Raw genomic sequence first — 62,819 nt, 5'->3', positions numbered from 1 at the left:
CCAGAGCAATCAGACAACAAAAGGAGGTCAAGGGGATACAGATCGGAAAAGAAGAAGTCAAAATATCACTATTTGCAGATGATATGATAGTATATTTAAGTGATCCCAAAAGTTCCACCAGAGAACTACTAAAGCTGATAGACAACTTCAGCAAAGTGGCTGGGTATAAAATTAACTCAAATAAATCAGTTGCCTTCCACTATACAAAAGAGAAACAAGCCGAGAAAGAAATTAGGGAAACGACACCCTTCATAATAGACCCAAATAATATAAAGTACCTCGGTGTGACTTTAACAAAGCAAGTAAAAGATCTGTACAATAAGAACTTCAAGACACTGAAGAAAGAAATTGAAGAAGACCTCAGAAAATGGAAAGATCTCCCATGCTCATGGATTGGCAGGATTAATATAGTAAAAATGGCCATTTTACCAAAAGCAATCTACAGATTCAATGCAATCCCCATCAAAATACCAATCCAATTCTTCAAAGAGTTAGACAGAACAATTTGCAAATTCATCTGGAATAACAAAAAACCCAGGATAGCTAAAGCTATCCTCAACAATAAAAGGACTTCAGGGGGAATCACTATCCCTGAACTCAAGCAGTATTACAGAGCAATAGTGATAAAAACTGCATGGTATTGGTACAGAGACAGACAGATAGACCAATGGAATAGAATTGAAGACCCAGAAATGAACCCACACACCTATGGTCACTTGATTTTTGACAAAGGAGCCAAAACCATCCAATGGAAAAAAGATAGCATTTTCAGCAAATGGTGCTGGTTCAACTGGAGGTCAACATGTAGAAGAAAGAAGATCGATCCATGCTTATCACCCTGTACAAAGCTTAAGTCCAAGTGGATCAAGGACCTCCACATCAAACCAGACACACTCAAACTAATAGAAGAAAAACTAGGGAAGCATCTGGAACACATGGGCACTGGAAAAAAATTTCCTGAACAAAACACCAATGGCTTACGCTCTAAGATCAAGAATCGACAAATGGGATCTCTTAAAACTGCAAAGCTTCTGTAAGGCAAAGGACACTGTGGTTAGGACAAAATGGCAACCAACAGATTGGGAAAAGATCTTTACCAATCCTACAACAGATAGAGGCCTTATATCCAAAATATACAAAGAACTCAAGAAGTTAGACCGCAGGGAAACAAATAACCCTATTAAAAAACGGGGTTCAGAGCTAAACAAAGAATTCACAGCTGAGGAATGCCAAATGGCTGAGAAACAACTAAAGAAATGTTCAACATCTTTAGTCATAAGGGAAATGCAAATCAAAACAACCCTGAGATTTCACCTCACACCAGTGAGAATGGCTATGATCAAAAACTCAGGGGACAACAGATGCTGGCGAGGATGTGGAGAAAGAGGAACACTCCTCCATTGTTGGTGGGATTGCAAACTGGTACAACCATTCTGGAAATCAGTCTGGAGGTTCCTCAGAAAATTGGACATTGAACTGCCTGAGGACCCAGCTATACCTCTCTTGGGCATATACCCAAAAGGTGCCCCAACATATAAAAAAGACACGTGCTCCACTATGTTCATTGCAGCCTTATTTATAATAGCCAGAAAATGGAAAGAACCCAGATGCCCTTCAACAGAGGAATGGATACAGAAAATGTGGTACATCTACACAATGGAATATTACTCAGCTATCAAAAACAACGACTTTATGAAATTCGTAGGCAAATGGTTGGAACTGGAAAATATCATCCTGAGTGAGCTAACCCAATCACAGAAAGACATACATGGTATGCACTCATTGATAAGTGGCTATTAGCCCAAATGCTTGAATTACCCTAGATACCTAGAACAAATGAAACTCAAGACGGATGATCAAAATGTGAATGCTTCACTCCTTCTTTAAAAGGGGAACAAGAATACCCTTGGCAGGGAAGAGAGAGGCAAAGATTAAAACAGAGAATGAAGTAACACCCATTCAGAGCCTGCCCCACATGTGGCCCATACATATACAGCCACCCAATTAGACATAATGGATGAAGCAAAGAAGTGCAGACTGACAGGAGCCGGATGTAGATGGCTCCTGAGAGACACAGCCACAATACAGCAAATACAGAGGCAAATGCCAGCAGCAAACCACTGAACTGAGAATAGGACCCCCGTTGAAGGAATCAGAGAAAGAACTGGAAGATCTTGAAGGGGCTCGAGACCCCATATGTACAACAATGCTAAGCAACCAGAGCTTCCAGGGACTAAGCCACTACCTAAAGACTATACATGGACTGACCCTGGACTCTGACCTCATAGGTAGCAATGAATATCCTAGTAAGAGCACCAGTGAAAGGAGAAGCCCTGGGTCCTGCTAAGACTGAACCCCCAGTGAACTAGACTGGTGGGGGGAGGGTGGCAATGGGGGGAGGGTTGGGAGGGAAACACCCATAAAGAAGGGGAGGGGGGAGGGGGATGTTTGCTCGGATACCGGGAAAGGGAATAACACTCGAAATGTATATAAGAAATACTCAAGTTAATTAAAAAAAAAAACATAAAAGAAGCATACGGAACTCCAAATATATTGGACCAGAAAAGAAATTCCTCCCATCACATAAATGTCAAAACACAAAATACACAAAACAAAGAAAGAATAGTAAAATCAGTAAGGAAAAAAGAACAAGTAACATATAAAGGCAGACGTATCAGAATCACACCAGACTTCTCGCCAGAAACTATGAAGGCCAGAAGATCCTGGACTGATGTCATACAGACCCTAAGAGAACACAAATGCCAGCCCAGGTTACTGTATCCTGCAAAACTCTCAATTAACATTGATGGAGAAACCAAGATATTCCATGACAAAACCAAATTTACACAATATATTTCTACAAATCCAGCACTACAAAGGATAATAAAAGATAAAGCCCAACATAAGGAGGCAAGCTATACCCTAGAAGAAGCAAGAAACTAATCGTCTTGGCAACAAAACAAAGAGAATGAAAGCACACAAACATAACCTCACATCCAAATATGAATATAACGGGAAGCAATAATCACTATTCCTTAATATCTCTCAATATCAATGGCCTCAACTCCCCAATAAAAAGACATAGATTAACAAACTGGATACGCAACGAGGACCCTGCATTCTGCTGCCTACAGGAAACACACCTCAGAGACAAAGACAGACACTACCTCAGAGTGAAAGGCTGGAAAACAACTTTCCAAGCAAATGGTCAGAAGAAGCAAGCTGGAGTAGCCATTCTAATATCAAATAAAATCAATTTCCAACTAAAAGTCATCAAAAAAGATAAGGAAGGACACTTCATATTCATCAAAGGGAAAATCAACCAAGATGAACTCTCAATCCTAAATATCTATGCTCCAAATACAAGGGCACCTACATTCATAAAAGAAACCTTACTAAAGCTCAAAACACACATTGCACCTCACACAATAATAGTGGGAGATTTCAACACCCCACTCTCATCAATGGACAGATCATGGAAACAGAAATTAAACAGTGATGTCGACAGACTAAGAGAAGTCCTGAGCCAAATGGACTTAACGGATGTTTATAGAACATTCTATCCTAAAGCAAAAGGATATACCTTCTTCTCAGCTCCTCATGGTACTTTCTCCAAAATTGACCATATAATTGGTCAAAAAACGGGCCTCAACAGGTACAGAAAGATAGAAATAATCCCATGCGTGCTATCGGACCACCACGGCCTAAAACTGGTCTTCAATAACAATAAGGGAAGAATGCCCACATATACGTGGAAATTGAACAATGCTCTACTCAATGATAACCTGGTCAAGGAAGAAATAAAGAAAGAAATTAAAAACTTTTTAGAATTTAATGAAAATGAAGATACAACATACTCAAACTTATGGGACACAATGAAAGCTGTGCTAAGAGGAAAACTCATAGCGCTGAGTGCCTGCAGAAAGAAACAGGAAAGAGCATATGTCAGCAGCTTGACAGCACACCTAAAAGCTCTAGAACAAAAAGAAGCAATTACACCCAGGAAGAGTAGAAGGCAGGAAATAATCAAACTCAGAGCTGAAATCAACCAAGTAGAAACAAAAAGGACCATAGAAAGAATCAACAGAACCAAAAGTTGGTTCTTTGAGAAAATCAACAAGATAGATAAACCCTTAGCCAGACTAACGAGAGGACACAGAGAGTGTGTCCAAATTAACAAAATCAGAAATGAAAAGGGAGACATAACTACAGATTCGGAGGAAATTCAAAAAATCATCAGATCTTACTATAAAAACCTATATTCAACAAAATTTGAAAATCTTCAGGAAATGGACAATTTCCTAGACAGATACCAGGTATCGAGGTTAAATCAGGAACAGATAAGCCAGTTAAACAACCCCATAACTCCTAAGGAAATAGAAGCAGTCATTAAAGGTCTCCCAACCAAAAAGAGCCCAGGTCCAGACGGGTTTAGTGCAGAATTCTATCAAACCTTCATAGAAGACCTCATACCAATATCATCCAAACTATTCCACAAAATTGAAACAGATGGAGCCCTACCAAATTCCTTCTACGAAGCCACAATTACTCTTATACCTAAACCACACAAAGACACAACAAAGAAAGAGAACTTCAGACCAATTTCCCTTATGAATATCGACGCAAAAATACTCAATAAAATTCTGGCAAACCGAATTCAAGAGCACATCAAAACAATCATCCACCATGATCAAGTAGGCTTCATCCCAGGCATGCAGGGATGGTTTAATATACGGAAAACCATCAACGTGATCCATCATATAAACAAACTGAAAGAACAGAACCACATGATCATTTCATTAGATGCTGAGAAAGCATTTGACAAAATTCAACACCCCTTCATGATAAAAGTCCTGGAAAGAATAGGAATTCAAGGCCCATACCTAAACATAGTAAAAGCCATATACAGCAAACCAGTTGCTAACATTAAACTAAATGGAGAGAAACTTGAAGCAATCCCACTAAAATCAGGTACTAGACAAGGCTGCCCACTCTCTCCCTACTTATTCAATATAGTTCTTGAAGTTATAGCCAGAGCAATCAGACAACAAAAGGAGGTCAAGGGGATACAGATCGGAAAAGAAGAAGTCAAAATATCACTATTTGCAGATGATATGATAGTATATTTAAGTGATCCCAAAAGTTCCACCAGAGAACTACTAAAGCTGATAGACAACTTCAGCAAAGTGGCTGGGTATAAAATTAACTCAAATAAATCAGTTGCCTTCCACTATACAAAAGAGAAACAAGCCGAGAAAGAAATTAGGGAAACGACACCCTTCATAATAGACCCAAATAATATAAAGTACCTCGGTGTGACTTTAACAAAGCAAGTAAAAGATCTGTACAATAAGAACTTCAAGACACTGAAGAAAGAAATTGAAGAAGACCTCAGAAAATGGAAAGATCTCCCATGCTCATGGATTGGCAGGATTAATATAGTAAAAATGGCCATTTTACCAAAAGCAATCTACAGATTCAATGCAATCCCCATCAAAATACCAATCCAATTCTTCAAAGAGTTAGACAGAACAATTTGCAAATTCATCTGGAATAACAAAAAACCCAGGATAGCTAAAGCTATCCTCAACAATAAAAGGACTTCAGGGGGAATCACTATCCCTGAACTCAAGCAGTATTACAGAGCAATAGTGATAAAAACTGCATGGTATTGGTACAGAGACAGACAGATAGACCAATGGAATAGAATTGAAGACCCAGAAATGAACCCACACACCTATGGTCACTTGATTTTTGACAAAGGAGCCAAAACCATCCAATGGAAAAAAGATAGCATTTTCAGCAAATGGTGCTGGTTCAACTGGAGGGCAACATGTAGAAGAATGCAGATCGATCCATGCTTATCACCCTGTACAAAGCTTAAGTCCAAGTGGATCAACGACCTCCACATCAAACCAGACACACTCAAACTAATAGAAGAAAAACTAGGGAAGCATCTGGAACACTTGGGCACTGGAAAAAAATTCCTGAACAAAACACCAATGGCTTATGCTCTAAGATCAAGAATCGACAAATGGGATCTCATAAAACTGCAAAGCTTCTGTAAGGCAAAGGACACTGTGGTTAGGACAAAACGGCAACCAACAGATTGGGAAAAGATCTTTACCAATCCTACAACAGATAGAGGCCTTATATCCAAAATATACAAAGAACTCAAGAAGTTAGACCACAGGGAAACAAATAACCCTATTAAAAAATGGGGTTCAGAGCTAAACAAAGAATTCACAGCTGAGGAATGCCGAATGGCTGAGAAACACCTAAAGAAATGTTCAACATCTTTAGTCATAAGGGAAATGCAAATCAAAACAAGCCTGAGATTTCACCTCACACCAGTGCGATTGGCTAAGATCAAAAACTCAGGTGACAGCAGATGCTGGCGAGGATGTGGAGAAAGAGGAACACTCCTCCATTGTTGGTGGGATTGCAGACTGGTAAAACCATTCTGGAAATCAGTCTGGAGGTTCCTCAGAAAATTGGACATTGAACTGCCTGAGGATCCAGCTATACCTCTCTTGGGCATATACCCAAAAGATGCCTCAACATATAAAAGAGACACATGCTCCACTATGTTCATCGCAGCCTTATTTATAATAGCCAGAAAATGGAAAGAACCCAGATGCCCTTCAACAGAGGAATGGATACAGAAAATGTGGTACATCTACACAATGGAATATTACTCAGCTATCAAAAACAATGAGTTTATGAAATTCGTAGGCAAATGGTTGGAACTGGAAAATATCATCCTGAGTGAGCTAACCCAATCACAGAAAGACATACATGGTATGCACTCATTGATAAGTGGCTATTAGCCCAAATGCTTGAATTACCCTAGATCCCTAGAACAAACGAAACTCAAGACGGATGATCAAAATGTGAATGCTTCACTCCTTCTTTAAATGAGGAAAAAGAATACCCTTGGCAGGGAATAGTGAGGCAAAGTTTAGAACAGAGGCAGAAGGAACACCCATTCAGAGCCTGCCCCACATGTGACCCATACATATACAGCCACCCAATTAGACAAGATGGATGAAGCAAAGAAGTGCAGGCAGACAGGAACCAGATGTAGATCTCTCCTGAGAGACACAGCCAGAATACAGCAAATACAGAGGCGAATGCCAGCAGCAAACCACTGAACTGAGAATAGGTCCCCTGTTGAAGGAATCAGAGAAAGAACTGGAAGAGCTTGAAGGGGCTCGAGACCCCAAAAGTACAACAATGCCAAGCAACCAGAGCTTCCAGGGACTAAGCCACTACCTAAAGACTATACATGGACTGACCCTGGACTCTGACCCCATAGGTAGCAATGAATATCCTAGTAAGAGCACCAGTGGAAGGGGAAGCCCTGGGTCCTGCTAAGACTGAACCCCCAGTGAACTAGTCTATGGGGGGAGGGCAGCAATGGGGGGAGGGTTGGGAGGGGAACACCCATAAGGAAGGGGAGGGGGGAGGGGGATGTTTGCCCGGAAACCGGGAAAGGGAATAACATTCGAAATGTATATAAGAAATACTCAAGTTAATAAAAAAAAAAAAAAAAGAAAAGAAAAAAAAAAAAAAGACACGTCCTCCACTATGGTCATCGCAGCCTTATTTATAATAGCCAGAAGCTGGAAAGAACCCAGATGCCCTTCAACAGAGGAATGGATACAGAAAATGTGGTACATCTACACAATGGAATATTACTCAGCTATCAAAAATAACGGCTTTATGAAATTCATAGGCAAATGGTTGGAACTGGAAAATATCATCCTGAGAGAGCTAACCCAATCACAGAAAGACATACATGGTATGCACTCACTGATAAGTGGCTTTTAGCCCAAATGCTTGAATTACCCTAAATGCCTAGAACAAATGAAACTCAAGACGGATGATCAAAATGTGAATGCTTCACTCCTTCTCTAAAAGGGGAACAAGAATACCCTTGGCAGGGAAGAGAGAGGCAAAGATTAAAACAGAGACTGAAGGAACACCCATTCAGAGCCTGCCCCACATGTGGCCCATACATATACAGCCACCCAATTAGACAAGATGGATGAAGCAAAGAAGTGCAGACTGACAGGAGCCGGATGTAGATGGCTCCTGAGAGACACAGCCACAATACAGCAAATACAGAGGCAAATGCCAGCAGCAAACCACTGAACTGAGAATAGGACCCCCGTTGAAGGAATCAGAGAAAGAACTGGAAGAGCTTGAAGGGGCTCGTGACCCCATATGTACAACAATGCCAAGCAACCAGAGCTTCCAGGGACTAAGCCACTACCTAAAGACTATACATGGACTGACCCTGGACTCTGACCTCATAGGTAGCAATGAATATCCTAGTAAGAGCACCAGTGGAAGGGGAAGCCCTGGGTCCTGCTAAGACTGAACCCCCAGTGAACTAGGCTGGTGGGGGGAGGGCGGCAATGGGGGGAGGGTTGGGTGGGGAACACCCATAAGGAAGGGAAAGGGGGAGGGGGATGTTTGCCCGGAAACCAAAGAATTATTATTAAGTATTAAATAAATTTTAAAAAAAAAAAGAATAAGAAGCCGTCTTGAGTGTCATGCTAAGTACCAATGGATTTGTGTTACTTTTAAACTTGACAATGATAGTCAATCTAATTGGAAAAAGTTTCAAAGACACCTACAGGGTATTTGACATTCTAATACCTCTCTGGATGTTTTAACATTGCATATCAAGATTATAAATTTAAAGAATGCTGCCCGGCTGAGCTTTGCTGCTGATATTGCTGGTAAAATTAATCATGGCCTGAAGTCAGTATTTCCATCTTGGTCTAGCTTCAAGAATGTCTGGTATAGCTTAATCATGCTAGCCCTTTTTGTCCTTGGAATACTTTTATTCCTGCCATTGCGATAAAGCTTGCCTTTAACAACAGCAATATGTTGGCAGCCAAAAGACATGACTTGAAACTAAAAATGGACCTCCATATAGACTTATTAATTTAACAGGGTGGTAAACCAAGGATGGGTAAGAATCATCTGCTCAGAGCCTTACCACCCTAAGACAGAAATGCATTGCTTTTGATAATGCATATTCCATGACAGGTAAGGAAAGCATTCTTGTCTGAATGACCTAAGAGAGGCTCAGTCTTGTTTATTAAATAAATAGGGGGAAGATGTAGAGAGCCTTTTGGGGACACTCACTTCACTTCTAGACACTTGGTAGTAATCTGACATTATCAGGACAAAGGAAATAAGCCCAGGGCAGATATCTGGCTTGGGGCTTAGGCTCAGGAAATAGGCCCTGATTAAGAACATTTATATTTGAGTTAATGCAAAGCTCAGAGCAGGCTCAGCAGAAACAAGTGTGGCAGTCCTTTTGTCTTGGTCATCCTGATTAGCCCCCCAGAAAGATGTTTTGTTTACAGGATTTTGTTTATCACCTTGCTTGTTCCTTGACTGTGAACTGATCTTATCATTCTGCATGTAATTAAAGTGATATAAAAGCAAACTGAGAAAAATAAAGCTGCATCAGCCTCAGAACTGGCTGGAGTCATGTTAAATGTTGTCTAATTGTCCTTTTGTTTTGTTTTGTTTTGTTTTGTTTTGTTTTGTTTTGTTTTGTTTTGTTTTTAATCCTCACTCCTGCCCTAGATAACCTGTTGACTGACTGAGCTGGCTTGGTCAATCCTTAGTCGTCAGGGAATTGCAAATCAAAACAACCCTGAGATTCCACCTCACACCAGTCAGAATGGCTAAGATCAAAAACTCAGTTGTCAAAAAATGCTGGTAAGAATGTGGAGAAAGAGGAACACTCCTCCATTCTTGGTGGAATTGCAAGCTGCTACAACCACTCTAGAAATTAGTGTGTCAGTTCCTGAGAATATGGGACATAGTATTACCTGAGGACCCAATTATACCACTTTTGGGTATACACCCAAAAGATGTTCCAATATATAACAAGGACACAGGCTCCACTATGTTCATAGCAGCCTTATTATGTCATAATAGCCAGAAGCTGGAAAGAACCCAGATGTCCTTCAACAGAAGAATAAATACAGAAAATGTGGTACACTTACACAATGGAGTTCTACTCAGCTAATAAAAACAATGACTACATGAAATTCTTAGGCAAATGGATGGAACTAAAAAATATTATCCTGAGTGAGCTAACCCAGTCACAAAAGAACACAAATGGTATGCACTCACTGATAAGTGGATATTAGTCCAAAAGTTTGGAATACCTCAGAAAAAATTCATAGATCATATGAAGCCCTAGAAGAAAGAAGATCAAAATGTGGATGCTTCATTCTTTCTTAGAAGGGAGAATGAAAGACTCATGAGAGGATATACAGGGACAAAGAGTGGAGCAGGGACTGAAGAAAAGATCATCCAGAGACGGCCCCACCTGGGAATCCATCCCATAAGCTGCCACCAAACCCAGACACTATTGCTGATGCCAAGAAGTACTTGCTGACAGGAGCCAGATATGGGTGTCTCCTGAGAGGCTCTGCCAGAGCCCTACTGATACAGATGAGGATGGTTGTAGCTAACCATTGGACTGAACAAAGGGATCCCAAAGGAAGACTTAGAGAAAAGACTGAAGAATCTGAAGGGGTTTGCAACACCATAGGAAGAACAACAATATCAACCAACCAGACCCCACCAGAGCTCCCGTGAACTTAACCACCAACCAATGAGTAAACATGGAGAGACCCATGACTCCAGCCACATATGTGGCAGAGGATGGCATTGTCCAGCATCAATGGGAGGAAAAGCCATAGGTCCTGTGAAGGCTTGTTTCCCCAGTGTAGAGTAATACCAGGGCATTGAGGCTGGAGTGGGTAGGTGGGAATGGGAACATCCTTAGAGAAACAGGGGGATGGTGGAAGGACTATGGGAGAGGGGGGAAAGGGTATAACATTTAAAATGTAAATACATAAAATATCCAAGAAAAATAAAATTATTTTTAGAAAAAGAAAGAAAAAAATCTATGACTCATGGAGACCCCCGAAAGCAAAACTAGAATTGATAATCCCCAGTTTACAAAGAATGTTCTCTACTATAGTGACTTGGCCAGGCATGGTCTTCTTCGGGACCTTTTCCATTTCATCTACCACAACATCATCTGGTATACATATTTGTATCATCATAAATGGCTTTCCCATGAGTAGTTTCTTGGGTCACATTAGTTGCTTAATTCACTAAGGCTTTCATGCCTTGGGACTGAATCTCTAGTTTTGGATTAAATCATATTGCCTGTGGCTGGAGAACCTTTAAAAAACATTTTTTATCCATAATATTTGTTATAACAAATTCAGGCCCTCAGATTCCAAGACTGTGGGAAGAAAGTATTGGACAATTCCACATGGGAGTGAAGAGGCCTATCAGAAAGAACTTGAGATGATTCAAGTGATAACTTCAGTCTCCAATAAAATTCTAAATAATAATGCACACATAAACCATGCATATGTGTGCTGGACACTGTAGAGTTCAACTAGTCATGTTCAAGAAGGGGCAAATACTTTGTTAATATGCTCTTCGCTTGGACTTTTATCTCTTGCTTTCTGCAGATTCCAATTATTTTATGCTCCTACAGAAGCAGCGAGTGCTTAGTCAAGATGAATTATCGTTTAAAGGGGAAAGGAAATGTGGTGATTGTTGGATTTTTCCCTGCTTTTGCTGTCTACCCCCTCAACAAAACAATTGACTGGTGGATGCTTAAATTCAGCAAAGAAGTTATGATTGAGTAAGTCCTTTATCCATTTATTTTTTTTCAAGATTTGGCAGTCACATACCATAGGGAAAGTACAGATTCAAACAGCATTTTTCTGAATCTTTGTCCTAGTAAGACATATCCTAGGTCTTTCTGCAGCCCTGTGTTCTTAGTGACTTATCTAGTATTTTCAAAAGACAAGGAGTTTTGGGGTTTATTCACTTTCTTTCCACAGTAGACACTGGAAATCTCCTCCATTTTTTCTACCAAACCTGTAACTCCTCGAAGTTTGAATATTTTCAGTGTTAGCTCTACAAGAGAAAGACTATAAAATCAAAAGTTAATAGAGTATTTGCGAGGGTTCTAGAAATCTAGCTGTGCCCCTGTAAGAAGGAATAATGCCACTGTTATTAGTGACTGTTTCCTTGTGTGAGGCTGCAGTAACAAATAATGTCTGTGTGTGCTGCTGACAATTTGGGAGCAGCAATGTCAGGATTAGAAATGGAGACCTACCGTCTGCTTTAGAAATACCTTCAACTGTTTCAGATTATTTGATCTAACTTTTAATATTTGTATTTTGTGATAACTTACCATGTTTACCTGTTTAACACATACGTATTCAATGTGTATTTGTTGTCATGAATGTGTTTCTATGCACATATTGATTGTTCTGGGGGCCTCTGAAAAATGTTTCTAGGTATTCTCAAAGATGGAAAGATAGTGCCAGACAAGTGCTTGAGTTTAGTAAGCCCTGCTAATGAGAAACAATCGTATATATTTGTATTTAAAGGAAGAGAGGTCTATTTTGTCACATACAGGCATGTTCATTGCTGTAGGTAACCACACAATAAGTACCTGAAAATAAGAAGTGCAGCTTGCACTCAAGTCTGAGCTCAACGAGGGAGCATGGAAATACACATTCAGGGATTAACTTGGGAAGAATGGGTAGAAACTCACCTAAAACAAATATAGTACTGCAGATAGATTATGGTTAGTGTGGCATTGTTGGAATGGATTATGGTTAGTGTTACTGTGTCTACTGAAATGCACCTCTAGAGTTCAGCCATTAACTCAGCAGTGGAAGAGGAAAATGTTCAAGGGTAAAATGTCATTTGACATTAAGGATATTGTAATAGGTTTAGCCTTACATTAGGCAGCATGGAAAATTCAGAAACTGATCCCTCAACAAAATATTCTATGAAGAGTCTATTGGTCCCAGGGATCCTTGCTTACTTCAAGGAAGGTTACAAATTTTCTACATATTTGCACCTTGGACACTAAGGTGAAAACTGTTCTGGTTTACAACAGATGCTGTCCTTGTTACTCTTCTTCTCCTCTGCTTTCCAATCTCAACAGGTCAGGCACCACTGTGCATCATCCTGAATACATCTTCAAGTTTTACCACAGCAATCCTATGTCTACAAACTTCACACTTGAAATTACATGAGCCCTCTGTGGCTGTTTTATTTAATATGTACAATAAGAGAGTGCTGTATAAATGTTATTTAATACACTATGAAGTAAAAAATAAAACTAAAATGAACATAAAATTATTGATGCTATAAAAATAACATACAGTTTAGGTGGCATTTTTTTAATTTTTTTTAAATTTTTTAAATTTTTTTTATTAACTTGAGTATTTCTTATTTACATTTAGAATGTTATTCCCTTTCCTGGTTTCTGGGCCAACATCTCCCTAACCCTTCCCCCTCCCCTTCTTTATGGATGTTCCCCTCCCCATCCTCCCCCCATTACCACCCTGCCCCCAACTATCACGTTCACTGGGGGTTCAGTCTTGGCAGGACGAAGGGCTTCCCCTTCCACTCGTGCTCTTACTGGGCTATTCATTGCTACCTATGAGGTCAGAGTCCAGGGTTAGTCCATGCATAGTCTTTGGGTAGTGGCTTAGTCCCTGGAAGCTCTGGTTGCTTGGCATTGTTGTTCATATGAGGTCTCAAGCCCCTTCAAGTTCTTCCAGTTCTTTCTCTGATTCCTTCAACGAGGGTCCAGTTTAGTGGTTTGCTGCTGGCATTCGCCTCTGTATTTGCTGTATTCTGGCTGTGTCTCTCAGGAGAGATCTACAACCAGCTCCTGTCTGCCTGCACTACTTTGCTTCATCCAACTTGTCTAATTGGGTGGCTGTATGTGTATGGGCCACATGTGGGGCAGGCTCTGACTGGGTGTTCCTTCTGTCTCTGTTTTAATCTTTGCCTCTCTATTCCCTGCCAAGAGTACTCTTGTTCCCCTTTTAAAGAAGGAGTGAAGCATTCACATTTTGATCATCCATCTTGAGATTCATGTGTTCTGTACATCTAGGGTAATTCAAGCATTTGGGCTATTAGCCACTTATCAATGAGTGCATACCATGTGTGTTTTTCTGTGATTGGGTTACCTCACTCAGGATGATATTTTCCAGTTCCAACCATTTGCCTACGAATTTCATAAAGTCATTGTTTTTGATAGCTGAGTAATATTCCATTGTGTAGATGTACCACATTTTCTGTATCCATTCCTCTGTTGAAGGGCATCTGCGTTCTTTCCAGCTTCTGGCTATTATAAATAAGGCTGCGATGAACATAGTGGAGCACGTGTCTTTTTTATATGTTGGGGCATCTTTTGGGTATATGCCCAAGAGATGTATAGCTGGATCCTCAGGCAGTTCAATGTCCAATTTTCTGAGGAACCTCCAGACTGATTTCCAGAAAGGTTGTACCAGTCTGCAATCCCACCAACAATGGAGGAGTGTTCCTCTTTCTCCACATCCTTGCCAGCATTTGCTGTCCCTTGAGTTTTTGATCTTAGCCATTCTCACTGGTGTGAGGTGAAATCTGAGGGTTGTTTTGATTTGCATTTCCATTATGACTAAAGATGTTGAATATTTCTTTAGGTGTTTCTCAGCCATTCAGCATTCCTCAGCTGTGAATTCTTTGTTTAGCTCTGAACCCCATTTTTTTAATATATTTTTTTATTAACTTGAGTATTTCTTATATACATTTCAAGTGTTATTCCCTTTCCCAGTATCCGGGCAAACATCCCCCTCCCCCCTCCCCTTCCTTATGGGTGTTCCCCTCCCAACCCTCCCCCCATTGCCGCCCTCCCCCCACCAGTCTAGTTCACTGGGGGTTCAGTCTTAGCAGGACCCAGGGCTTCCCCTTCCACTGGTGCTCTTACTAGGATATGCATTGCTACCTATGAGGTCAGAGTCCAGGGTCAGTCCATGTATAGTCTTTAGGTAGTGGCTTAGTCCCTGGAAGCTCTGGTTGGTTGGCATTGTTGTACATATGGAGTCTCAAGCCCCTTCAAGCTCTTCCAGTTCTTTCTCTGATTCCTTCAACGGGGGTCCTATTCTCAGTTCAGTGGTTTGCTGCTGGCATTCGCCTCTGTATTTGCTGTATTCTGGTTGTGTCTCTTAGGAGCGATCTACATCCGGCTCCTGTCGGTCTGCACTTCTTTGCTTCATCCATCTTGTCTAATTGGGTGGCTATATATGTATGGGCCACATGTGGGGCAGACTCTGAATGGGTGTTCCTTCAGTCTCTGTTTTTTTTTTTTTTGTTTTGTTTTTTTTGGTTTTTTTTTTTGTTTTTTTTATTAACTTGAGTATTTCTTATATACATTTCGAGTGTTATTCCCTTTCCCGGTTTCCGGGCAAACATCCCCCTCCCCCCTCCCCTTCCTTATGGGTGTTCCCCTCCCAACCCTCCCCCCATTGCCGCCCTCCCCCCATAGACTAGTTCACTGGGGGTTCAGTCTTAGCAGGACCCAGGGCTTCCCCTTCCACTGGTGCTCTTACTAGGATAGGCATTGCTACCTATGAGGTCAGAGTCCAGGGTCAGTCCATGTATAGTCTTTAGGTAGTGGCTTAGTCCCTGGAAGCTCTGGTTGCTTGGCATTGTTGTACTTTTGGGGTCTCGAGCCCCTTCAAGCTCTTCCAGTTCTTTCTCTGATTCCTTCAATAGGGGACCTATTCTCAGTTCAGTGGTTTGCTGCTGGCATTCGCCTCTGTATTTGCTGTATTCTGGCTGTGTCTCTCAGGAGCGATCTACATCCGGCTCCTGTCAGCCTGCACTTCTTTGCTTCATCCATCTTGTCTAATTGGGTGGCTGTATATGTATGGGCCACATGTGGGGCAGGCTCTGAATGGGTGTTCCTTCAGTCTCTGTTTTAATCTTTGCCTCTCCCTTCCCTGCCAAGGGTATTCTTTTTCCTCATTTAAAGAAGGAGTGAAGCATTCACATTTTGATCATCCGTCTTGAGTTTCGTTTGTTCTAGGGATCTAGGGTAATTCAAGCATTTGGGCTAAAAGCCACTTATCAGTGAGTGCATACCATGTATGTCTTTCTGTGATTGGGTTAGCTCACTCAGGATGATATTTTCCAGTTCCAACCATTTGCCTACGAATTTCATAAACTCGTTGTTTTTGATAGCTGAGTAATATTCCATTGTGTAGATGTACCACATTTTCTGTATCCATTCCTCTGTTGAAGGGCATCTGGGTTCTTTCCATTTTCTGGCTATTATAAATAAGGCTGCGATGAACATAGTGGAGCACGTGTCTCTTTTATATGTTGAGGCATCTTTTGGGTATATGCCCAAGAGAGGTATAGCTGGATCCTCAGGCAGTTCAATGTCCAATTTTCGGAGGAACCTCCAGACTGATTTCCAGAATGGTTTTACCAGTCTGCAATCCCACCAACAATGGAGGAGTGTTCCTCTTTCTCCACATCCTCGCCAGCATCTGCTGTCACCTGAGTTTTTGATCTTAGCCAATCGCACTGGTGTGAGGTGAAATCTCAGGCTTGTTTTGATTTGCATTTCCCTTATGACTAAAGATGTTGAACATTTCTTTAGGTGTTTCTCAGCCATTCGGCATTCCTCAGCTGTGAATTCTTTGGTTAGCTCTGAACCCCATTTTTTAATAGGGTTATTTGTTTCCCTGCGGTCTAACTTCTTGAGTTCTTTGTATATTTTGGATATAAGGCCTCTATCTGTTGTAGGATTGGTAAAGATCTTTTCCCAATCTGTTGGTTGCCGTTTTGTCCTAACCACAGTGTCCTTTGCCTTACAGAAGCTTTGCAGTTTTATGAGATCCCATTTGTCGATTCTTGATCTTAGAGCATAAGCCATTGGTGTTTTGTTCAGGAAATTTTTTCCAGTGCCCATGTGTTCCAGATGCTTCCCTAGTTTTTCTTCTATTAGTTTGAGTGTGTCTCGTTTGATGTGGAGGTCGTTGATCCACTTGGACTTAAGCTTTGTACAGGGTGATAAGCATGGATCGATCTGCATTCTTCTACATGTTGCCCTCCAGTTGAACCAGCACCATTTGCTGAAAATGCTATCTTTTTTCCATTGGATGGTTTTGGCTCCTTTGTCAAAAATCAAGTGACCATAGGTGTGTGGGTTCATTTCTGGGTTTCCCTAATTTCTTTCTCGGCTTGTTTCTCTTTTGTGTAGAGGAAGGCTACTGATTTATTTGAGTTAATTTTATACACAGCCACTTTGCTGAAGTTGTTTATCAGCTTTAGTAGTTCTCTGGTGGAACTTTTGGGATCACTTAAATATACTATCATATCATCTGCAAATAGTGATACTTTGACTTCTTCTTTTCCGATCTGTATCCCCTTGATCTCCTTTTGTTGTCTGATTGCTCTGGCTAGAACTTCAAGAACTATATTGAATAAGTAGGGAGAGAGTGGGCAGCCTTGTCTAGTACCTGATTTTAGTGGGATTGCTTCAAGTTTTTCTCCATTTAGATTAATGTTAGCAACTGGTTGGCTGTATATGGCTTTTACTATGTTTAGGTATGGGCCTTGAATTCCTATTCTTTCCAGGACTTTTATCATGAAGGGGTGTTGAATTTTGTCAAATGCTTTCTCAGCATCTAATGAAATGATCATGTGGTTTTGTTCTTTCAGTTTGTTTATATAATGGATCATGTTGAGGATTTTCCGTATATTAAACCATCCCTGCATGCCTGGGATAAAGCCTACTTGATCATGGTGGATGATTGTTTTGATGTGCTCTTGGATTCAGTTTGCAAGAATTTTATTGAGTATTTTTTCATCAATATTCATAAGGGAAATTGGTCTGAAGTTCTCTTTCTTTGTTGGGTCTTTGTGTGGTTTAGGTATAAGAGTAATTGTGGCTTCATAGAAGGAATTCGGGAGTGATCCATCTGTTTCAATTTTGTGGAATAGTTTGGATAGTATTGGTATGAGGTCTTCTATGAAGGTCTGATAGAATTCTGCACTAAACCCATCTGGACCTGGGCTCTTTTTGGTTGGGAGACCTTGAATGACTGCTTCTATTTCCTTAGGAGTTATGGGGTTGTTTAACTGGTTTATCTGTTCCTGATTTAACTTCAGTACCTGGTATCTGTCTTGGAAAGTGTCCATTTCCTTCAGATTTTCAAGTTTTGTTGAATATAGGCTTTTGTAGTAAGATCTGATGAGTTTTTGAATTTCCTCTGATTCTGTAGTTATGTCTCCCTTTTCATTTCTGATTTTGTTCATTTGGACACACTCTTTGTGTCCTCTTATTAGTCTGGCTAAGGGTTTATCTATCTTGTTGATTTTCTCAAAGAACCAACTTTTGGTTCTGTTGATTCTTTCTATGGTCCTTTTTGTTTCTACTTGGTTGAATTCAGCTCTGAGTTTAATTATTTCCTGCCTTCTACTCCTCCTGGTGTATTTGCTTCTTTTTGTTCTAGAGCTTTTATGTGTGCTGTCAAGCTGGTGACATATTCTCTCTCCTGTTTCTTTCTGCAGGCACTCAGAGCTATGAGTTTTCCTCTTAGCACAGCTTTCATTGTGTCCCATAAGTTTGGGTATGTTGTACCTTCATTTTCATTAAATTCTAAGAAGTCTTTTATTTCTTTCTTCATTTCTTCCTTGACCAGGTTATTGTTGAGTAGAGCATTGTTCAACTTCCACGTATATGTGGGCATTCTTCCCTTATTGTTATTGAAGACCAGCTTTAGGCCGTGGTGGTCTGATAGCACGCATGGGATTATTTCTATCTTTCTGTACATGTTGAGGCCCTTTTTTGACCAATTATATGGTCAATTTTGGAGAAAGTACCATGAGGAGCTGAGAAGAGGGTATATCCTTTTGCTTTAGGATAGAAAGTTATATAAATGTCTGTTAAGTCCATTTGATTCATGACTTCTCTTAGTCTGTCTGCGTCTCTGTTTAATTTGTTTCCATGACCTGTCCATTGATGAGAGTGGGGTGTTGAAATCTCCTACTATTAGTGTGTGAGGTACAATGTGTGCTTGGAGCTTTAATAAGGTTTCTTTTATGTATGTAGGTGCCCTTATGTTTGGAGCATAGATATTTAGGATTGAGAGTTCATCTTGGTGGATTTTTTCCTTTGAGGAATATGAAGTGTCCTTCCTTATCTTTTTTGATGACTTTTAGTTGAAAATTCATCTTATTTGATATTAGAATGGCTACTCCAGCTTGCTTCTTCCAACCATTTGCTTGGAAAGTTGATTTCCAGCCTTTCACTCTGAGGTAGTGTCTGTCTTTGTCTCTGGGGTGTGTTTCCTGTAGGCAGCAGAATGTGCGGTCCTCGTTGCGTATCCAGTTTGTTAATCTATGTCTTTTATTGGGGAGTTGAGACCACTGATGTTGAGAGATATTAAGGAATAGTGATTATTGCTTCCTGTTATATTCATATTTGGATGTGAGGTTATGTTTGTGTGCTTTTCTTCTCTTTGTTTTGTTGCCAAGACGATTAGTTTCTTGCTTTTTCTAGGGTGTAGCTCACCTCCTTATGTTGGGCTTTACCATTTATTATCCTTTGTAGTGCTGGATTTCTAGAAAGATATTGTGTAAATTTGGTTTTGTCATGGAATATCTTGGCTTCTTCATCTATGTTAATTGAGAGTTTTGCTGGATACAATAACCTGGGCTGGCATTTGTGTTCTCTTAGGGTCTGTATGACATCTGTCCAGGATCTTCTGGCTTTCATAGTCTCTGGCGAAAAGTCTGGTGTGATTCTGATAGTTCTGCCTTTATATGTTACTTGACCTTTTTCCCTTACTGCTTTTAATATTCTTTCTTTATTTTGTGCGTTTGGTGTTTTGACTATTATGTGACGGGAGGATTTTCTTTTCTAGTCCAATCTATTTGGAGTTCTGTAGGCTTCTTGTATGCCTATGGGCATCTCTATCTTTAGGTTAGGGAAGTTTTCTTCTATGATTTTGTTGAAGATATTTACTGGTCCTTTGAGCTGGGAGTCTTCACTCTCTTCTATACCTATTATCCTTAGGTTTGATCTTCTCATTGAGTCCTGGATTTCTTGTATGTTTTGGACCAGTAGCTTTTTCCACTTTACACTACCTTTGACAGTTGAGTTGATGTTTTCTATGGAATCTTCTGCTCCTGAGATTCTCTCTTCTATCTCTTGTATTCTGTTGGTGATGCTTGTATCTATGGCTCCTTGTCTCTCCCTTTGGTTTTCTATATCCAGGGTTGTTTCCATGTGTTCTTTCTTGATTGCTTCTATTTCCATTTTTAATTCCTTCAACTGTTTGCTTGTGTTTTCCTGGAATTCTTTCAGTGATTTTTGTGATTCCTCTCTGTAGGCTTCTACTTGTTTATTTATGTTTTCCTGCATTTCTCTAAGGGAGTTCTTCATGTCTTTCTTGAAGTCCTCCAGCATCATGATCAAATATGATTTTGAATCTAGATCTTGCTTTTCTGGTGTGTTTGGATATTCCGTGTTTGCTTTGGTGGGAGAATTGGGCTCCGATGATGCCATGTAGTCTTGGTTTCTGTTGCTTGGGTTCCTGCGCTTGCCTCTCGCCATCAGATTTTCTCTAGTGTTACTTTGTTCTGCTATTTCTGACAGTGGCTAGACTGTCCTATAAGCCTGTGTGTCAGGAGTGCTGTAGACCTGTTTTCCTGTTTTCTTTCAGCCAGTTATGGGAACAGAGTGTTCTGCTTTCGGGTGTGTAGTTTTTCCTATCTACAGTTCTTCAGTTGTTCCTGTGGGCCTGTGTCCTGAGTTCACTGTCTATTGCTTTTACTATGTTTACATATGGGCCTTGAATTCCTGATTTTTCCAGGACTTTTATCATGAATGCACGTCAAATTTTGTCAAATGCTTTCTCAGCATCTAATGAAATGATCATGTGGTTCTTGTTTTTTCAGTTTGTTTATACAATGGATTACATTGATGGATTTACCTATCTAAAACCATCCCTGCATCCCTGGGATGAAACCTACTTGATCATGATAGATGATCATTTTGATGTGTTCTTGGATTTGGTTTGCAAGAATTTTTTGAGTATTTTTGCAACAATATTCTTAAGGGAAATGGGTCTGAAGTTCTCTTTCTTTGTTGGGTCTTTGTGTGGTTAAGGTGTAAGAGTAATTGTGGCTTCATAGAAGGAATTTGGTAGTGTTCCTTCTGTTTCTATTTTGTGGAATAGTTTGGATAGCATTGGTATGAGGTCTGCTATGGTGGTCTGATAGAATTTGGTACTAAACCATCTGGTCCTGGACTCTTTTTGTTTGAGAGACTTTTGATAACTGCTTCTGTTTCTTTAGGAGTTATGGCATTGTTTAGATGGTTTGTTTGTTCCTGATTTAGCTTTGATATCTGGTATCTGTCTAGAAAATTGTCCATTTCCTCCAGATTTTCCAGTTTTGTTGAATATAGGCTTTTGTAGTAGAATCTGATCATTTTTAATTTCTTCAGATTCTGTTGTTATATCTCCCTTTTCATTTCTGATTTTGTTAATTTGTACACACTCTCTGTGCCCTCTAGTTAGTCTGGCTAAGGGTTTATCTTGTTGATTTTCTCAAAGAACCAACCCTTGGTTTTGTTGATTCTTTGTATAGTCCTCTTTGTTTCAACTTGGTTTATTTCAGCTCTGAGTGTGATTATTTCCTGCCTTCTATTCCTCTTGGGTGCGTTTACTTCTTTTTTTTTCTAGAGCTTGTAGGTGTGATGTCAAGCTGCTAATGTATGCTCTCTCTGGTTTCTTTTTGGAGGCACTGGGAGCTGTGAGAATTACTCTTAGCACTGCTTTCATTTTGCCCCAAAAATTGGGTATGTTGTGCCTTAATTTTCATTAACTTCTAAAAAGACTTTAATTTATTTATTTCATCTTTGACCATGTTATCATTGAATAGAGCATTGGTCCACTTCCATGTATATGTGGGCTTACTGTCATTTATTTCGCCTTTGAAGTCCAGCCTTAGTGCCTGGTGATCTGACAGGATATATGGGATTATTTCTATCTTCTTGTATCTGTTCAGGTTTGTTTTGTGACCAATATGTGGTCAATTTTGGAGAAAGTACTATTAGGTGCTGATAGAAGGTCTGTTTTTAGTATGAAATGTTCTATAAGTATCTGTGAAGTCCATTCAGTTCATAACTTCTGCTAGTTTCTATATGTCTCTGTTTAATTTCTGCTTTCATGATCTGTCCATTGATGAGAGTGGGGTGTTGAAATCTCCTATTATTATGTGTGATTTGAGCTTTAGTAAGGTTTCTTTTATGAATGTAGGTGCCCTTGCACTTGGAGCATAGGTATGTAGGATTGAGGGTTCATCTTGGTGGATTTTTCCTTTGATGAATATGAAGTGTCCTTCCTTATCTTTTTTGATGACTTTTGGTTGAAAGTCAGTTTTATTCAATATTAGAATGGCTACTCCAATTTTGTTTTGGATATTTGCTTAGAAAGTTTTTTCCCAGCCTTTTATTCTGAGTTAGTGTCTGTCTTTGTCTCTGAGGTGTGTTTCCTGTAGGGAGCAAAATACTGGGTCCTCTTTATGTATCCAGTTTGTTAGCCTATGTCTTTTTATTGAGGAATTGAGTCCATTGATGCTAAGAGATATTAAGGAATAGTGATTGTTGCTTCCTGTTATTTTGATTGTTAGAGGTCGAATTATGTTTGTATGTCTCTCTTCTTTTGGTTTCATTGCAAGGATATTACTTTCTTGCTTTTTCTAGGGTGTAGTTTCCCTCCTTGTGTTGGAGTTTTCCATCTATTATCCTTTGTAGGGCTGCATTCGTACAAAGATAATGTGTAAATTTGGTTTTGTCATGGCTTCTCCATCTATGTTAATTGAGGGCTATGCTGGATATAGTACCTGTGCTGGCATTTGTGTTCTCTTAGGGTCTGTATGACATCTGTCCAGGATCTTCTGGCTCTCATAGTCTCTGGTGAGAAGTCTGATGTAATTTTGATAGGTCTGCCTTTATATGTTACTTGACCTTTTTCCCTTACTTCTTTTAATATTCTTTCTCTGTTTTGTGCGTTTGGTGTTTGGACTATTATGTGCCAGGAGGAATTTCTCTTCTGGTCCAATCTATTTGGATTTCTGTAGGCTTCTTGTATGTTTATGTGATGCTTTCTTTAGGCTAGGGAAGTTTTCTTCTATAATTTTGTTGAATATATTTACTGATCCTTTAAGTTGGAAGTCTTCGCTCTCTTCTATATCTCGTATCCTTAAATTTAATTTTCTCATTGTGTCCTGTATTTCCTAGATGTTTTGGGTTAGGAGCTTTTTGTGTTTTACATATCTTCAATGCTTGTGTTGATGTTTTCTATGGTATTTTCTGCCCCAGAGATTCTCTTTTCTATCTCTTGTATTCTGTTGGTGATGCTCATGTCTGTGACTTCTGAGCTCTTTCCTAGGTTTTATATCTCCGGTGTTGATTCTCTTTGTGCTTTCTTTATTGTTTCTATTTCCACTTTTAAATCCTGGATGGCTTTGCTCAATTCCTTCATCTGTTTGTTGTGATTTCCTGTAATTCTTTAAGGGATTTTTCTGTTTCTTCTTTAAGGGCTTCTACTTGTTTACCTGTATCATCCTATATTTCTTTAAGGGAGTTATTTATGACTTTCTTAAAGTCCTTTATCGTCATCAAGAGATGTGATTTTAAATTCAAAACTTGCTTTTCCATTGTGTTTGGATATCCAGTATTTGCTTTGTTGGGAGAACTGGGCTCTGATGATGCCAAGTAATCTTTGTTTATGTTGCTTTGGTTTCTGTACTTGCCTCTCACCACCAGGTTGTCTCTAGTGTTAGCTTGTCTTGCTTTCTCTGGCAATGGCTTGACCCTCCTGTAAGCCTTTGTTTCAGCACTCCTATATACCTGTTTTCTTTCGCCAGATCTGGGAACAGAGAGCTGCTCCTGGGTTTATGTGACCTGAAGCCTCCAGGTGGGTCACGTGAAGCAGAAAAGTTGGTCTTATCTCTGCTCTCAAGTGTGTGGGTGCTCCTGGTGACTGGCTTTCAGCTCTCAGCACAAGCAGAAACCTGAAGGTTCCTGCCCCTGACTGCTCCTGTATTCCTGTATCCAGAGGGCACTAGGCAGGTTCCTCTTGGACCGGGAATGTTAGCAGAAGTGGCAGTCTCCCCTGAGTTTTCAGGATTGTCTGCACTTCTGAGAGTCTAGTTCTCTCCTCCATGGGACTTGGGTACAGAGTCTAGCTGTAATTTCAAGGGTGAAGCTTGTCACCTGCTGAACCCAATAATCACAACCATTGAGATTTTTGTAAGAAAAACAACCATCAGCTTCCTTACCATAGAAGTCAAAAGCTGCTGGCCCCTTTAAGAGCAGCTTGTCCTGAGAGACACAGCCAGAATACAGCAAATACAGAGGCGAATGCCAGCAGCAAACCAGTGAACTGAGAACAGGACCCCCGTTGAAGGAATCAGAGAAAGAACTGGAAAGCTTGAAGGGGCTCAAGACCCCATATGAACAACAATGCCAAGCAACCAGAGCTTCCAGGGACTAAGCCACTACTACAGGGACTATACATGGACTGACCCTGGACTCTGACCTCATAGGTAGCATTGAATATCCTAGTAAGATCACCAGTGTAAGGGGAAGCCCTGGGTCCTGCTAAGACTGAACCCCCACTGAACGTGATTGTTGGGGGGAGGGCGGCAATGGGCGGAGGATGGGGAGGGGAACACCGATAAAGAAGGGGAGGGGGAGAGGTGAGGGGGATGTTGGCCTGGAAACTGAGAAGGGGAATAACACTCGAAATGTAAATAAGAAATACTCAAGTTAATTAAAAAAAAAAAAGAGCAGCTTGAACAGATAATCATCTCCTGGCAGGGCTTCTTCCAGCTATGCTTAAATCCTAGCTACAGGTACAGGGCCCCAAAGTTCATCGGTTTTTGTTGTGTCAATTGAGACTGCTTTTTTTTTTAACTAACTAATTCAAGGGGTAGGCAGCCAGCAGATAAAGTTTTTCTTCTTTTGAACATGAAATAAAGAGCAATGGCCACACAACAAAACAAAAACACAGACATAAGTGACAAACATGGACAAATTGGTGCACCAAGGACAGACAATACACAGAGAGGGAAGAGAAGTAGATGTGCCAAAGAGATCCAGATCTCCTACCTAAAGGACTCAGAACCATAACTAAGCATTTCTCCAGTGGGAGCCAGAGAGGAAGCAGGACATCTCCTGATCCTCCTATCCCTAGGAGAGATCTGGAACAGCCTAGGTTCATGTTCCTTCTCTTTTGCCAGATGGAGGGGATGACTGCTTCTCTGGAATCCATTCTCTCTCTCATTCTATCTCTAATCAGGATCTAAAGACTAAAAGCATCTATGAGAATTATCTTTGCTCTTCTATAGTTTATCATAACTCTAAACACATGCACAAAATACATTCTGCCATTACCTTGCCCCATTCTTACAAGGTTTATTCTAAATGTGCTTTATTTTCCTTTATCTTTCATTTACATTCTACCATTATCTTGTCTCTTTTAACAATGTTTATTCACTACTGGCCCAAATATTTTCCTTTACCTTTCATTTTCTTTTATCATTCACTTTCCTTTTTGAGTGTTCCCCTCTCAGTGGTGTCCTACACTATATCCCCCTTACTTGAGTTTCAGTGTTCAGGCACCATTTCACCACCTCAGTCAGTAAACAGGGTCTCAAGTAATGGAGTGAGGATTGAAAAAGAAAAAGTTAGACAAAATTATAACATGACTCCAGTCTGTACTAAGGCTGAAGCAGCTTTATTTCTCTCCACCCTGCTTTTATATCATTCCAAGTATTTAAAAAAAAAAAGTCAGTTCTTAGATCAAACACAAAGTAATTAAGTGAAGTAGAAAACAGAGAGATCACATAAGATAGTAATTAAGTAAAGTAGTAAGCAAAACGATCACACAAGGTAATAATTAAGTAGTAGACAAAGGGGTTGGGGATTTAGCTCAGTGGTAGAGCACTTGCCTAGCAAGCACAAGGCCCTGGGTTCAGTCCCCAGCTCCGAAAAAAAGAAAAAAGAAAAAAAAGTAGTAGATAAAGCCCCATGGTCACTGTTTCTGGTATTTTTTTAAGATTTATTTATTATATAAGAATACACTGTAGCTGTCTTCAGACACACCAGAAGGGGGTGCCAGATCTCATTACAGATAGTTGTGAGTCACCATGTTATTGCTGGGATTTGAACTCAGGACCTCTGGAAGAGCAGTTAGTGCTCTTAGCCACTGAACCATCTCTCTAGCCCCTGTTCCTAATATTCTTATCTAAGCCTACTTCCTTGTCCAAGCCCAGAGACAAATGCCAAATTCCTAAAAGTGGAATCAGAAGCTCTCAACAGGGATTCATTCAATGTTCTTGTATTTGTTAAAGATTATTTTGTGTCCAATTATATGGTTGATTTTTGAGAGGGTACTATGAGGTGCTGAGAAGAAGGAATATTCTTGGGGAAATATTCATTAGATATCTATTAAATCCATTTGACTCATAATTCCTATTAGTTTCACTGTGTCTCTGTTTCTGTTTCCATGATCTGTCCATAGGTGAAAATGGGGTGTTGAAGTATCCTACTATTATTGTGTGAGGTGCAATGTATGAATTGAGTTTCAGTAACATTTCTTTTACAAATGTGGATGCCCTTGCATTTGGGGCATAGATTTTCAGAATTGAGAGTTAATCTTGGTCGATTTTTTCTTCAATAAGTATGTTGTGTCCTTCCCATCTTTGTTTATAACTTTTGGTTGAAAGTCTATTTTATTGCATATCAGAATGACTACTCTAGCTTGTTTCTTGGGACCATATGCTTGAAATTTTATTTTTGAGCCATTTACTTTGAGGTAGTGTCTGTTTTTGTCACGGAGATGTGTTTTCTGTATACAGTAAAATGCTTAGTCCTGTTGTGAATCCAGTCTGTTAGCCTATCTCTTTTTATTAGGGAGTTGAGTCCATTGATGTTGAGAGATATTAAGGACCAGTGGTTCTTGCTTCCTGTCATTTTTGTTGTTAGAGGTGGAATTATGTCTGTTTGGCTAACTTTGGTTTGTTGTGAGAGGATTAATTCCTTGCTCTTTCTTGGGTATAGTTTCCCTCCTTGTGTTGGAGCTTTTCATCTATTATCCTTTGTAGGGCTGATTAGTAGAAGCTTATTGCTAAACTTTGGTTTTGTCGTGAAATATCTTGCTTTTTCCACCTATAATAATGGAGAGTTTTGCTGGATATAGTAGCCTGGGCTAATATTTTTGTTCTCTTGGGGTCTGTATGATATCTGCCCAAGATCTTCTGGCTTTTAGAGTCTCTGTTGAGAAGTCTAATGTAATTCTATAGGTCTGCCTTTATATGTTAGTTGGTCTTTTTCCCTTACTAATTTCAATATTCTTTCTTTAGTCTATGTATTTGGTGTTTTGATTATTATGTGATGGAAAGAATTTATCTTATAGTCCAATCTGTTTGCTGTTTGTAGGCTTCCTATATGTTTATGGACATCTCTTTTTTTGGTTAGAGAAGTTATCTTCTATTATTTTGTTTAAGATGTTTCCTGGCCCTTTGAGTTGGTAATCTTTAATATTTCTAGTTTTCTTTAATATTTCTAGTTCCATTTTTAGATCATAGACAGTATTGTTCAATTCCTTCACCTGTTTGTTTTTTCCTGTATTACTTTGAATTATTTATGTGTTTGCTATCTAGTGGCTTCTGCTTGGTTATCTGCACTTTCCTGTATTCCTTTAATTTTATTTATGACATTTTAAAAGTCCTCTATTGTCTTCATGTCATGGGATTTTAGATCTGAATCTTGCTTTTCATGAGTGTTGGGGTATCCAGGGCTTGCAGAGGTCAGAAAACTGGGTTCTGATGTTGCCAAATATTATTGGTTTCAGTTGCTTATGTTCTTGGCTTGCTTTTCGCCACCTGGTTATCTCTGGTGTAGAATCTATAAAGATACACAGACAGACAAACAGAAAGGCAGACAGATAGAAGAAAGAAATTTCAAAGGAATCACCAAATAACATAGGAGAGAAAGCCACAACTAGCCCATTTCCTGCTACTAGATGAAACTTACAGTTCTAGAGATGGGTTGAGGCATTGGCAAAATAAGGCCTACGCAAACATCCAAACAACCCAGGCTATGGATAAGGCTATTGGTTGCTCTACAAAAAATGAAGGTAAGACCCTTTGCTGAATATGACACTAACAGAACTTACTGAACATGAAAAAAATGAGCTGGTGTCTACTTAGAGCCTTCACTCCTATAGACTAATGTTCATGGAACTTGAAGGTACTCTACATGCTATCAAAGGAGAAATGTAAATATCAACAATCTGATCAACAGTGGTTTCATGACTGCAAGATGAAAGTATGCAATAGGGCAATCGTGGCACAAAGCTTATGGGACTAACCAAGCAATTTCTGATTGGGTTTAAGGCCCACTCCTCTTTCAGATGAAAACCAACAGTGCTAGAGTAGCCAAAAACCTGAAATTAGATAGGCCATGGACCAAGGGGGAAATGAAAAAGTATGGTTCTGCGAAATTAATGTCAAAATAAAATGACTCCTTAGAATATTCTGTTATGAGCCTGCCCCACATGTGGCCCACACATATACAGCCACCAAACTAGATAAGATGGATGAAGCAAAGAAGGGCAGGCTGACAGGAACCGGATGTAGATCTCTCCTGAGAGACACAGCCAGCATATAGCAAATACAAAGGCGAATGCCAGCAGCAAACCACTGAACTGAGAACAGGACCCCCGTTGAAGGAATCAGAGAAAGGACTGGAAGAGCTTGAAAGAGCTCGAGACCCCATATGAACAAAAATGCCAACCAACCAGAGCTTCCAGGGAATAAGCCACTACCCCAAGACTATACATGGACTGACCCTGGGCTCCAACCTCATAGGTAGCAATGAATAGCCTAGTAAGAGCACCAGTGGAAGGGGAAGCCCTTCGTCCTGCCAAGACTGAACCCCCAGTGAATGTGATTGCTGGGGGGAGGGTGGTAATGGGGGGAGGATGGGGAGGGGAACACCATATAGAAGGGGAGGGGGAAGGGGTTAGGGGATGTTGGCCTGGAAGCCAGGAAGGGGAATAATAATCAAAATGTAAATAAGAAATACTCAAGTTAATACAGATTAAAAAATAAAATAAAAGCAAAATGTGTGTGATAGAAAAAAAGAATATTCTGTTATGTTCATAGATTGGTGTCTCACTCTACAACATTGGAGAGGTTCCCTACAGCAGTAGCACATTCAATTCTAAATAAGATGTATCCATAAAACCTATTCAGGGCTCAGAAAATGCAGAAGTGGAGGAGGAAAAATTGTAAGAGCCAGAGACTATGGAGAAGACCGAGGCCTTCTGAACATAGCTAGGCTGATGGATGTATGAAATCACAGAGACTGTGAAAGCATGTAAAGGACCTATAACAGTCTATGACAGATAGACTGCCAGTGCTTAGAGAGGAAATGGCCACGAGCCCCCATATTTAATTCAGAAGTATTTGTAAGCTATCACAAGCCTCCATCCCTAACCCAAAGGCAAATACAAAAAATAGTTGTCTCCAATGAGGCTCCATGAGTATACAAATAAGGCCAGGCCCATGCTCAATAATAGATGGAAAAGAAAAAGAATAAACTCTCTTTTGAATTTTGAATAATGGCACTTTTTTAACCATTCATGACTTTTGTATACATACTATGTATAGGATTTTTTGTTGTTATATTTTGATTTAAGGTTTTCTATAAAAGAAACCTTATGTGTGTCTCTGCATCTCTATTTCTGCTCCTTTCCTTTTACTTTGGTTCTTGTTTGTTTGCTTGCTTGCTTGTTTGTTTTGTCCTATTCTAGTTTCTTTGTTTTTATTTTAATGAATTATTATTTTACATACGTTTTTGTTTTCTAGTAACAGAAAAAAAAGAATGGGTATGGGATTGAGTGGTGAGAGATATGAGAATAACTGGGGGAAAGTGGTGGAGGGGAAAATGTAATAAAAATATATTGTGGGGGCTGGAGAGATGGCTCAGTGGTTAAGACACTGACTGCTCTTCCAGAGGTCCTGAATTCAAATCCCAGCAACCACATGGTGGCTCACAACCATCTATAATGAGATCTGATGCCCTCTTCTGCTGTGTCTGAAGACAACTACAGTGTACTTATATATAATAAATAAATAAATCTTTAAAAATATATATTGTGTGAAAAAAGAACTATTTTCAATAAAAAATAAGGAAAGGGGAAAAATAATCCTGTTCTATTTTCAGAAAATACTGAGAAGATATTTAAACATGGATGTTTAGAAACAGAAGCATGCAAACTGTAAAAGTCATTGCAATAAACTTGCACATTTGATATGTGATATGAGTCTTCCCTAAATATTGTTCTACCTTCTGTTCAGGTTTAAGTTGAAGAGCTACCAGTATATTTTGGCCATGAGGTTTGCCATTGAGGAAATCAACAGCAATCCCCATCTTTTACCAAACACATCCCTGGGATTTGAGATCAATAATGTCCCACACGGTCAGAGGTACACTCTGGTCAAACTTTTTAGCTCACTTTCAGGGTCTAATTATGACATTCCTAACTACATAAGTGCAAGTGAGAGCAATTCTGCTGCTGTACTTACAGGACCATCGTGGACAATATCTGAATGCGTAGGGACACTCCTGGATCTTTACAAATTTCCACAGGTGAGAGAAGGGGATGGGATAGGACATTAGGTCAGTTCTACTTGGTGATATTTTAGGAGGCTGTGAGGGAAAATAGGGAAACTTAAATCACTCTTCACAGATAGGGAGATGAGGCAGACAATTAATGGTAGCTTAGAACAGATAAAAGGGAAAAAATAGAATAGACACAGGACACTATTGAACCTAAGAATTTTTCGTACTTTTATGGAAAACCCATAAAAGGTATGATTGACCTTCAAAGCAGGATTGTCCTAAAGACTTCAAACCATTACTATAAAATTGAGTTGAATTTTATGACAATGTTCTTTTATCTTATTTTTTTTCTGCAGCTTACTTTTGGGCCTTTTGATAGTCTCCTGAGTGAACAAAGACGGTTTTCTTCTCTGTACCAAGTGGCCCCCAAAGATACATTTCTGACGCCTGGCATTGTATCTTTGATGCTTCATTTCCACTGGAACTGGGTGGGGTTATTCATCATAGATGATGACAAAGGTGCCCAGACACTGTCAGACTTGAGAAATGAGATGGATAAAAATGGAGTCTGCACAGCATTTGTAGAAATGATCCCAGTCATCAAGGGTTCATTTTTTACCAAATCCTGGAAAAATCATGTGCAGATCCTGGAATCATCATCAAATGTGATTATTATTTATGGGGACTCTGATTCTCTATTAAGCTTAATAGTAAATATTAAGCAGAAGTTGCTCACATGGAAAGTGTGGGTACTGATCTCACAGTGGGATGTTTCTAAATTTGATGATTATTTCATGGTAGACTCATTGCATGGAGCTCTTATTTTTTCACACCATCGTGAGGAGATTCCTAATTTTACAGATTTTATGCAGAAGTACAACCCTTCCAAGTACCCGGAAGACACTTATCTTCATGTATTGTGGCACATGTACTTCAATTGCTCATTTGTTAAGAAAGATTGTAAAATTGTGCACAACTGTTTGCCTAATGCCTCCCTGGGGTTCTTGCCTGGGAACATATTTGACATGGCCATGAGTGAAGAGAGTTACAATGTATACAATGCTGTGTATGCTGTGGCCCACAGTCTGCATGAGATGATTCTCAACCAAGTACAATTTCAAACTCATGAAAAAGGAAAAAAGATGGTATTCTTTCCTTGGCAGGTAATGTCACTTCAGTTTTATTGTGATATCAGCACATGATACTTGAAGACTTTATAAATTCACTAAATCTAGGCAATACATAGTTTAGATTATTTTGTCAACAATATGCAAGGAAGACTGTGCTACATATATATAGCAACATATATAGTTATATTACAAAGAGCCATACAATAATTTCACAGTAAATTTTCAATATAAAAGGTTCATTTACCTCAGAGATTTCACACACAAAAAAAAAAAACTCAGAGACAGAGAATTATCACAATGAGCATGAACACCTCTAAAATGCTTGCAGTATGTAAGTAATCACTCAGGGATTAAAATTAACTAGAGATATTTCCTAATCCTGCTTGGCCTTTGCTTCTCCCTAGTTTATGTAATATAAGTGCATGCATCTCTTTCAGCTTCACCCCTTTCTAAGGGAAAGACAACTCATCAATCAGAATGGAGCGAATGAAGATCTGGATTGTACCAGGAAGTCACATGTAGAGTATGACATTCTCAACTTTTGGAATTTCCCAAAAGGTCTTGGGCTAAATGTGAAAGTAGGAACGTTTTCTCCAAGTGCTCCAAAGGAACAGAAACTGTCCATATCTTCTAACATGATACAGTGGGCCACAGGGTCGACAGAGGTGGGTTGCAGCTTACTTCTGTGTTTTGAAGAATATGGAAATCTCAAAATCATGTTTCTAAGGGTCAGGACTCTTCATTGCTCACACAGGGCCCACTAATAGGCAAGTAATGACCACCAATATACAAAATTATCTTAACACCTAATTTTGCAAAATGAACTATATTTATTTTTCAGTCTTCTCATTTACCAAATATCATGAATACAGAATTTTTCAGGAAGATTTCCACCACTATCTCAGATCATCTGACAGAAAGTTTGTTTTGATCCCAGCTTGGAAGTTTTCAGTCAATGGTCAGTTAGCCTTTTTCTTCTTGACCCAGTCAGGACAGAAGACCATGAAGGGAATGTGTGTTAGTTGTTTGTTTTGCAGTTGCAAAAATGCTACCTAACAAAACAATGTGGGAGCATTTTTCTAGGTTCACAGTTTGAGAGTATATTCTATGACTGCAGAAAGCCAGGTTCTTAGGTGGTAGGGGAAGAGATTCGCATTGCATTAACAGTCAGGATACAGAGAGCGCTGAGTGCTGCTGAGTGTTAACTGCTTTCCTGCTTTCCATTTTTTCAGGAACCATGGCCAATAAATCAGAGCCACCTACTATTAGACATGGTCTATTCACCTCAAGTAAACAAATCTAAAAAAATATTTTTCAATTATTCTCATAGATTCATTTCAACAGTGATTCTAATACCTGTCACACTGACTTGGTGAACTTTTACCATGGAAAAAAAAATTATTTGTATTTGTAACCAAGAGTAAAGAGGCAGTAGATTTGTAGTTATACCAAGACATGATACCAAGAACATAAACATTAGCTTCTATGACTCACCTTAAACAATTTCAACAATTTTCTAGTAAATTCATATTATTAGGACCAAACATTAACAATATGGGCCTGTGAATGACTCATACTAGTAGTAAAAACAATTCAGCTATCAGCATTTAGAGAAATTGGCATAAAAAAATTAATGGTTCTATATTCAAAACCACTGTATTGGAGACTCCATCCAAACCTGACCACTTGCTATCCTGACCATTCCCAGATTCCACAGTCTGTATGCAGTGAGAGCTGTCATCCTGGATTCAGGAAAACCCACCAGGAAGGCAGGGTTGCCTGTTGCTTTGACTGCATTCCTTGTCCAGAAAATGAGATCTCCAATGAGACAGGTACGTGTCAGTCATGCAAAACACATTCATATCTATTCACATCTGCAAAATCTAAGCAAATGGAAAACATCTGTAAATGAACTGCAATCAGTTCACTTCACTGAAGATAATTCTCTGCTTTCCAAATGTCAGAAAATCACAGGTTACAGCTCATTTTTCCCACTGAAATAATACACACTTGACATTGAAATTCATAACTTCTTTGTGTTCTTGAACCATTCTGGTTGAGGCTGACAGAAGAAACAACTTTATCAACACCAGAGTATCCTGCTTCATTTTACCATGCCTTTTGTCTTAGTTTCTTTTCTACTGATATGACAAAGTAATCTGACCAAGCAACTTATAATAGACGGCATTTAACTGGCTTGTATTTTCAGGTACTTAGAGTCCATAAAAGCAGAGCAGAACTGTATGTGATACTTTGAATGAGAAGGGCCCACATATGCTTTTATGATTGAATACTTGAGCTACAGTTATGGAACTATTTGGGATGGATTAGGAGGTGTGGACATGTTCAAGGAGGACTGTCATTTAGGATGGGTTTGGAGGTATCAACAGCTCATTTCATTTCCATTTAGCATTCACTCTCCCCTCTCCTACTCCCTCCCTCTCTCTTTCTTCTCTTCCACCTCCACCTCCCCGCGCCTCTACCTCATGCTCGTAGATCAGATGCAAGCTTTCAGCTATTTTTTCCAGATCCCGTCCTTCCTGTAGTTTGCCATGTTCTCTATATGGAGCTGTGAGTCAGCAAGTTAAATGCTTTCTTTTATAAGTTGCCTTGGTCATGCCTCTTCCCAGCAGTCAGAAATTAACTAAGACAGCATAACAAGAAAATTGAGCACTCACATGCAGATCCACAAGTAGGAGACAAAGAAGACACAATGAATGACAAACCCTTCAACAGCAACATGCCTCTCCCAAAAGAGCCTCATCTCCTAATTTCCAGATAGTGCCCCCAATGAGGGGCAAATGCATACAAATATGTATGGGGCAGGGGGACATTCTCATTCAAACCATCACATTTTGCTCCCTGTTCTTCTTAGCAAATCATAATATTATTTTTTACTTTGATTTTTATAAAATTCTATGTGTTATACAACACATTCTAATCACAGATCTCCATCCTCCCAGTCAACACCCCCACCTACCCTCTCCCTCAAATCCACTGCTCTTCAAGTTTTCTTCAGAAAATGGTGGAAATGTCAACTGAACATGCCATAACAAGATGCAATGACATTAGGTATAAGCCTCCTTTCAAGCCTGGACAAGACAACCCAGTAGGAAAAAAATGATCCCACGAGCATTCAAAAGTGTCAATCACACCCTACTTTCACTGTTAGGAATCCCACTTTAAAAGCCCATGTCAGAATGATCCTGATTCATGTCCATTCTGATAGCCTGTGTCTTTATATTGGGGAGTTGTGTCCATTAACACTGATAGATGTTAATAACCAAGGATTGCTAATTCCTGTTATTTTGGTGGTGGTGGTGGTGGTGGTGGTGGTGGTGGGGTGTGTGTGTGTGTGTGTGTGTGTGTCCCTTCTTTGCTAGAGTGAAATTATTTATTGCTTGCATATTCAGGAGTGCAGTTAATCTCCTTGGGTTGAAGTTTTCTTTCTAGTATTTTCTATAGGGATGGATTTGTAGAAAGATTATGTTTAAATTTGACTTTGTCATGAAATATCTTGATTTCTCCATGTACAGTGGTTGGCAGTTATGCTGGTCTCCTAGAGTTATGTGGTCTCCTAGAGTCTGCAAAATATATGTCCAGGCCCTTCTGGCTTTTAGAATCTCCACTGAAATTATTCATTTCTTGTGTTTTCTTGAGTGTAGTTAGCCTTGTTGGGTTGAAGTTTTCCTTCTAGTATCCTCTGTAGGAGTAGGTTAGTGAAAAATACTGTTTAAATTATGTTGTGTCATGTAATATCTTGCTCTTCCCCTGTATGGTGATGGAAAGTTTTGCTTTCTGATGTCTGAGGTCCCTTAGGGTCTTCAAGACATCTGTCCAGGCCTTTCTTACTTTGAGCATGTCCATTGAGAACTCAGGTATAGTTCTAATAGATAAGCCTTTCTATCTTATAGGCATTTTTTCTTTTTTTTTTTAATTTTTCCCATTTTTATTAAATTGGGTACTTCTTATTTACATTTCAAATGTTATTCCCTTACCTGGTTTCCTGTCCATCAGCCCCCTAAATCCTCCCCATCCACTTCTATAAGGGTGTTCACTTCTCCATCTACCCCCCTTACCACCCCACCCAACAATCCCATATACTGGGGGTCCAACCTTGCCATGACCAAGGGCTTCACCTTCCACTGCTGCCCCAATAAGGCTATACACTGCTACTATACAGTTGGAGCCAAGGGTCAGTCCATGTATATTCTTTGGGTAGTAGTTTAGTCCCTGAAAGCTCTGGTTCGTTGGCATTGTTGTTCATATGGGGTTGCAAGCGCCTTCAGCTCTTTCAGTCCTTTTTCTAATTCCTCCAACCAGAATCCTGTTCTCAGCTTAGTGGTTTGCTGCTAGCATTCGCCTCTGTATTTGACATGTTCTGACTGTGTCTCTCAGGAGACATCTATATATGGTTCCTGTCAGCATGCACTAATTAGCTTCATCAATCTTATCTAGTTTTGGTGGCTGTACATATATGGGACGCATGTGGGGCAGGTTCTGAATACCTGTTCCTTCCATCTCTGCTCTAAACTTGGCCTCCATATCCCCTCCTATGGATATTTTTGTTTCCCCATTTAAAGAAGGAGTGAAACATCTAAATTTTGGTCATCCTTCTGCAGTTTCGTGTGGTCTGTGCATTGTATCTCGGGTATTTCGAGAATTTGAGCTAATATCCACTTATCAATGAGTGCATACCATGTGAGTTTTCTGTGATTAGGTTACCTCACTAGGGATGATATTTTCTAGATCCATACATTTGCCTATGATTTTAATAAAGTCATTGTTTTTGATGGCCGAATAGTATTCCATTGTGTAGATGTACCACATTTTCTGTATCCATTCCTCTATTGAAGGGCATCTGGGTTCTTTCCAGCTTCTGGCTATTATAAATAAGGCTGCTATGAACATAGTGGAGCATGTATCTTTGTTATATGTTGGAGCATCTTTTGGGTATATGCCCAGGAGAGGTATAGCTGGGTCCTCAGGTAGTGCAATGTCCAAATTTCTGAGGAACCACCAGACTGATTTCCAGAGAGGTTGTATCAGTCTGCAATCCCATCAAAAATGGAGGAGTGTTCCTCTTTCCCCACATCCTCCCCAGCAGCTGCTGTCACCTGAGGGTTTTTTTTTTCCATCTTTATTAACTTGAGTATTTGTATTTGCATTTTGATTGTTATTCCCCTTCCTGGTTTCCGGGCCAACATCCCCCTAACCCCTCTCACTCCCATTGAGAGTGTGAGGTGTTCCCCTCCCCATCCTCCCCCCATTACCGCCCTCCCCCAACAATCATGTTTACTGGGGAGGGGGTCAGTCTTGGCAGGACCAAGGACTTCTCTTTCCACTGGTGCTCTTACTAGGCTATTCATTGCTACCTATGAGGTTAGAGTCCAGGGTCAGTCCATGTATAGTCTTTGGGTAGTGGCTTAATCCCTGGAAGCTCTGGTTGGTTGGCTTTGTTGTTCTTATGGGGTCTCAAGTCCCTTCAAGCTCTTTCAGACCTTTCTCTGATTCCTTCAACGGGGGTCCCAATCTCAGTTCAGAGGATTGCTGCTGGCATTCGCCTATGTATTTGCTGTATTCTGGGTGTGTCTCTCAGGAGAGATCTACATCTGGTTCCTGTCAACCTGCACTTCTTTGCTTCATCCATCTTGTCTAATTGGGTGGCTGTATATGTTTGGGCCACGTGTTGGGCAGGCTCTGAATGGGTGTTCCTTCTGCCTCTGTTCTAAACTTTGCCTCCCTATTCCCTCCCAAGGGTATTCTTGTTCCCCTTTTAAAGAAGGAGTGAAGCATTCACATTTTGATCATCCTTCTTGAGTTTCATGTGTTCTGTGCATCTAGGGCAATTCAAGCATTTGGGCTAATATCCACTATTCAAGAGTGCATACCATGTGTGTTTTTCTGTTAGTTTCCTGTGCTTGCCTCTAGCCATCAGGTTGTCTCTGGTGTTAGCTTGTCTTTCTGTCTTTGACAGTGGTTTGACCCTCCTGTAAGCCTGTGTCCGCACTCCTTTAGACTTGTTTTCTTTCAGCAGGATCTGAGAACTGAGAGTTGCTCCTGGGTTTGAGTGACCTGAAGCTCCCAGGCAGGTCGCTTGGAGCAGAAGAGTTGGTCTTACCTCTGCTTTCAGGTGTGTCAGTGCTCCAGGTGACTGGCTTTCAGCTCTGGTTTAGGTAGAAACCCAAAGGGGCCTGCCCCTGAGGGCTCCTAATTTTCAGTGCCCAGAGGGCACAGAAGGCACAGAGGGCACTAGTCGGGTTCTTTTTGGGCCAGGAATGTGAGCAGAAGTTGCAGTCTCCCTGAGCTCTTAGGATTGTCTGCAATTCTGTGCAACCAGCTCTTTCCCCCACAGGATTTGGGTACAGAGAACTGTGGCACTGGTTCATTGCTAGGTGTAGGCAGAAACCAGATGGTTCCTGCCACTGACTGCTCCTATGTTCCTGTATCCAGAGGGCACTAGGCTAGTTCCTCTTGGGTCAGGAATGTGAGCAGTAGTGGTGATCTCCCCTTAACTCCGAGGATTGTTTGCACTTCTGAGAGTCTAGCTCTCTCCCCCATGGAATTTTGGTACAGAGAGTTGTGGGAGCAGTTCAGCCCTGAGCACAGGCAGAAACAGGAAGTGTCCTATCCCAGAAGAGTGCCTTTGTGTGTCCTGAGGCCACTAGGTAGGTCACTTGGAGCAGAAGAGTTGGTCTTACCTCTGCTCTCACCTGTGTCAGCACTCCTGGTGACTGGCTTTCAGCTCTCAGTGCAGGCAGAAACTGGAAGGTTCCTGCTGCTGACTGTTCCTGGGTTCCTCTGCCTAGAGGGCACAGAGGGCACTAGGCAGGTTTCTCTTGGGTCAGGAATGTGGACAGGAGTAGTTGTCCCCTCTGAGCTTTCAAGATTGTCTGTACTTCTGGGAGACCAGCTCTCTCCCCGATGAGATTTGGGTACAGAGAATACTATCTATTCTTAAGAGGTCATGGGACTCGGTCCCCAGCTCCGAAAAAAAGAACAAAAAAAAAAAAAGAGGTCATGGGACATCAGTGCAGTAGAATGTCCTTTGAAATCCTAATCTTACAATGATGTTCCTATATGTGTCCCAAATATAAAGTATACATGGTGTTCTCTAAGTTTCTTCATTCTCTGAAGCAACCTGACTGAATTCGTATTCTGAAATTGTTGGCACCTTGAAGTATCTCACCAGTTATACAGTTCTCATAACCCTGAACAACATTTGAACACTGTTCCTGATAGCTTGTCAATTTACTCTTAGTTCATAATGTACACATATGAATTTTGCCATATTTTCAATAGATTAACAAAGTACCTATATTTCTGTATACCTTTTAATTTTAAACTATACTTAATTTCTTTGTATCATCACATTACTATTCATATTCCTATATGATACATACTAATCAGGATTTTGCCCTCACCTAACTCCTCCTAGATCTTCCCCATTTTTATGCCCAGCCAGTTCTCCACACTTTCTTTCTCTTTTTTTTTTAAGAGAGAAAGGAGAAAAAAATCCCACCGAACCAAACAAAACAAGAGTTAAGTAAAACACTCAGTCTCACACACATGCATGCACGAACTATGGAAGCATAAAGTTGCAAACCAAACTATTAAGAAAAATTCTGTAAGACCAGAAATAAACAGAAGACTAGGCCACACTAGTCAGAAGAACACAGAACTTCTGCTACACCAAATTAAGCACCAGGAGTGCTGCTCTTAACCTGGTCATAGACTCCCTCTGGATTAATGCTCATTCAGGCCACCAGAAATCCATGCCACAAAGACCAGAAGACCAAAGAAGGAACAGAAACCAAAAACCAAAACCAAACCTAGAAAATAGCAGCTAGCTTTATTATGGTCCTAAACTCAGATACCCAAACGCCAGTGTAAGAACGCAATAAACAGACCAAATCCCATAGGGAAGAGAGATGAAAACCCAGAAGTGCAGACATCCTGAGACGACAGAACAGACTGCCATTTCTGCACACCTCTGCCCACATCCCTGGTCCAAGGAGAAACTGAACAGGGCCTCTGGACACAGGAATATACGAACAGGCAGCCACTGGTACCTGTGGTTCTGGTCTGTGCCCAGGACTAAACTGAACCTGTCAAATAGCTCCCTGCACCCAAATCTTGTTGGGGAGAGAACTGGACCCTCAGAAGTGCAGACACTGGGGGCTAGAGAGATGGCTCAGTGGTTAAGAGCACTGACTGCTCTTCCAGAGGTCCTGAGTTCAATTCCCAACAACCACATGGTGGCTCACGACCATCTGTAATGGGATCTGATGCCCTCTTCTGGCATATGGGCAGAATGAACGTGTATACATAATAAATAAATCTTTAAAAAAAAAAAAAAAGAAGAAGAAGAAGAAGTGCAGACACTCCTGAAAAATCAGAGAAGACTACGCTCTGCCCACATTCCCAATCCAAGAGGGAATTGCCTAGTGCCAAATGAGCGCCCTGGGTACAAGGACCTCGGAGCAATCAGAGGCAGGACACTTCTGATTCCTCCCCACACGGAGAGCTGAAAGACAGTCACCAGGAGCACCTACACACCTGAGATCAGAGTACCTGTTCCCAGAAAGGGGTAAAAGAAAACAGGAAAACAGTTCTACAGGCGTTCTGACACAGAGGCCTACAGAAGGGTCAAGCCACTCTCAGAAACAGCAAGACAAGCAAACACCAGAGACAACTGGATGGTGAGAGGCAAGTACAGGAACCTAAACAACAGAAACCAAGACATCGTGAGAGTCCAGTTCTCCCACCAAAGAAAACACTGAATATCCAAACACACCAGAAAAGCAAGATTTAGATTTAAAATCACATTTTATGATAATGATGGAGGACTTTAAGAAGGATATAAATAACTCCCTTAAAGAAATGCAGGACAGGATGGAGAGATGGCTCAGCGGTTAAGAACACCGACTGCTCTTCCAGAGGTCCTGAGTTCAATTCCCAGCAACCACATAGTGGCTCACAACCATCTGTAAAGAGATCCGATACCCTCTTCTGGTGTATCTGAAGACAGCTACAGTGTACTTATATATAATAAATAAATAAATCTTTTTTTAAAAAAAGCAGTAAGGGAAAAAGGTCAAGTGACATATAAAGGCAGACCTATAAGAATTACACCAAACTTCTTACCAGAGACTATGAAAGCCAGAAGATCCTAGGCAGATGTCATACACACCCTAAGAGAACACAAATGCCAACCCAGGCTACTATATCCAGCAAAACTCTCAATTAATATACATGGAAAAACCAAGATATTCCATGCCAAAACCAAATTTACACAATATCTTTCTACAAATACAACCCTACAAAGGATAATAGATGGAAAACTCAAACACAAGGAGAGAAACTACACCATACAGAAAGCAAGGATATAATCTCCTTGCAATGAAACCAAAAGAGAGATGCACAAACATAATTCCACCTCTAACAACGAAAACAACAGGAATCGACGACCACTATTCCTAAATATCTCTCAACATCAATGGACTCAATTCCCCAATAAAAAGACATAGACTAACTGACTGGATACATAAAGAAGACCCAGCATTTTACTGCATACAGGAAACACACCACAGGGACAAATACAGACACTACCTCAGAGTGAAAGGCTGGAAAACAACTTTCCAAGCAAATGGTCAGAAGAAGCAAGCTGGAGTAGCCATTCTAATATCAAATAAAATCAATTTTCAACTAAAATTCATCAAAAAAGATAAGGAAGGGCACTTCATATTCATCAAAGGAAAAATCCGCCAAGATGAACTCTCAATCTTAAATATCTATGCCACAAAATACATTAGATGCCACAAATACAAGGGCACCTACATACGTAAAAGAAACCTTATTAAAGCTCAAACCACACATTGAGCCTCACACAATAATAGTAGTAGATTTCAACACCCCACTCTCATTAATGGACAGATCGTGGAAACATATTAAACAGAAACAGAGAGAAACTAACAGAAGTTCTGAACCAAATGGATTTAACAGGTATTTATAGAACATTCCATCCTAAAACAAAAGGATATACCTTCTTCTCAGCACCTTGTGATAACTTCTTCAAAACTGACCATATAATTGGTCACAGAAAGGTCTTATCAGATACAGGAAGATAGAAATAATCCCGTGCATCCTGTCAGGTCACCACAGAATAAGGCTGGTCTTCAATAACAATAAGGGAAGAACGCCCACATATATATGAAAGTTGAACAATGCTCTACTCAACGATAACCTGGTCAAGGAAGAAATAAAGAAATTAAAGACTTCTTAGAATTTAATGAAAATGAAGGTACAACATACCCAAACTTATGGGACACAATGAAAGCTGTGCTAAGAGGAAAACTCACAGCTCTGAGTGCCTGCAGAAAGAAACAGGAGAGAGCATGTATCAACAACTTGACAGCACACCTAAAAGCTCTAGAACAAAAAGAAATAAATAAACCCAAGACTATTAGAAGGCAGGAAATAATGAAACCCAAGGCTGAAATCAACCAAGTAGGAAGCGAAAAGACTATACAAAGAATCAACAAAAGCAGGAGCTTGTTCTTTGAGAAAATCAACAAGATAGATAAACCCTTAGCCAGACTAACCAGAGGTCACAGAGAGTGTATCCAAATTAACAAAATCAGAAATGAAAAGGGAGACATAACTACAGAATCAGAGGAAATTTGAAAAATCATCAGATCCTACTACAAAAGCCTATATTCAACAAAACTTGAAAATCTGGAGGAAATAAACAATTTTCTAGACAGATACCAGGTACCAAAGCTAAATCAGGAACAAATGAACCATCTAAACAACCCCATAACTCCTAAAGAAATACAAGCAGTTATTAAAAGTCTCCCAACCCAAAAAGAGCCCAGAACCAGATGGGTTCAGTGCTGAATTCTATCAGACCTTCATAGAAGACCTCATACCAATACTGTCCAAACTATTCCACAAAATAGAAATAGACAGAGCCCTAGCAAGCGCAAGGCCCTGGGTTCGGTCCCCAGCTCCAAAAAAAAAGAGAAAAAAAAAAAAGAAAAGAAATAGACAGAGCACCACCAAATTCCTTCTATGACGCCACAATTACTCTTATACCTAAACTACACAAAGACCCAACAAAGTAAGAGAACTTCAAACCAATTTCCCTTATGAATATTGACGCAAAAATACACAATAAAATTCTTGAAAGTCAAATCCAAGAACACATCAAAATGATCATCCACCATGATCAAATAGACTTCATTCCAGGTATGAAGGGATGGTTCAATATATGGAAAACCATCAACGTAATCCACTATATAAAAACCACATGATCATTTCATTAGATGCTGAGAAAGCATTTGACAAAATTCAACACCCTTTCATGATAAAAGTCCTGGAAAGATCTGGAATTCAAGGGCTATATCTAAACATAGTAAAAGCAATATATGGCAAACCAGTAGCTAACATTAAACTAAATGGAGAGAAACTTGAAGCAATCCCACTAAAATCAGGGAGTAGACAAGGCTGCCCACTCTCTCCCTACTTATTCAATATAGTACTCAAAGTCCTAGCCAGAGAAATCAGGCAATGAAAGGAGTTCAAATGGATACAAATTAGAAGGGAAAATGTCCTTATCATCCTTAGTCATCCTTAGAACAACCTTAGAACATCCTTAGTCATCAGGGAAGTGCAAATCAAAACAACCATGAGATTCCACCTCACACCAGTCAGAATGGCTAAGATCAAAAACTAAGGTGACAGCAGATACTGGCGAAGATGTGGAGAAAGAGGAACACTCCTCTATTGTTGGTGGAATTGTAACCTGGAAATTGTAACCAGTCTGGAAATCAGTCTGGAGGTGCCTGAGAAAATTGGATGGTGCACTACCTAAGGACCCAGCCATACCACTCCAACATACAACAAAGACACATGCTCCACTATGCTCATAGCAGCCTTATTTATAATATCCAGAAGCTGGAAAGAACCCAGATGCCCTTCAACAGAGGAATGGATACACAAAATGTGGTTCATCTACACAATAGAGTACTACTCAGCTATCAAAAGCAATGACTTCGTAAAATTCATAGGCAAATGGATGGAAATAGAAAATATCATCTTGAGTGAGGTAATGCAATCACAAACACACACACACACACACACACACACACACACATGATATACACTCACTGATAAGTGGATATTAGCATTAAAACTCAAGTTACTCAAGATAAAATCCATAGACCACATGAAGCTCAAGAAGAAAGTCAACCAAACTGTGGATGTTTCAGTCCTTCTTAAAAGGGGGAACAAAGATATTCATAGGAGGGGATATGGAGACAAAGTTTGGAGCAGAGACTGAAGGAATGGCCATTCAGAGCCTGCCCCACCTGGAGCTCCAGTCATTATATATACAGCCACCAAAACTAGACAATATTGATGAAGCCAAGAAGTGCATGCTGACAGGAGCCTGGTACAGCTGTCTCCTGAGAGGCTCAGCCAGAGCACGACAAATACAGCAAACCATTAAACTGAGAACAGGGTCTCTGTTGGAGAAATTAGAGAAAGGATTGAAGGAGCTGAGTGGGCTTGAAACCTCATAAGCACAATACCAACCAACCAGAGCTCCCAGGGACTAAACCACTACCCAAAGACTACACATGGACAGACCCATGGCTCCAGCTGCATATGTAGCAATGGATGGCCTTGTTGGGCACCAATGGGAGGAGAAGCCCTTGGTCCTGCCAAGGCTGCATCCCCCAGTGTAGGGGAGTGTCAGGGTGGGGAGGTGAAAGGGGGGGGTGGTTGGGGATGGGGAAGACACTTATAGAAGGGGAGGAAAATGGTATAGAGGGAAACTGGGAAAGGTGATAACATTTGAAATGTAAATAAAATATATCCAATAAAAAAGGGAAAAAAGAAATATTATCTGGAAAGTGTTTTTATATGTGCATCAGAAACAGCATAATTGTTCTGATAACACTGCAGTGTGTGGGAGCTAGGAAATGGCTTAGGATAAAAGAGAAAACCATAGTATGCACTCATTATAAACTGCATTTCTTTCAGATGTGGATCAGTGTGTGAAGTGTCCAGAAACTCACTATGCAAACATAGAGAAGATCCACTGCCTACAGAAAACTGTGACATTTCTGTACTATGATGACCCATTGGGGAAGACACTTTGCTTCATGTCCCTGGGTTTCTCCTCACTCACAGCTGCTGTTCTTGTGGTGTTTCTGAAGAACAGGGACACCCCCATTGTCAAGGCCAATAACCTGGCTCTCAGTTACACCCTGCTCATCACTTTGATGCTCTGTTTTCTCTGTCCCTTGCTCTTCATTGGCCGTCCCAGCACAGCCTCCTGTATCCTGCAGCAAAACATTTTTGGGCTTCTGTTCACTGTGGCTCTTTCCACTGTGTTGGCCAAAACTATCACTGTGGTTATAGCCTTCAAGATCACTTCTCCAGGAAGAATTAGAAGATGGCTGCTGATATCAAGGGCCCCTAATTTCATTATTCCCTTATGCACCCTGCTCCAAGTTTTTCTATCTGGAATTTGGCTGACAACCTCTCCTCCATTTATTGATAAAGATGCTCACTCAGAACATGGACACATCATCATCATTTGCAATAAAGGCTCAGCTGTTGCTTTCCATTGCAACCTTGGATACCTGGGAGCACTAGCCCTAGTGAGCTACTTTATGGCTTTCTTGTCCAGAAACCTACCTGACACATTCAATGAAGCCAAGTTCCTGGCTTTCAGCATGCTGGTGTTCTGCAGTGTCTGGGTCACCTTCCTCCCTGTCTACCACAGCACCAAGGGGAAGAACATGGTGGCTATGGAAGTCTTCTCTATCTTGGCTTCCAGTACATCTCTCCTAGGCATCATCTTTGCCCCCAAGTGCTACCTCATATTATTAAGACCAGAAAGGAATTCACTTAGCTATATCAGGGACAAAACATATGCTAAAAGCATAAAACCTTCTTAGCATCCTTATGTGCCTCTTAAATTAAACAGCATCATTGAAGGCAATTGTTGTTCTTCACTATCTGAACACTCACATATAAAGTCATAATTGTACATTTGATCCAGGGGCTATTATTTCTTTAGATAGTCATATATATGTACCTAATGCTTTTTTCACATTAAAATATGTGCTGCATTTTTCGTCTTCCTCTTCTACTTACTATTAGTTTTGTGCTATTGATTTAACTTGCAATAAAATCCAAATTTCTGAGTTCTTCCACTTGGATCATTAACATATTTTATTAATTTGACAACTGGATTGCAAAAGATTTATTTCCTCTATTAATTACGTGTGCCGATGAACAGATTCAAGTCATATATGAAGAGTTTACTTTTTTTAATACTTTGTGAATTTGACATTCAATACAGCAAACTTGCATCAATAGAACATTTTGCTTCGGAAGTCAATACATTTCTTAAATTTGTCATGATTTCCATACATACGTGTTTTATTCTGAAAAAATCTAATTCCTTTGTATGTGATGTAAGCTTTCATGAAAATTATTCTATACCATGTCACTGCAAGTGAGCTACATTCTAAGTTATTGTGAACTTACGACCTTATTTTACAACCCATTGCCAAAGGGCAACTGGAAAAACCAATTGGCTGTCAGTATATAAAACCACTCTTTGAATGATGGTAATGAAAGACCACCGGGATGGGGAAGACCCCCACTCAAATCTCGAGGCGACACAAAAACTCACGAGGAACCGGTCTTGATATAATGAACAAGAGGTGTATTTGAGGAACCAGAGCTCTGGGACGACACGTATCTCACATAGGAGACAGAGGAGTCGACCCCGAGCCCAATTAGGGGAAGATAATTATAGGGAAAAATACATAGGCAGTTGGCAACAGTCACACAATGCAATTTCATTGGTTTGTTTACATTGGCACACATGATCTAACTTGGGCTCAGTTTAACTCTAGGCCACCCTGATTCTGGGACAAGCTGACCCTAGTTCTTGTTTTTCTCAGGACTGTTGAGTCAGGCCTTATTGAGGCCAGATGGTTTATGGTGACTATGGCCAGGCTACTTCCTCAAAACATGTTATGTTATTCTTTGCTGTGAGGTGCACCTGTCCTCACAGCAGGGTCAGTGGGGGATAGTTTAAAATCCTTATTCTTTCAGTAATATCAAATGTACAGCTGTAACTACTCCCTCTGGCTCTCTGTTCACTTCTCTGTTTTACTCTAATCATCTAAGCAGCCTCTATCTTTTTACTTCTTCACAGTTCAACACCTTTCACTAAATTGGTATATATTAATGTGTTATTAAAATATGTTTTTAAGTTTCTCTTCCAGTCAAGCAAGATGCCCAAAGGAAAGAAGGCCAAGGGGAAGAAGGTGGCCCCAGCCCCCGCCGTGGTCAAGGAACAAGAAGCCAAAAAGGTGGTCAATCCTTTGTTTGAGAAAAGGCCTAAGAACTTCAGCATTGGGCAGGACATCCAGCCCAAAAGAGATCTCACACGCTTTGTCAAATGGCCTCACTACATCAGGCTGCAGCGGCAAAGATCCATCCTCTATAAGTGGCTCAAAGTACCTCCTGCCATCAACCAGTTCACCCAGGCCCTGGACAGGCAAACAGCGACTTAGTTGCTTAAGCTCGCCCACAAGTACAGGACAGAGACAAAGCAGGAGAAGAAGCAAAAGCTGCTGGCCCAAGCTGAGAAGAAAGCTGCTGGCAAAGGGGACGTCCCAACTAAGAGACCACCTGTCCTCCGAGCAGGGGTCAATACAGTCACCACCTTGGTGGAGAACAAAAAGGCTCAGCTGGTGGTGATTGCCCATGATGTAGACCCCATTGAGCTGGTGGTTTTCCTGCCTGCCCTTTGTCGAAAGATGGGGGTGCCCTACTGCATCATCAAGGGAAAGGCCAGGCTGGGGCGCCTGGTCCACAGGAAGACGTGCACCACTGTTGCCTTCACACAGGTTAACTCGGAAGACAAGGGTGCTCTGGCTAAGCTGGTGGAAGCTGTTAGGACCAATTATAATGACAGATATGATGAGATCCGCCGCCACTGGGGAGGCAACGTCCTGAGTCCTAAGTCTGTGGCTCGCATTGCCAAGCTGGAAAGGCAAAGGCTAAAGAACTCACCACTAAACTGGGTTAAATGTACACTTAAGTTTTCTGTACATAAATATAATTACAAAATTAAAAAAATATATATGTTTTTAAAAAGTGTTTTGCTGTTACAATTTTCTATGCTCATCAGGAAACCAAATCTATTATTTATATATGTGTGTATGTGGTGTGTGTGTGGTGTGTGTGTGTGTGTGTGTGTGTGTGTGTGTGTGTGTGTGTGTGTGGTTTTTAAAGACAGAGTTTCTGTGTAACAGCGGCCTGGCTCTCCTGAACTCACTTTGTAGACCTGGCTAGCCTCAATCTCAGAGATGTATCTACCCCTCTGCCTTCCAAGTCCTGGCATGATGAAAAACATGTGCCACCACCCCCAGCCTCTAATTTTCTTCATTATTGTGTATACTTCTAGCTTTGCTATCAGTATGATGCTAGCTTTGAAAAAAGGTTTTCTAATTTGTAGAATAATTTAAGAATAATTGATATCTGCTACAACAGTTGGTGAGATGGCTTAGTAGTTAAGAGCACTGACTGCTCTTCCAGAGGTCGTGAGTTTGATTCCCAGTGACCACATTGTTGTTTGCAACCTTATGTAATGGGATCTGATGTCCTTTTCTGGTGTGTCTGAAGACAGCTACAGTGTATCCATATATGTAAAATAAATAAATAAATCTTTAAAATAAAGATATGGAAATTTTTCCTGATTAATTTATTAGTTTCTACTTTATCTGTTTTCTTGTTAGTTTCATTTCATCTCTTTTATGCATTCTGTAGTTTTCTGAGTGTATGTCTCCGCACTGCAGACATGTAGGTCAGAAGATTGTCTCAGATTCATTTGAAATTGGACGTACACATGATTGCCAGCTGCCATGGGAGCACTGGGAATCAAATCCAGGTCCCCTGGAAGATCACCCAGTGCTCTTATCTGTTGATCCATTTCTCCAGCAGCCAAAATACTTTATGACTGTTTGTCCCATTGCTAATCATGGACTTAATCATATAGCATATCTTGCTTTTGGAAATCCATCCTTTTATTTGATATTTCCTAAACTGGTACATTACATGTTTTTAAGGTGTGTTCTCTAGGGGTTGAGATTTCATGCTGCTTACATTAATTATTCTCTTTTCACCTCCAATCCCAAGAGTTCGCAGCTACTAGCACTTTCTTCTGGTTAATTTGGTTAAGAATCTGTTAATCTTACCTATTTTTTTCAAAAAAAGAAATCTTTCTGTACTTCATCTACTCTTTATATTATTTTTTATAGTAGTTGATTGTGTTCATTTATTCAGGCCTACACATAATTTTTTTCTATTCTAGCGTGTGCTCCCTTCTACAGTGTCTTTAGATACATTATGTTATTTGTTTAGGACCTCCTTGCTTTGTAACTTAGGCATTTGGAATTGTTAATACGTCCCTTGGGGTGGCCTTTATTATAGCTGATGGGTTTGGCATTTTGGGTTCATTTTCAACTGATTAAAAGATATTTTCAGTTCTATCTCAATTTCTTCTCAAAGATATTCAGTACTCATTAGTGTGATGGTTATTCTTCACAGTGCTTTGTCTTCTGTCATTTCTCTTCCTGACTTCTGTCTTTACCCCTTTGCACTCCAGTAGAATACAAGAAGTTATTTCAAATTTTTCCTGTGTTGATAGTTTCTCTCTGCCCTAATTTGAGATCTATTTTAGACCAAGCCCTCTGGTCTGCTTTGAAGAACATATGTTCTGGACTGTTTGAGTAAAGTGTCCTGAAGATCTATGTCATTTCGGCTACCGTTCCATTTATCTCCAATGGAACTTTGTTAACTTTTTGTCTGCATGGCTACTCTATTGGCAAGAGCATCAAATGGGAACATCTCAACAACTCACAGACATTTCTAGGAAAGGAGAAGACATTTCCAGAGGAAGGTGAATGACTCTAAAGTTGGGGAGTGAAATCTGCACTGTACATCATCTCTCCACCACCAGTCCTACAGGGCTTATTGCAGGATCACTCATAAACCCTAAAAATATGGATAGAATATGAAAATTACATGGCAGAAATGAAAGCAAGCATCACTGACTATGGGATAAGCCTAACGAGGGAGTCCGAAATTCAAGGATGGTCATAAACACCTGCGCAGCATCCATAGTATGAAGAATCCTGGTGGGACGAGTTTTTGGTCAGAAATTGCTAAGTGTAATATGAATATCCCTGGGAGGGCTGTTTTTGTTTGTTTGTTTGTTTGTTTGTTTCTGTTGTTTGTTAGTTTTGTTGTCTTGGTTTTGTTTTTTGGTTTGTCTTTTTTTTTTGAACAGAAAAAGAGGAGGAGTGGAACTGAGATTGAGGGGAGATAGAAGAAAATGCGAGTGATAAGGGAGGGAAACTGCAGTAGGGATGTATTGGAGAAAAACAACTGTGTTCTAGATATAACGGGCTGTACTAGGGTAGCAAACATTTGGGTGTGGTCACAGCCAACTAGAATAAAGAATTTCAAGTGACTGTACAATGTGTCTGAGTAGTCATCTCTGGTATGCTCCGATCGATGACAAATTTCAGAAGAAATCGGGGAAATAAGCCCATTCTCAATTGTCTCAAAAATAAAATATAACATAATTAATATGATCACAGGATAAACAAAGAAAGCAGTTAAACACCTTAACAAAATCCTTTACTAACGCTCCGTGAACTGCGCATGCCCCACAGTGTGGACCACATTTCCCAGAGGCATCTGAGCGGTGCTATTGGGGCTGAGAGGCATGCTTGGAAAGAATTACTGTGGGTAGAATGAACAGTTGGGAGTGTAAGTGATCAAAACACATTGTATAAAAGTATGAGATTCTCAAGGAAAAATGTTTAAAAGAGTAATGGGCTCACTTATACCTTGCCTACTCCTGGGCTTTGGACAATATTTCCCAGAGGTCTCTGGGGCAGTGCGGACTGGGAGGTGGAATTTTGAAAAAAAGTTCCACCTGGGTGCCATCTGGATTCAGTTTAACCCATCCCTCGCCTCACTCAGTATCATATTTGTGAAGAAACTAAACTCTCTCCTCAATAGTTTTCAAATAGGCTGCACTCAGTTTTCATAATCATCTCCAAGTGCTACAATAGATTTCTAAACTTAATTCTCCTCTCCAATGGAACGTGTCCTCTTAATTCCTGCAGGCCCCAGTAACCACAGTCTCCTCTTTCAGTCATTTTAACTTGAATGCAATCCACCTACTATTGGCGTTAGGAAATATAATAAGGCTAGGGTGCACCATGATAGGCCCATGCCATGATGAGCCCCTGAGTAATTAGGCCATGCAGCAGATCTGTTATAAAGAGAGCAGTGAGGACCTGGGGTTCAGTAGTGGCAACAAGGGAGTCGTGAGGACAGCGGAGGACATAAGGGACTCCAAGGACAAAAAGGGAGAGAGAGAACATAGAGGGGAAAGAGCTGGAGAGATGAGTGGTCCTTTATTCCAGCCAAACACACTGGTCACAACTACCAGAAGCAAGTTATGACTTAAGCAATTGCTAGGTCCCTGAGGGCAGGCCATCAGAACTGCCTATACACTAAGAATTGGACTATTTTAATTATTTAGGGGTTTTTGGTTGGTTGGTTGGTTGGTTGGTTGGTTGGTTGGTTGGTTGGGTTTTTTGTATTTTGTTTTTCATTTTCCTGGAATAAAAGGGTATGCCACTGATGAGCTTGGGGTTTTTGTTTTGTTTTATTTTGTTTAATGTGTGTGAATGTTCTGCCTCTTGTATATCTATGTATCTTGTTCATCCTTGATGCCTATGACAGAGAAGGCATTGGATTTCCTGGGACTGGAGTTATAGACAGATTTTGGGTTTTGTTTTTTTGTCTGTCTGTCTGTCTGTCTGTTTGTTTGTTTTTTATCTATTTTCGATGTCTTCTTTTATTTTCTTTAATTATGGGAGTCAGATGATATATCCACACGAGTTCAGGTTTATGCAGAGTCCAGAAGAGAGCACCAGCTTTACTTCCCACGCCCACCCCTCCCCCTAACCTCTACACTGGTAGTTGGATTCACAGGAGGTAGTGAACACAGCGTGACATGGCTGCTGTGAACTGAACTCTGGTCCCTCTGCAAGAACCGTAAACACTTTTTGATTGTATATGTGTGAGTCTTTTGCCTGGATGTATGTATGTGCACCAACTGTATGCCTGGTGTCTAAGGAAGTCAGAAACTGGTGTCAGATCTCCTTGGAGTTGTGAGAGGTTATGAGCGGCCATGTGGATACTATGAATTGAACCCAGTCCTCTGTAATAGCAACAAGTGCTCCTAACCACTGAGTGATCATTCCATCATTCCATGCTTATATAGCATATTTAACCTTTAGTCCCAGTTCTTGGAGAGCAGAGGCAGGTGGATCCCCATTAATTCAAGGCCAGCATGGTCTACATGTAGAATTCAAGGCCAGTCAGGACAACATAGTCAGACCTTGTCTTTAAAAAGGAAAAAAGAGATCTGTGCATGTCAAATCATACATAAAGTTAAAGTCCCCTTGTTGTTTATTTCCTTTTTAGCATATACTAATTACAAATAATGATGATTTTTGTAGCTGGACAGTGGTACTTCACACCTGTAGTTCCAACACTGGGGAGACAGAGGTAAATGGATTTATGTGAGTTCAAGTCCAGCCTGTTCTACAGAGCAAGTTCTGACATATCCAGGCCTCACAGAAACCCTGTCTCCAAAAACAGAAACAAAATGTTTTTGTTGACATTTTCATACCTATGTGTAATATATTTTGGTTATATTCATTGTGCCTGATAGCTTTGTGTCAACTTGACACAAGCTAAAGTCATCTCAGAGGAGGTAACCTCAATTAAGAAAATGCCTCCAAAGAGGAACACTCCTCCATTGTGGGTGGGATTGCAGACTGGTACAACCATTCTGGAAATCAGTCTGGAGGTTCCTCAGAAAATTGGACATTGCACTACCTGAGGACCCAGCTATACCTCTCTTGGACATATACCCAAAAGATGCCCCAACATATAACAAAGATACATGCTCCACTATGTTCACAGCAGCCTTATTTATAATAGCCAGAAGCTGGAAAGAACCCAGATGCCCTTCAACAGAGGAATGGATACAGAAAATGTGGTACATCTACACAATGGAATATTACTCAGCTATCAAAAACAATGACTTTATGAAATTCGTAGGCAAATGGATGGAACTGGAAAATCATCCTCAGTGAGGTAACCCAATCACAGAAAAACACACATGGTATGCACTCATTGATAAGTGGCTATTAGCCCAAATGCTTAAATTACCTTAGATGCACAGAACACATGAAACTCAAGAAGGATGACCAAAATGTGAATGCTTCACTCCTTCTTTAAAAGGGGAACAAGAATACCCTTGGGAGGGAATAGGGAGGCAAAGTTTAGAACAGAGGCAGAAGGAACACCCATTCAGAGCCTGCCCCACATGTGGCCCATACATATACAGCCACCCAATTAGACAAGATGGATGAAGCAAAGAAGTGCAGGCTGACAGGAACCGGATGAAAGACACAGCCAGAATACAGCAAATACATAGGCAAATGCTAGCAGCAAATCACTGAACTGAGAATGGGACCCCCGTTGAAGGAAACAGAGAAAGGACTGGAAGAGCTTGAAGGGGTTCGAGACCCCATATGAACAACAATGCCAACCAACCAGAGCTTCCAGGGACTAAGCCACTACCCCAAGACTATACATGGACTGACCCTGGGCTCCAACCTCATAGTTAGCAATGAATAGCCTAGTAAGAGCACCAGTGGAAGGGGAAGCCCTTGGTCCTGCCAAGACTGAACCCCCAGTGAATGTGATTGTTGGGGGGAGGGTGGTAGTGGGGGGAGGATGGGGAGGGGAACACCCATAAAGAAGGGGAGGTGGAGGGGTTAGGGGGATGTTGGCCTGGAAACCGAGAAGGGGAATAACAATCGAAATGTAAATGAGAAATACCCAAGTTAATAAAGATCGAGAAAAAGAAAAAGGAAAAAAAATACCCAAGTTAATAAAGATGAAAAAATAAATAAATGAATGAATTTTTTAAAAAAAGAAAGAAAGAAAGAAAGAAAGAAAGAAAGAAGGAAAGAAAGAAAGAAAGAAAGAAAATGCCTCCAGCCTAGCTGTCATGTCCTGTTTTTAATCACAGCACTCAGGAGGCAAAGGCAGGCAAATCTTTGTGAATTTGAGGTCAGCCTGATCTACAGAGTGAGTTCCAAGGACAGCCAAAGCTACACAGAAAAACCCTGTCTTGAAGAGAGGAAAAAGGAAAAGACCTCTGTAAGGTCAGGCTGTATGCAAACCTGTAAAAACATTTTCTTAATTAGTGATTAATGGGGAAGGGCTGAGGCCATTGTGGGTGGTGCCATCCCTGGGCTCTTAGATGCTGTAAGAAAGCATGCTGATTGGGGCTGGAGAGATGGCTTAGTTGTTAAGAGCACTGACTGCTCTTCTCCAGGTCCCGAGTTCAATTCCCAGCAACCCCATAGTGGCTCACAACCATCCGTAATGGAATTCGATGCTCTCCTCTGGTGTGTCTGAAGACAGCAACAGTGTACTCACATACATAAAATAAATAAAGAAGCCAATAAGCAGCAACCCCTTTCTGGCCTCTGCATCTGCTGTTGCCTCTGAATTCTAGCACTGCTTCAAGTTCCTGTCCTGACTTCCTTCTATTATGAGCAGTGATGTGGAAATGTATCCCAAATAAACCTTTTCCTTCCCAAGTTGCTTTGGTCATGGTGTTTCATCATAACAATGATAACCCTAATGTGTGTGTTCATCCATGTGCATGTGCCCATGTGTGCACCCATATGTACTCAAATCTGTGTGCATCTGTGTCCACGGACGCACACACAGTCTTGCCTGTGTTTGTATGTTCTCATATTACACGTGTATGTTGTGAATTGTCCTGGTTTGAGGTGGCTGGTGATAGCCCCTCCCTGCAATGGTGTCACACACTGAGGGGTCACTGACACTGGTACTCAGCACTGATGCAGCCAGCTGTTGCCTTGACGATGCAGCAGGAAACTGCAGTTCCCCACCCATACTCCTCAGACTGCAGATGCTGCAGTGAGGGGTTGTGGCGAGAGGCCGTACATGCATTTGCAGCTATGTGTGAGAACACTTGCAGTTTTTCTGCCCTTCTTCTGGTGTGGGACATCGATATGTTCTGCTTCACTGCTGAGGTACACCGAGGTAATGCATGCTCAACATGCATGTGCCCCAACTTCTCCAAAAGGAAGACAAGACTGAGCATAGCAGTTGTTGAAAGGGATGTCAAGAGTAGTTGGTGAAAGTGGGTGCACTGTAAAACTCTGAAACTGACACCTATGGGGTTGACTTAAACTTCTGTCTACAGTTTGTCCCTAAGTAAAATGACGAAGAGGTTCAAAGGCAGTCAGGTGTGGTGACAGCTTTAGAGCCAGCATTATGCATACAGGCTCCCTAGATGACAGAAGCTGGTGGCCTGTTGTGAGAATGCAAAAGCCCCTCATACTACAGGTAAGGATGTTAAAGACAGGTCCCCGGGAATCTGGAAAATTCAGAGCAGAAACACAGGGTTTTACCATAGCCTATAAGCAGTTGTGCCTCAGGTGTATTTTCTGTTTTAACCTGTTCTCCACAGAACCCTTGTTCACTTCATCATCCACTTCCCCCTATCCTCCGACCCCCTCTTCAGGTCAGCTGAAGAGACTGTTTTCATTGGGAAGGATGGTAGGCATCTTAAACATAAAGGTGTGTACTGGCTGGTTTTGTGTGTCAACTTGACACAAGTTGGAGTTATCACAGAAAAGGAGCCTCAGTTGTGGATATGCCTTCATGAGACCCAGCTGTAAGGCATTTTCTTAACTAGTTGTCAAGATGGGAGGACCAGCCCATTGTGGGTGGTGCCGTCCCTGGGCTGGTGGTCTTGAGTTCTATAAGAGAGCAAGCTGAGCAAGCCAGGGGAAGCAAGCCAGTAAGTAACATCCCTCCATGGCCTCTGCATCAGCTCCTGCTTCCTGCCCTGCTTGAGTTCCAGTCCTGACTTCCTTTGGTGATGAACAGCAATGTGGAAGTGTGAGCTGAATAAACCCTTTTCCTCCACAACCTGCTTCTTGGTCATGATGCTTGTGCAGGAATAGAAACCCTGACTAAGACAGGGTGCATTTCTCTTTTTGATTAGAGAATTTTGCATCGCAGATTTTAATTTGACATTTGAGGTGTCAGAACCCATACTGGGAGGTGTGAAGGAGATGGTATTTCTTTATTTGGAAAATAATGCAGTTATTATAGGGATCAATAAGTGAGTTCAAAGATTCTGGCATAGCAAGACCAGTTACAAAGAAGTATATGGTCTTGTGACCCACCCACATTGTATCCATTTGGGACAGAATTCAGTGACCTGCTTTATTGTATCTGCTTAAAAAACAGTAATAATAATTTCCATTCAAGGGCCTGGAAAGATAGTTTGGAGGTTATGAGTGCTGGCTGTTCTTCCAGAGTCATGAGTTTAATTCCCAGCAACCATATGGTGGCTCAGAACCATCTATAATGAGACTTAGTGCCCTCTCTTCTGGTAGGCAAGCATACCTGCAGACAGAACACTGTATACATAGTAAATATATAAATCTTTTTAAAAGATGTATTTGAGGTGAGACAGTTTCAAACCTGTTACTGGTTCCTCCCAGCTTTTTTGGCTTTTTGAAAATTGGGTCATTATATGGATAGAACACAGTAACACACTTATAACCCCAACCATTAAATGCTCAGTAAATACTTGGCACAGTCATATTCAGCCCTGGCAAATACTAACTGGTCATTACATAGTAAGCATAGATAGTTATAAATCATGAGCAACATACATATGAAGGTAAGAGAGATGGATGTTAAGAAGTTCACAAGGAGAAACAGCAGCAGATGGTCGGGAACTTAACCCTAGGTGAGCATACCAGTACATGGCTATAAGCTCAGCATTATAGGGACCAAGCAAGGAGAACAGCTGGAAATTTTAGGTCAGTCTAGGCTACATGATGATGGAATCGTGTATCAAAAAATAAAAATAAATCACGTGTATCACATGTAGTATTACAGATCTATAATTCCAGCACTTGAGAGGTAGAGGCGGGAGAATAAGAGTTCAAAGCCAGCCTGGAAGAACAGTCTCTTTAAAAAAAAAATCTAATCTCACACTTCTGAATACATGTGTCCCTTGTTTCTGGAGTGCACCCTGCTAATAATTTATGTCAATTCACAAACGGCTCCAAAGTTTAGTTTGTGAATAGAATCCAGAACTCTTTAGTGTATATTATTTAAACAGATGATTTAAAGAACACAAACTTTAGCATCAAGAAGGGAAGTTGAGCTTGCTAGCACATGCCTATAATCCCAACACTCTGGGATTACAGCTAAAACCAGAAGATTATCTCAAAGCAAGGCCAGCCTGGGCTACTCAGCTAGTACTAGACCAGCAAGGGACAGAGACCTTGTCAAAAAAATTTAAATGGGTCTGGAGATACTGCTCAGTGATGGGGCTCTTGCCTACCATGTTCAAGACACTGGGTTTCTGCCCCAGAACTGCAAATAAAAATTAATAAATAAATGTGTAAAATCCTTGATCTTTTATAGTAACAGATACAATATTAATCACTGCATATTGCTGCATGCTTTAGACAGATTATCTTAAGTTTGGGACAGCCACAGCTCATAATCTTTCTATTCCAATTTTAGGAGGAAGGAAACAGACACTATGAGGTTAGTAACTGTCACTCACTCAAGCTTAGACATTCAGCCTTGGCAGGGGTTCTCACAGATTAGTGTGAATGACTGGCAGCCTAGTGGCTGATTTCAGTCTCCAGGTCTGTTGTCACTGTATGATCCCAGACCTTCATCCTGAGTCACCAGGTTGATCTGTCTAGACAGATCAGCCTCTGCCTAAAGGAAAGGTAAGATGGAGACTTGTCTCTTGGGACCTGAAGGCAAAAGCCAGATGTTTGAAGGCAAGGCCGTTCTTCACTGTATCTCAGACTTCTCCCAGATACACTTCAAGAAGGGAACTGTTAAGGTCTGTCTTCAAGGCAACCTCCCAGAAAAGTGAGAAGCCTCTTTTTCAGAAATCTTAATGTTCTTGGTTTTTAACCAGCATATCAGACATGCCTCACTTGTGTGGGGCGGGGGGGGGGGGGGGGGGGGGAGGTGGGAAGTGAAGATGGAAACTAGAAGTCGTTTGAGAACCCAGTTGCCACTGGTTTTAGCTATTCACTTTTCCCTGCGGCTCTCATCTCTCAGACTTTATTTTTTTTTTTATTAACTTGAGTATTTCTTATATACATTTCGAGTGTTATTCCCTTTCCCGGTTTCCGGGCAAACATCCCCCTCCCCCCTCCCCTTCCTTATGGGTGTTCCCCTCCCAACCCTCCCCCCATTGCCGCCCTCCCCCCATAGACTAGTTCACTGGGGGTTCAGTCTTAGCAGGACCCAGGGCTTCCCCTTCCACTGGTGCTCTTACTAGGGTATTCATTGCTACCTATGGGGTCAGAGTCCAGGGTCAGTCCATGTACAGTATTTAGGTAGTGGCTTAGTCCCTGGAAGCTCTGGTTGCTTGGCATTGTTGTACTTTTGGGGTCTCGAGCCCCTTCAAGCTCTTCCAGTTCTTTCTCTGATTCCTTCAATAGGGGACCTATTCTCAGTTCAGTGGTTTGCTGCTGGCATTCGCCTCTGTATTTGCTGTATTCTGGCTGTGTCTCTCAGGAGCGATCTACATCCGGCTCCTGTCTGCCTGCACTTCTTTGCTTCATCCATCTTGTCTAATTGGGTGGCTGTATATGTATGGGCCACATGTGGGGTAGGCTCTTCAGACTTTATTTTTATTGTGGAACAAACCCCAAGATGACAGATGGAACCTTGAGTTCTGGAACTATGACCCATAGAAGCTTGAATTTCCTTCTTTCCCAAAATGTGTTTGTCAGGTGTGGGAGCATTACTGTGAATTACCCAGACACTTGGAGCTAAGCAAGCCCTATCTTCCCAGTTCTCCCCTTGCCAGTGAATGATAGTCTCATATAACCTCTTTATTTAACCACTGAAGTACTGAGACTTTCCTGTGTGTTCATGTTTTGGGTTTTTGGTGGTGGTGGTGGTGGTGGTGGTGGTGGTGGTGGTGGTGGTGGTGGTGGTTTTGTTTGGTTTGGTTGTGGTTTTTGGTTTTGGTTTTTTGGTTTTGGGGTTTTTTTGGGGCGGGGTTGTTTTGTTTTTCTCCAGAGAAGGAACAAAATCCCTCGCACAAAACATTGTCATATCAGTGGCCTGGCAAGTTGGACACACTAGTCCCATTGGTCCATAGGAGAAAACTTTGTTCATTTCTACTGACGGGCCTTGTGTCCTGGATAGATAAGAAGCAATATGTCCAAGTGATCTTCATCGTCATACATGCTGACATACAAGCTTTGTGAGGCCTCTAAGGGTGATACTGTATTGAATAGGGGCTGAAGCCTTGTGTTGTCATGGAAACCAGGAGATGCATTTTGCTGTTGGATGGCCCTACCAGATCTCTATATGGCACTTAGTCATTTGGCGCCAGTGTCCATTGAACAGGAGAAAGGCAGGATTAACAGCTGTCTCAGTCAGCCTGGTTTATGACTCCAATAGGCTTAAATCTCATTAGTCTGTCTATATGATGAGATTTATTGATATTTCTGTCATTACAAAGGTAGTCGAATTAGTGACTTGGGCATTCAGAAACACTCAAATATGCAGAGCCTAAAATAAAAGATCTTGAGTCCATCCCGGTCTTTGTATCAAGTTCCAAGGCAGCCAAAACTACATAGACACCCTGCCCCATAATAAAGAAAATATTAGGAAGCCAGACATAGTGGTGCACACCTTTAATCCCAGTGCTCAGGAGGCAGAAGCTGGTGTTTGAGGAGTTCGAGGCCAGCCTGGTCTACAGAGTGAGTTCTGGGACATCGAAGGCTATACAGAGAAACTCTGCATTGAAAAATTAATTAATTAATTAATTAATTAATATAAACATAAGCAAAACTTTTTTCTTAAGAACAAGGAGAGAACAGGATCTAGAGAAATGACTCAGGAGTCAAGAGCACTGGCTGCTCTTCTACAGGACTCAGCTTCAGTTCCCAGCAACCACACAGGGCATCTCACAGCCATCTGTAACTCCAGTTCCAGAGGATTCTACAGCCTTTTTGTAGAATACCTGGCCTTTGTAAGTTTGAGGCATTCTCATGAGGCACAGACATGTGCAGGCAAAATACCTGTATACATAACATTAATTCTGTTAAAGAATTTTTTTAAACAAGAAAACGGAAACTTTAGCTCTGTGGTAGAGTGCTTGCTTCATATGCATGATGCCCTAGGTTCAATTCCCTGTACTCCCGGAGAGAGCAGATGAGCCAGGGATATCGCTCACTCAATGCTACTTACAAGTACTCACAAGCCCCCAGGTTTGAGATCCACCATAGAATAAGGAAGGAGAAAACTAGGTCAGATGCTTGCTGCCAAGCCTGATGTCTTGAATTTGATCCCCAGAACCCACGTTGAGAAAGTCAAGGACCAACCCCTACAAATCATCTGACCATACACAATCACACATGTACACACACACATATAAATAAATAAATTTTAAAGAAAATTTTTCTAGATTTTAGCACTAGGAGGGAGTCTGGGGCAACAGCATCATGAATTTCTTTGGTTTGGCTGGGCTATGTAACAGGATTCTGTCTCAAAAATAAAATAAAATAAAATAAGCACATAAAGGCACTTGCTGCCAAAACTTGACCAACCGATTATGATTTGGACACTCAGAAACCACAATAAACAGAAAGAACAACTTCTACAAAGTCATCTTTTTTTTTTTTCTTTTTTCTTTTTTTCGGAGCTGGGGACCGAACCCAGGGCCTTGCGCTTCTACAAAGTCGTCTTGGCTAACACATTGTGTGGCATGTGCGTGTCCACATTCACAATCAGAATAAAGATGAACTTATTTTTTTTTAAATAATAAGACAAAGACGTCATGAGAACCCACGCCCGTTGGTAACTTACAAAGCAGGCACAAACCCGCTGTGCTGGTAAACAGAGAGGAAGGTTGTTTTGTCGGCTCCCAGGCAGATCATAGGCTCTGGAGTAACACAACAGAGCTCAACCCAGCAGGTGCAGCCAATACCCACTTCATCCTGCAGGTGTCTCCCGTCACATCCTCAGGAATAGGTGGCTTTATGTCTTCAGGATTTAGTGACATTCTCTGATGTAGCTGTAGACTTCTCTCAGGAGGAGTAGGCCTGTCTGGCATATGACTTTCAGGACCATTTTCCAAGAAATTGGCTGAATTTTTTTCTCTCCCTGATGCCAAAGAGGGCTTTGAGCTCTGTCAGCGAGGAAATGGATGCCCTATGCCTTCTTCATCTTCCGGTCTAACAGTCATGGTCCCCTTGGGCTGGCCTCCCTGTGATCATCTCTCTTCCCCAATAAACAAGGGATGCATTGGAATTCTGGATATGTATAACCATCTTCAAAGAGAGACAGCCTTGCCTTTAGATATTGTTTTTGTACGCAAATTGCTATTCACTTTGTACTTTGAGGAACCACCTTTATGGGAAACATCTTCAATCTAGAACTCAGATCTTTTCTAAGTCAGCATTTGTGTATAATTGTAAGTAAATTAGACCTAGAATTTGTGTAAAACCAAAGTGCCTAGAATCCCATTGCCGGCATATTGTAGATGGAGTGAGACAGAAAGTTACACTCCGTGAGCCTTGTGTTTGACATTGAATGCACACGCCTGCAGGCCCTGCAGTTCAGGAGCAAAGACAGAAAGATTGTGAGTTTGAGGTCAACTCATCAAGAACATGTCACAAAATAAAATAATATCAAGAACGGCTAATGTTAGACCAACCATGTGCCATGGACAGTTAAAAGCCTGTGCATGTATACGTATGCTGTACATGTTACTCTCACAAGCTCATAAACTAATCAGGATTATGCCAGGGTAGGAAAAAATTATACTCAAGAACACATGACTTGTCACAGAGAAAACAGGAGCCAAACTTGCCAGGCATGGTGGCACACTCCTGCTGCATAAGTACTTGAGCAGTGGAGGTTAGAGTTTGAGGCCGTAGCTGGGCCTCACACCTTTGATTCCAGCATTCTGGAGACAGAAGTAGGCAGATCTCTGAGTTCAAGACCAGCCCAGGCTACACAGATCCTGTGTTGAAAAAAAAACAAACAAACAAAAACAAATAAATAAAACCAATGGGGAAAAAGAGAAAAAAAAGAGTTTGAAGCCAGCCTGTGCCCCATTAGAACCTGTCTCAGAAACAAGTAGGGCTGGGATGCAGCTCAGTTAGTACAATGCTTGCAGAGCAAGTATGAAAGCCCTGGTCATCCCAGCACTGCACAAACCAAGGTGTCATGACGAGCATCCATCCCAGCATCCCTCGAGAGGTAGAGACAGGAGACTAGCCTCAACTACAGGCTTTGTGAAACTCTACATCAAATCAAAAAAAGTTCTGATTCTGCCTTCCTAACTGGATATGGTAGCTCACACATAATCCCAGCATTGGGAAACTGAGGCAGAATAGACATATCAGTTTAATCTCACTACCCCTCCTCTTCAGAACTGGGGTCTGCAGATGTACTTGAATGACATGCCCGAACCTCAGGGTTTCATCCCCAGAACCAGAAGAGTAATTCTGGCCCAAGCACACATGCTGGCAACCACCTTGCTCCACTTACCCTGAGGGAAAACACATACCGATGTTTGTGATAAGGGGTTTTCCTGATCATCTGGCTTCCTGTCTGTTCCCCGATGCTGTCTCTTTTATGAAGTCTTTGCCAATATCATGTTGCGCTTTCAGTAACTGTAATAATTCCTGATCATAAAAAAATTGAAACGGATTTTTCTGCTGATCCCATCACCTGAGAGACTAGGGCAAGAAGATTGCAGTTCTGAGTATGGTGAAACAACAAGACCTTATCGACATTTTCGAGCTTGTAAAATTTTTCTTGAGAAGGCTTGGCAAGATGGTTCAGTGGGTAGACAC

The 62,819-nt window shown here is 40.8% G+C and overlaps 1 protein-coding gene and 1 pseudogene across 1 annotated transcript; both read left to right on the top strand.

The window, feature by feature from the left end:
• The first annotated feature begins 11,449 nt into the window (after positions 1-11,449).
• Positions 11,450-45,935, top strand: Vom2r27 (vomeronasal 2 receptor, 27). Its single transcript, NM_173130.3, has 6 exons — positions 11,450-11,707; positions 30,313-30,604; positions 30,934-31,740; positions 32,145-32,372; positions 33,416-33,539; positions 44,755-45,935. The coding sequence occupies exons 1-6, from the start codon at positions 11,493-11,495 to the stop codon at positions 45,675-45,677; spliced, it is 2,589 nt and encodes an 862-aa protein (NP_775153.2). The 5' UTR covers positions 11,450-11,492; the 3' UTR covers positions 45,678-45,935.
• Positions 45,936-47,024: 1,089 nt separating this feature from the next.
• LOC108348628 (60S ribosomal protein L7a pseudogene) lies at positions 47,025-47,830 on the top strand (annotated as a pseudogene).
• Positions 47,831-62,819: the final 14,989 nt, after the last annotated feature.

The sequence above is a fragment of the Rattus norvegicus genome, chromosome 1 (assembly GCF_036323735.1).
Source record: "Rattus norvegicus strain BN/NHsdMcwi chromosome 1, GRCr8, whole genome shotgun sequence".
NCBI classification, from domain to species: domain Eukaryota; kingdom Metazoa; phylum Chordata; class Mammalia; order Rodentia; family Muridae; genus Rattus; species Rattus norvegicus.
This window is presented reverse-complemented; position numbering and strand designations above follow the sequence as displayed.

Bases quoted from the DNA above. Each gene is read 5' to 3' on its own strand.
- Vom2r27 (NM_173130.3), top strand. From the start codon at position 11,493: ATGCTCTTCGCTTGGACTTTTATCTCTTGCTTTCTGCAGATTCCAATT. The intron at 30,605-30,933 runs GTGAGAGAAGGG...TTTTTTCTGCAG, and splicing joins ATCTTTACAAATTTCCACAG to CTTACTTTTGGGCCTTTTGA. The intron at 31,741-32,144 runs GTAATGTCACTT...CATCTCTTTCAG, and splicing joins TGGTATTCTTTCCTTGGCAG to CTTCACCCCTTTCTAAGGGA.